This window comes from Gobius niger (assembly GCF_951799975.1).
Source record: "Gobius niger genome assembly, chromosome: 10".
Classification (NCBI taxonomy): domain Eukaryota; kingdom Metazoa; phylum Chordata; class Actinopteri; order Gobiiformes; family Gobiidae; genus Gobius; species Gobius niger.
Genome location: NC_136861.1, coordinates 12,306,897 through 12,378,985, shown reverse-complemented (window position 1 = coordinate 12,378,985; position 72,089 = coordinate 12,306,897). Strand labels below are relative to the sequence as shown.

At 41.7% G+C, this 72,089-nt stretch overlaps 1 protein-coding gene across 1 annotated transcript; it reads left to right on the top strand.

The window, feature by feature from the left end:
• Positions 1–44,233: 44,233 nt before the first annotated feature.
• stk17al (serine/threonine kinase 17a like) lies at positions 44,234–66,069 on the top strand. The gene is given in 9 exon segments (XM_079564539.1): positions 44,234–44,553; positions 49,524–49,736; positions 56,216–56,360; positions 60,383–60,509; positions 60,602–60,650; positions 61,924–62,103; positions 65,603–65,666; positions 65,668–65,700; positions 65,703–66,069. Coding segments are annotated over 9 exon segments (1,128 nt in total). The 5' UTR covers positions 44,234–44,434; the 3' UTR covers positions 65,901–66,069.
• The last annotated feature ends 6,020 nt before the right edge of the window (positions 66,070–72,089 follow it).

Here is a 72,089-nt window from a genome sequence, read left to right as displayed (position 1 = left end):
GAGAGTAAAGCTGTCGTCCGTGGCCTTTTTGTCTCAAAGAGGAGTTATTTTCTAATTGGACTACTCAAAGGCTAATTCTCAGTGGTAAGACAGGAATAGCCGTCAGGAGCAGTTCCCAAACTGTGGGTCAGGCCATTTACCATTTAAAAAGTTGGGAAATAGACTAGAAGTTGTCCAAAATCCCAGTCTGACAGTGGCTTAGTGGTTCTCACACTGAGGTCTGAACTGAGGTCATTATTTTCCCATTCTGACCTGCACTCCTGCACAGTGGAACTGTTTTTGACCGTAAACGGGTTCACTCTTTGTCGAATAACCATGGGATGCTACTGTAGGGCCCCCGTGTGTATTTTTGCTTAGGACTCCAGAAGGGGCAGTACCGGCTCTGTCCTTGGCTTAGATCTGTAACCGGTTTTGTTTGGTCGAGATGTTCAGCTGGGACATCATCATGGCTTCCTAGATAACTCCACATCTGAGAGCATCGCTAGTATCAGCTCATCATTAACATACGACTTTTCTCCCAAAACAAAATGCAGAGAACAGTCTTACCTGCTGCCCTTTATCTGCACGTTGAAAGTCTGCTCGTCCACACAAATATTGCCACCGCTTCTTCTTCTTCTTCTTTCAACTTAATGGCGGGCTGCGAGCCAAACCAAGGCGCATGCTGCCACCTACTGTGCTTAGTTCCTTGGCATTTGCACATGTTTTGTAGCAGAAAACATTTGCAGACTGACAATCGAGGCGACTCAGACCACAGACACCCATGCAAAATGAGCGCTTTGGCTTGCCTTACACGCCATGACGCTTTGCTTAGGTACTGTGATAATGATGCTATTCGTGACAAATTTTACTGCAAAGAAGAGATTTTATGGCTGTCCAAACCCCTTCCTCTCAGGGTTGGGCCAATGTTTATACATTTCCACCTCGTGTGTTTGTCCAGTTTGACTCAGGAGTGGGAGGAAGCCTCTGAAGAAAGAGGTGAAATGTCCTCAATTCATTCTACAAAGTTGGCAATGTTTGAAAATCCATTGATGAGATATTCCTGGATCAGCATCAAAGGAAAGCAAAAATATTCAATATCAAAATGAATGGTTTGCCCAGAAGCAGTGGTTAAAACTGCTTCACCGTGTGGCCCATGTTTCAACTCAGAAAGTATGTGTTTTCAAAGGCACTTCAGAGTGTCTTTCCTGACTGGTTTGTGAACTTCAAGATTCCTGCTTTGTTGACAGCTAATTTCAGTCCGGTGATAGATTTAAAGGCCTTTAAAAAAGTGTGGGCGCGGCGTACGACAACTCTAATAAGTACAAGCTCATCAATCAGTCAGCACTGTGGGAGTTTATACGACACTAACAGAAAGGAAAGGCTTCAAAAACAGCACAATGCGTGATTGTCCTCTTTGTGCAAAACCAGAGCGGATATTCATTGAACAAAGCAAAGTGTGGGATTATAACATGCAATACATTTCACTATTATAAGCTTTTTCAACACATAAAACATATACAATAGTGTAAAACCTCATAGTTAATGTGGACCATGCTCCAAAATCTGGAATCTGGAGATGAAAAATGACCTTTTTTGGACACGGTATAATAAATGCTGTAGGTGCAGAAAGGCTTATGCGACATTTTGGCAACACCATTAGTTTACAGATTTGGATCGTGTGGACAGAACGAAAACTGCAATGAAAATGTAAGCGTATTTTTTTAAGCGTCATTTTAGGCGCTTAAAAAGTCTTCTATAGAAGTCAAAATACTTTCTCAAACTGAATTTTACTTTATTAACCTCTTCACCCCTGCCTGATCTGAACACATTTTCTCCTGTTTGGCTTTACCCAAATGTCAAAGCTACTTGGTAAAAATGGTCAAAATAGCCACAAAAATGAGACGAAAACTAGGATGAAAATGCAACAAAAGAGCGACACAAACGCGATGAAAGAAAGAAAAAGTGACAAAAAAGTGACAAAAAGTGACAAAAAATGACAAAAAATTATGAAAAATGACAAAAAAATGACAAAAAATGATGAAAAAATGATGAAGAAATATTGAAAAAGTGACGAAAAAATAATGAAAAAATAATGAAAAAGGGATGAAAGAGCATCAAAAAAGAGCCAAAAGCGATGAAAATGCGCAACAACAACGCGAGGAAAAAGCTTAATTTAGATCAGTTTTGTAGGACTCAGCTTTCGAATGAGGCGTTACACTGGCCTATAGGCTATAAGCTTTTAGATTTGGGTAAAGCTGAACTGGAGAAAATGCACTTGGTGAAGGCGGGGGTTGACAGTTAAGTATAAAAGTACCCCCAAATACTCAATCCAGTGAAAGTAAAAATAAGTTCTGCTTGAGTGATGAATACGCGTTGTTCTCATGAGAGTGAAAAAACCTAAAATAACTTCAGATATTTCCAATGATTACGCCATAAAAAAAAGTAAATGTCACAAATGTTTTACAGAAGTAGGAAGAAAATAATATTACTCAAGCAAAAAGTACCGTGTGATAAAACTACTGCAATGTGTCTCTCAAAAAGTTATGTATTTAAAAGTAATTTCCCACTTTTGCATAAGAAACGCTCCCCCTTCAGAAAAACAAGTTTATTCAAAATGAAAAGGAAAATGTTTGTGTTTTGAAACCAGAGGAGTTATAAAGGAGATATATTTGAGTGTTGGCAGTGTCCCGTTCATCCCGCTGGTGGATTTCCTGTCTTTTGTTCCTCTTCACACAAACAAAACCTCCTTCAGTCGCACTAAATCCACACTCGAGACCCTGTAAACCCCGACCAAAACCATTATTCAATATTGTAATCCTCGCGCCGGGACCTCCCAGAGAGAAAACGTGCATTGTGTGTATCCCCCCCCCCCCTCGCAGACCCCCCTGCAGCAAGGACTTGTACTTGACACACAGTTAATCTCCCGCCCTCCGCCGCGTATACAGGCCCCGAGTTTAAAAGCGTTTATCGCCTACTTCGTCTTTCAGCGGGGGGCATCGCCACAAATCAGGAGGAGCAACGCCGACGCTGCAGTTTCCACCGTGTTCCTCGGGTTGACCTTTTGACCTGATGTGCAGAAAGTAGGGGGAACAAGCTCAAGTGCACGGCCCGGAGAAAGTCTGAAATAGCATTAGCACATTTTGAAACGCAGCAGCAGAAGTAGGAAAGTGCTGAATGCAAAGATGTGCTTTTGAAATATCTGTAAATAGAGCAAAAAAACTGTCGAATTTCTTTTGCTAAATCAGTAGAGCTCAGGATTGTGCCTCACTGTGGGAAAAGAGGTACATTTCACACAGTCGAAGTGAAAAATAATGTAAGCAAGTTATAGATCAGGGCAGAGCCGTGGGAAGATATTTTAGTTAGGGGGTGCTGAGGGACAAAATGTACCCCCAAAATACTTTTTCTGTGCATAAATCCTATTTATTAACCTCTTAACTCCCGCCTGAACCGAGAGCATTTTCTCCAGTTCAGCTTTACCCAAATCCTGTAGGCCAGTGTAACACCTCATTTGAAAGCTAAGATCTACAAAACTCATCTAAATGGATCTTTTTCCTCACGTCATCAGATTTTTTTCCATCTTTTTTGGGGGGGGTATTCAACTCATTTTTTGTCATTTTTTTGTCATTTTTTTGTCATTTTTGGTCATTTTTGGTCATTTTTTCGTCACTTTTTTGTCAGTGTTTTCTCACTTTTTTGTCACATTTCCGTCATTGTTTTCGTCTCAGTTTTGTTGCTATTTTCACAGCTTTTTTCCAGAAGCTTTTGGACTGGGGTAAAGCCAAACTGGAGAAAATGTGCTTGGTTCAGGTGGGAGTTAAGGGGTTAATATTGCCTGCAGTTCACACACTATCCACCAGGGGGTGCTGCAGCGCCCTCAGCACCCTGGGTTCCCACGGCCTTGGATCAGGGGTAGTGAACGTCAGGCCCGGGTGCCTAAATCCGGCCCTCCAGTTTTAACGTCCGGCCCTCAGGTTAGGCAAAAGTGACTTCATTTTGTTCTGCAGCTCAGGGTGCAAGAACAAGAAGTTCTTGCGTCTTGTGAAGTATGAATGAGCCTTAAAGTAGGTATTATGTACTTTTTCAATTCATAAATAAATTGGCACTGCTTCTAATGTTGCTGTTTTACAAGGCATCTAATATAAAACATAAAACAATGTTGCTCCAAATTAGCTTCATGGAAAGAAAAGTGTTTTATTTCAGTTTCCTGTTATTTTTGGTGCCATTATTTCCCCCTTTACCACGAGGTATTGCTGAACACATCCTGCATTAACATGTAAAGTGGTGTAATATATATGTAATATATGCTTCACTGGCATTGGGCCATGGCAGCTCCTCTAAGTGAGGACATAAACCATCTGGACAGAGGGGACGGTCCGCTCTGAGACGGGACACACCTCTGATTCTCATCCAGGACACTCCAGCACTAATGAATTCAGCTGCAAACCTCGACTGGGGCCATCTGACAAATGAGCACGATTTAGACTCATACGGAGTTGTAAAGGAAAGATTTTGTTTGGCTGTTGGGAACCAACTAACTAGTAAAATCCATACTTCCAAGTGCTTTTAAATGCTATATCAGCGGCACTTTGAGTACTTGTGCATCGTGAATATACTCTAATTGAGTTGAGTTTTAACAACAGTAGTGCAAATATCCACATACGCACTATGGTGGTGGTATGTGTACCTTTTACTTCCAAACAGAGGTGGGAGAAAGTCACTGAATTCAAGTCTCAAGTCAAGTCTAAGTCGTGAAGTCCAAGTCAACTGGTCAAGTCACCTCAAGTCGCACACACTCAAAGCCTAACTTTCACTGTGGGACTGTTAAAACTTCTTTACAAAATCTTCTGGATTTGAATTTTGAGTCTTATCAATACTGAATAATCACAACATTTAAAAAAAATGTAATTTATTTTGCTCCCAGATCCAGCTCTTACTGTGTTCATGTTGAATAGGCTACTTTTGCCTGCGTCACATATGTATATATTTCTATGGTCACACCCCTGCTTCAAACGTTTTCCTGTCATCAATAAAGTTAAACTCGATGAAGTGAATCTTCACCTCTTCTGCTGTGGAACTTTACCTTTATCTATATATACAGAAGGCATCTCTTCAATCTTGTTCACGAGTGGGGGACGGATGGAGCGTGAGATCGATAGACAGATCGGTGCGGCGTCAGCAGTGATGCGGTCGCTGTATCGGTCTGTCGTGGTGAAGAGGGAGCTGAGTCGGGGCAAAGCTCTCGATTTACCGATCGATCTACGTTCCCACCCTCACCTATGGTCATGAGATTTGGGTAATGACCGAAAGGACAAGATTGCGAATACAAGCGGCCGAAATGAGTTTCCTTCGCAGAGTGGCTGGGCGCACCCTCCGAGATCGGGTGAGGAGCTCAGTTACCCCGGGAGGAGCTCGGAGTAGAGTCGCTGCTCCTTCACGTCGAAAGGAGCAGCTGAGGTGGCTCGGGCATCTGTTCCGGATGCCTCCTGGTCGCCTCCCGCGGGAGGTGTTCCAGGCATGTCCTAGTGGGACAAGGCCTCGTGGAAGACCCAGGACACGCTGGAGGGACTATGTCTCCAAGCTGGCCTGGTGTCGCCTCGGGGTCCCCCCAGAACAGCTGGAGGAGGTGGAAGTTTGGGCATCTCTGCTGAGACTGCTGCCCCCGCGACCCGGCCCCGGATAAAGCGGAAGAAAATGGATGGATGGATGGATGGATCTCTTCAATCGCCCATATATTCACACATAAAACTGTATGAATAAACATCCATTTGGACACGATTTAGGCTTGACTTTATTTATGTGTGATAAATAAGTTCTTCCACCAGAAGAAGAGCAGAGAATTGTGTTTCCCAAAAGACTGTCTTTTCAGCGAATGATGAGTTGCCGTCTGTATCTGTGTCTCTTCCTGTCAGCAGCTTAAAAATGCCCAACATTTCTTCATTAAATTACTGCTTCACTGAAATAAAAGTATAGTTATTACTTACAACAGACGTTTTCCATCTAGATAAGCAATATTTTCATATGCACTTTAAGTCTAAGTCGAGGCATGTCTTTACGGTGCATCAGTAAAGCAAAATCGAAAATGACGACTTAAGTCTGACTCGAGTCAAGACATGTGGCTCGAGTCTCCCGCCTCTTCTTCCTAACACTGTAAAATGACTAAAATACTCTTTTGAACCCACAGTTTACGGGCCACATGTCTCCTATCTCAGTATTCTCTGCAGACAGTTGCTTCTTGTGTCAGCAGCTCCTGAATCGCCCCTTTGTTTGGTCACATAGCGCGCACTGTCCGTCGCCTCTTCAGACATAACTTCCACTGTCCCGGGCCGCGTTTTTCTCACACCCCTCACTCAGCCCTGCGGTCGGTATGTGGGGGGACAGGAGGAAATGGCCCGTCTGCAGCCCGTGTCGCGTGAGCCCCGAGACGCGCGGGACATGTGTAGCCTCGCAAAAATGTAAGGCCCAGCTGTGGAACCCTGTGGAATCCCCCTCTGACGCAGGGCCAGACCAGAGGAATCCAGCGCCGCGTCTGTGCGAAATGACTGGAAACTATGGAGCCCTTCATTAAACTCTGGCCCGAAGCCCTCCGTCTGTTTAGCTCATCGGGCCCGTCACATGCTTCATCTCAAAATAAGCCTGAAAAAAAAAAGAGAAAGCGGCACGTGTTGGAAAGTGATAGGGGAATTCACAGCTAATTATTCTGGGGTGTCTATCCATATAAGCCTGAAAACATGGTCAGGAAGTCATTTATTTTGCTTGATTTGGCCAAAAATGAATATAAATTACGACTGACTATGGTTTTGATCATATCTGTCAGATGCAGGGGGTTTCTAACTTGGGTAAAATTTTAACTTTTGTAATAAGTAAATAAATTAACAAAAAAAATTATCATCTTGGGAGCCCCAGGAGCTGGCACATGGCTCCTTATCTAGCTATTAAGTTGTTATACACTGCTCAAAAAAACTTAGGGCACACTCAAAAAACACATCCTAGATGTCAATCAATTTGATTTTTCGGATGAAAATCTTTATTCATAGTGTAGGGCAATGTGTTGAGAACAAAATAACATAAGAATGATAAATGGAAATCAAATTCTCAGCCCCTGGAGGTCTGGATCCAAAATTATAGTCAAAATCAAAGTGACAAATCAGGTCACTGTTTGATCCAAATTCTGTAGAAATTCCTCCAAACGAGTCTGTATCATCCTCAGTAGTGCGTGTGGCCTCCACGTGCCTGAATGCACTCCCTACAACGCCTGGGCATGCTCCTGATGAGACCACGGATGTCCTCCTGAGGGATCTCCTCCCAGACCTGGATTAGAGCATCAGTCAGCTCCTGGACAGTCTGTGGTGCGACGTGGCGTTGATGGATGGACCGAGACATGATGTCCCAGATGTGCTCTATTGGATTTAAGTCTGGGGAACGGGCAGGCCAGTCCAGAACATCAATACCTTCATCATGCAGGACCTGCTGACACACTCTTGCCACATGTGGCCTGGCATTATCAGGCATCAGAAGGAACCCAGGGCCCACAGCACCAGCATATGGTCTTACAATAGGTCTGAGGATCTCATCCCGGTCCCCAATGCCAGTCAGGGAACCTCTGGCTCGCACATGGAGGGCTGTGCGGCCTCCAATGAAATGCCTCCCCAGACCATCACTAACCCACAACCAATCATGCAGATAGCGGTCCTGCTGCTGGGTTGTTGACCTCGGTCGGCCCCCCCAGGTCTCCTGGTGTACTGGCCTGTCTCCTGGTATCTCCTCCATGCTCTGGACACTGCGCTGGGAGACACAGCAAACCTTCTTCTTCTCACAGCATGAATGGACGTGCCATTTTGGATGAGCATCACTCCCTGAGCGACTTCTGTGGGATGTAGATGCTCCTCATGATACCTCTAGTGGTGAGAACACTGGACAAATGCAAAAGTGTTACAAAAATACAGTACAAAGGATGAAGACAGGGAAATGGTCTGTGGTCACCACCTGCAAAACCATTCCTCTTTTGGAGTGATCTTGCTAATTGCCTCTCATTTCCACCTGTTGTCTGTTTAATTTCCACAATACCAAGTGATTATTGATTCACAATAAGCGTGGCTTCCTAACTGGACAGTCTGATATCCCAGAAATTTGACTGACTTGGAGTTACATTGTGTTTTTTGAGTGTGCCCTAAGTTTTTGTGAGCAGTGTATTTCTTTGTCCTACACAAAAAAAACAGCATCGCACACTCAGGTAGCCGATGTCCAATTTTCGGCATAGCCTTCATCAGATCATTCTTTTTTCATCTTAGAACCACAGATGAAAAAAGAATGATCTGATGAAGGCTATGCAGGAGAGAAAGAGAGGGAAGAGAGAGAGAGAGAGAGAGAGAGAGAGAGAGAGAGAGAGAGAGAGAGAGAGAGAGAGAGAGAGAGAGAGAGAGAGAGAAAGAGAGAGAGAGGGAAGAATGGGAGAGAGGGAGAGAGGGAGGGAGAGAAAGAGAAAGAGAAGGGAGATGATAAATAGAATATAAATTACGACTGACTATGGTTTTGATAATTTCTGTCAAATGCAGGGGGGTTTCTAACTCGGGTAACATTTAAACTTTTGTAAAAAAATAAAAAATAAAAAATCATCATCTTGGGAGCTCCAGGAGTTGGCACATGGCTCCAATTTAGCTATTAAGTTGTTATATTTCTTTGTCCTAAAGTAGCCGTTGTCCAATTTTGAATCAAGATGATAACGTTTCGGCATAGCCTTCATCAGATCTTTTTTTTTTCACCTTAGAACCACAGATGAAAAAAGAATGATCTGATGAAGGCTATGCCGAAACGTTATCGTCTAGATTCAAAATTGGATACAGTCCTTGAAACACTGCATTTATAAAGTGCCATGTTAATGACTACAGTAGAATTTAGACAGATCCAGACAAGGACCGAACCTGGCTGACATCAATGGGGTGCCAAGACCTTTACTAGTGCCTAAAACAATGTCTTACTGCAATTGAGATTCAGTTGGCAATTATATCTATAAAAAAATCTTATTCCATTGGCACATATTTTTACTTGACAAGTCAGAACAGACTAATGACTTAATGACTCATAATGTGAAACATCCGCATTGTGCTGATTCATATTTTTTTTCCACTGTAATGAAACAGAAAAGTTAACACGAGAACATTTTTGTATTTCATGCACCATAAAATACATTTTCTGATGGAGGTCAAAGTTTGTGTATGTACATGTATGTCTCTACAGTATGTATACATATGTCAATGTCAACTTTATTTGTATAGCACTTTAACAACAACACTGGGTGCCCAAAGTGCTTCACATACAGGTCACACATGACATAAACGATATAAAAACAGAGTAGAAAAACACAACAAGAGAAACACAACAGAGTCTGTAATGCAGCTCAGCTTGAACTGAACGCCAACGCAAACAGATGTGTTTTAAGGGCAGTTTTAAAAGTTTCTAAGTTTGGAGCAGCTCTGACGTTTAGGGGGAGACTGTTCCAGAGTCTATGTGTATATTTATATTTATTTATATGTGTGTGTGCATAGATGTATGACTCAGGAGCGGTTTGTATATGTGAAGTGTTTTTTCAAGTCAATGGTGTGATGGTCACTCAAGACAAGAATCAAAATCAATTTGAACTTATTTTATCTATTTATTTCACAAAGAATGAGCAAAGAATCGACAATTTATTACAGCATTTCCATTTTTTAGTTACTGCAATTCATTTTTCTGCCTTGAGGATTATTACAATTATCAGTTATATTGTGACATCTCTAATTGCAGGGCGTTGTGGCGATTCTTTGAAGTTTCCTCGTTGTTTTCGTGGGACGGCAGCAGATGTCCAGTGTTATACGGATCCAGCTCACTGATCAAAGCTTCACTGACTCACAATGCAGTCACATGATCCTGTACCCTCAGGTCATGTGATCAGGAGGGGGAGAGAGGGAGAGAAAGAGAAGGGAAGATGATAAGAAGAGAGGGAGAAGGGAGAAAGAGAGAGAGGGGGGAGAATGGGAGAGAGAGAGAGAAAAAGAAGGGGGATAATAAGAAGAGAGGGAGAGGGGAGAAAGAGAGGGAAGAGAGGGAAGAATGGGAGAGAGAGAGAGAGAGAGAGAGAGAGAGAGAGAGGAGGGGGGAATGGGAGAGAGAGAGGGAAAGAGACGGCGGATAATAAGAAGAGAGGGAGAGGGGAGAAAGAGAGGGAAGAGAGGGAAGAATGGGAGAGAGGGAGGGAAAGAGAAGGGGGATAATAAAGAGAGAGAGAGAGTGAGAGAGAGAGGGGGAGAATGGGAGAGAGAGAGAGAGAGAGAGAGAGAGAGAGAGGGATAATAAGAAGAGTGAGAGGGGAGAAAGAGAGGGAAGAGAGGGGAGAATGGGAGAAAGGCAGAGAGAGAGAGAGAGAGAAGGGAGATAATAAGAAGAGAGAGAGGGGAAGAAAGAGAGAGAAGAGAGGGAAGAATGGGGGAGAGGGAGAGATGGAGAGAGAGTGCAGAGGGGAGAGAGAGAAGGGATAGGTAATGCAGATAGAGAGATGAGAGAAAAGACAGGGAGAGAGGGAAAGAGATAGAGGGAGAGATGAGAGAGAGAAAAGAGTGGGAGAAAGAGGAGAGAGAAGAAAGTGAGGGAAGGATGGAGAGAGACAAAAGAAAGGGAGAGGGGGAGAGAGAGGGAGAGAAAAGAAAGGGAGAGAAATAGAAAAGAGAGGGAGAGATGGAGAGAGAAAGAAAAGAGAGGAAGAGAAATAGAAGAGAGAGAGAAGAGGGAGAGAGGAAGTGCAGATAGAGAAGACAGGGAGAGAGGGAAACGAGAGCAGAGGGAGAGAGAAAGGGAGGATGAGAAGGAGAGAGAGAAAGAGAGAGTAGGTCGAGAGAAAACAGGGAGAGAGAGAGGGAGAGAGTGCAGAGAGGGAGGGGAGGGACACTAGATGATAATTAAAACAGACACAAGCCAAAAGTCCCCTGTAATTCCTGGAGCCACAAACCAAACATTGATTTTTATGTAACTACTGCAGTAATGCATTACACTAATTAATATTATATAATCAATTATTCTGTTTTCACATCAAAGCAACTGAGATTGTTTTTGTTCTCACAGTGTTTTACCACCAAAACATGTTTAAATCCACACACCCACACAATGAGTAAAGAAAGTAACGTATTTTGGCAATAACACACACATCTGTTTAGTCCTGATTCACGGGTTTAGAGCTGTTTTAGTGTCAGTTTACTCCTAAATTCTGAGTTAGGCCTGGTTTAGTTCTGGTTGAGTTGATTTGAGTAGGGGTATTTTGCTTTTGTGCTGTTATTGTGTTACCCACTGACTTTAAACAAATGAGAAAAGCTCGGAATCGCCCTCCTCGTGCCAACAGATGGTGGCGTTAATAACAAAAGTGTGTCCTGTGTTCGTCAATGCATCGGCTTGTTGCAGCGTCTCCACGGCAACGCGTCACGAACAATGGCCAGGCCTGCGTGCTCCGGCGGCTAAAGGTTAGCACCTCCGTCACCTTTGACCCCTCAGGCCTCACATATGCTTTACACGGACCTGCTGTCACTGAGCTACAGCTGCAGAGCGTGAGGTGAGCCGAGACACAGGGGTTTCAACTGGCGGACCGCGGACCAAACCAGGAATGAAAACAAAGAATTCCTCCACGACTGAACAAAACGCAACATTGAGTTTTTTTTTCATCATTTCATTTCTTCTGTGAAAAATAGAAAAAACTTTTGAGCACAACTGTACTCAACAATTAGTTTTTACAGTACTTTTTTCTTCTACTTGAATTATAGAATGTTCTCGAGTGAAAAAATAGTAACTCGGGCTTCTGCGAGTAAATTTTTTAGGGAAAAATTTTGACATGTAAAGACCCCAGACATGTTCTGAACCCTGAATATGTGCTGTTACCATCAGGGCGGCGGTAACGTGTGCCACACTTTAATAAGCTCAGATTGAGCAACCATCAGTCCATCCTGAAACTAAATGAGAAGCTTAAGTCAAAAAATCAAAGTTTATTTATAATGTCTTTGTGAATTGTCTTATTTGTATGTCTTGTCTTTATTCTGTCTGTGTTGATACGGAGCTGCTGAACAGCAAAACACATTTCTATTTGGTGTTTTGTTTGATGAGGCGTTCCTCAACTCAAACTAGACGAATTAGGAATCTTTTGCTACAACTTCTTGAAGATTGAGAGCTTGTACGTTTGTTAAAGCAGTACTAAGTAACCCTTGCCCCAAGAGGCCATAAGCGCAATTGCAGGTGTCGTAGCAAGTTGCAATTTTTTAACTTATTAATTGTCTTGGAGAGTAAATTCTACGCTGACAGAAAAGGCGAAGGGAGAGAGGGTTATTGTACATCCGATTATACAATGTTAGCTTCTCCTTCGTGATTCCATTAGTTTGTATTGGTTGCTCCAGTCCGGTGGCAGTCAAGTTGCAACTGTGGTTTTCTGGCCAGAGACACCAGGGGGAGATGAAAGACCCTCCAATCATCCCATAAACACTTGTATTACCCCCACAGGGACTACGAAAAGGATTTATTAATGTAAACACGTCACTTAGTACTGCTTTAAGTGTGAAGTCACGACTTCCGCTTCTGGGTCCTAGCAGACCGGCAAATATGCGAGAAAAAAACATTAAAGATTCTTAAAAACAACAATCAATATTTCTGAAACTCAACAGAGAGTTACTGAATCTACTTATTTCTCAGACTCGTGAGCCAAAAATGCCGCACCTACTGCTAAAAAAGTAATATTTACTAAAGTCACTACTCCCGGGGGTTAGCGTAGCTGCTGCGCCGTTAGCATTTATCTCCACTAACCTGGATGTACCGATATTGGTAAATATTACTTTTATAGCAGTAAGTTCAGCATGTTTGGTTAATGGGCCTGATAAATAAGTATGTTCAGTAACTCTCTGTTGATTTTCAGAAATATTGATTGTGGTATTAATTGAAACGAGCTGAAAACAGTTTGAAGGCAGTGCAGTCAGAACAAAACCATTCATCGATATCACTGTTGGTTCTTTACAGCACAGTACGCCCTAACCAAACTTTCTCTTTTGTACACTTTCGTCTGTCGTTTATGCCGTACATTCTTGTCTAAATCAAGAAAACCTTTTACCTGAACAGAGGTGGATCGGCCTGGAATATCGAAACAGCCTATGAAGGAAGCAGACAGAGTGGAAACATTAGTCCATGAAGGAGAATGGAAAACATGTATTTGAGTTGGCAGCAGAGCTCGATGTGGGGGGCAGACTATACAACAGCATTTACCATGAAGGAGGGAGAGAAGACATGTGGTAAAATAAGCTACAGAACAATTTTCGTGTCCATGCTTTACTCCAGGTTTTGTTAACATATCCTAACCACTGTATTGATCTGTATAGTGCTTTTCAGACTTATACAAATCGTTTCATAAGGGGCCATTATTCATTAACTAGATCCAAACACTCGCCGGTCCTAAGCATCTGTAGCCACAGATTCCCTGGGGTAGAGTGACAGTTTATGTAATATTAGTTATGTTTATTTATTCATCTTTAAATTCGGATTAATTGCATATTCACGGGTCAATGATTCTATGGGAAAAGCCCAACAATTTATAACAAGGATCCATCCAACCCTTTCTCAGTCCCTCACCCAAGACTTTCAACATTTCTACATGCGCTTTAGTCACATTTTCTTTGGTGCTGAAATTTCTTAACATAATCTGCAAACTTTTAGGTTCATAAAGTGGAACATGAGGACAACATTTAAGTCATTTTCATTGAAATAGGTTAATTTGACAAGTCTAGTTGATGTATTAGTACTTACAATGGCTTACAATAAGCAGTAAATACAAGTGCTTTGTCTTTCAGGTCATGTGTGTTCTTAGAAACAGGAGTGTGTTTGGTCAAAACATATTAATTCATGGTTAATGCACTAATCATTTAATAATACAGTATACTGCAACTAAATCAGCTCAAGGTCCACAAAGTTTTCGTTCATAACGCTCGACATATGTCCAAGGTCTGGACATTATACAGTCATTGCTCTTGATATTGTTAAAACACGGGCAAAGGTTATTTACAAAGCAGAGCTGATTAATAAATCCATTTTATTTCAATGTTATTCAAATTGTTTGGATATTTAATTCAGCCATAGAAATTAAGTATATTGAGATAATGAAAAGGCTTTAGGGTCTGGACTAAAACCTTTTGAGGTCCGGATTGGAGATGGTATACTGTATGCACGTATCGTTATTCTTTTCTTTTTCTTTTGTGTCTTTTGATTTGCAGATTTGGAAACAACTTATAGATCCATCCATCCATCCATTTTCTTCCGCTTTATCCGGGGCCGGGTCGCGGGGGCAGCAGTCTCAGCAGAGATGCCCAGACTTCCCGATCCACACACACCTCCTCCAGCTGTTCTGGGGGGACCCCGAGGCGACACCAGGCCAGCTCGGAGACATAGTCCCACCACCGTGTCCTGGGCCTTCCACGAGGCCTTGTCCCACTAGGACATGCCTGGAACACCTCCCGCGGGAGGCGACCAGGAGGCATCCGGAACAGATGCCCGAGCCACCTCAGCTGGCTCCTTTCGACGTGAAGGAGCAGCGACTCTACTCCGAGCTCCTCCCGGGTAACTGAGCTCCTCACCCGATCTCGGAGGGTGCGCCCAGCCACCCTGCAAAGGAAACTCAGTTCGGCCGCTTGTATTCGCGATCTTGTCCTTTCGGTCATTACCCAAATCTCATGACCATAGGTGAGGGTGGGAACGTAGATCGATCGGTAAATCGAGAGCTTTGCCCTCCGACTCAGCTCCCTCTTCACCACGACAGACCGATACAGCGACCGCATCACTGCTGACGCCGCACCGATCCGTCTGTCGATCTCACGCTCTATCCGTCCCTCACTCGTGAACAAGACCCCGAGATACTTGAACTCCTCCACTTGAGGTAAGGACTCCCCACCGACCTGTAGCCACCTTTTTCCGGTGGAGAACCATGGCCTCAGATTTGGAGGTGCTGATCCTCATCCCGGCCGCTACACACTCGGCTGCAAACCGCCCCAGAGCGTGCTGAAGACAACTTATAGAGCACAGAGAAAATAAATGTACTTGTTACTTTCTACCGTGTTCCTAGAGCAATTAATATGAACAAGACACATGTTGTTGAAGTCACACAAGTTCCTAGAAAGGTTAATTCAATTTATATGTTGCATAACAATGCTTTATTTGCCAGCTGCATATTATATAACACATGATGCCAATGTGATACAGGGCGTAAATATTCCAGTTAAGGATTGATAAATGTGACAATGAAGTGACAATGGGAAAGTGAGTTAAATGGTTTATAAACCGCATTTCTGGAATCGCCCATATATGGTCATGTTTGAAATCAGTTAAGGGGGAAAACACTTGGGAGAAAAATCTAAACTTTATTCAAAAACTACTTTAAAGGGACTATACAGAGTTTAAAAATGTTAAAAAATATGTATTTTCTCCCCCTATGTTCAGCCATGTCCTAATGTGTAGAATGAGCCCAGACTTATTCAACTGCCTCTAAAACCCTGCACTGTCACTCAAAAAGGTGCTATTTCGGGTCCGAATTGCCGTCATGCACGAGCTTAATATAGGTGCAGTTACATGTATGACCTGAGGCGGCAATAGTGAGTATAAAATGGCCAACTTGCATCTAGTCCCTTTAACAAATGCTGAATTATGAATATAGTTTTCTACTAAATAAAGATACAAGGACATGTGGGGGAGCAAAGGGTTCAACATAAATACATAAATAGCATTGTGCTAGTGCTAATGCTAGCTAGTACTAGCTACGACTGATGTTTTTTCACTTCTACTGAACAATCTGCTGTGAATAAACATCCATATGGACCCGATTTAGACTTGACTTTATTTGTATGTGAGAAATAAGTTTAGATTTTGCCAGAAAATGGCTAAAAAGAATGAAGTGTTTCCCAAAAGATTCTGTTTTCCTCATAGAAGAGGCCACGCCCCCTTCTATGAAGCGACACCGTCTGTATCTATTATCAGAGGGTCTTGTCTTTATAGTTGAATGGGCGACACACTCCTGTCCCGAGAGCCTTTAGCGACATAAGGGCCAAAGCAAATCATGCACAACCCTAATAAGAATGGGTTACGGCACAAATGAGCCTTTAAAATGTCAGTAAGTGTAGTTTTCTTTCTATGTCAATCTATTTCTGCAAATGACATGACAATAACAATGGTGTAGCCCAAAAAAAAACAGTGTTAAAATTTGCCTCCAGCGGCACTGTCAGGCTGTAATTAGCTTCTCCACCTCTTTATCTCTGGGCTGTCATTAAGTCACTGGAACAACAGCAATTTGTTAAGTGAAGCAACAAAGGACAGACGAGGCTTTTGATGAGCGGCCTCTGCTGCCTCTCACTCTGGACACTGTTTAACCAACGCTCCATTGTGTCAGTGCAGGAAGAGCCTGTGATAAAACGCTCTGTGGTACAGGCAGAGGTTTTTAGATTTTACACACTCTACTCTGGTTCAGGCTTATCTTAACCCAACAAAAACATGCTCCTGATGTCCCTTTGTGAGATTAGTTTCTGAGCTTTTCGTGTTAAAACGTTTTTCCCTCATGGAAGAAACATACAAAGAGTTCTGATGCAGGAAGTGCCATTAAAAAAGTGTTTGACTGTAAGTTTGTCTTCGCATTTCAGCGGTTTTAGCCTCTTAACCCCCGCCTGAAGCGAACACATTATTCTCCAGTTTGGTTTTACCCAAATCTAAAAAAAACATCTTGAAAAAAGTGTCACAATAGCTACAAAAATGAGACGAAAACGAGGATGAAGACGCAACAATCAGCGACAACAACAGGGCAAAAAAAAGCGATGACGTGACGGAAATATGATGAAAAAGCAACAAAAAAAACACAAAAGAACAAAAGAAAAGCGACAAAAACATTCTGGGAAAGCAGAAAAAAAGTGACAAGAAAATTGGCATAATGTGACAAAGATAAGGTGACGAAAAAGCAACAAAAAAACAACAACAAAGTCACAAAAAAAGTCACAAAACAAGCGGATCTGATAAAAAAAGTCATGCCCGCTTTTGTCAGTCTTAGCTTTCAAATCAGGCATTTCACTGTTGTTCTTCTTCCAGTGATGAATGAGATATTAACCAAAAAGTAAGAGAAAAAGGTCTACAATTCGCCAGTTACCACAGTTACCATAGTTACCGCGATGGTATTTTCACTTGCTCCACCTCAATTTGAAACATGCGGATGTGACAAAAAAAGTCATGCCCACTTTTGGCGGTCTTAGCTTTCAAATGAGGCATTTCACTGTTGCTCTCCAGTCGAGAAGGTTTTAGATTTGGGTAAAGCTTAACTGGAGAAAATGCGCTTGGTTTTGGTGCAAAAAAACATGACATTTTTCATTCTATCACTCATAGAGCACAGTAGCAAACACGAAGAATTGGGAGGCTACAAACATGTTAGGAAAAATCAGGTAAATGGCCTTTAAGACAAGTTTATCCACCTTTTGCTGTCAACAAATGTTTTGTGCAGAGTAAAATAATGTTTTTTATTTCACCGTTTCCCTGAAATGTACATTGAAATAAGTAATAATATGACACACATAAGGCCAAAAGCAGTTTAAATGGTTTGAATAATACAATAAACAACAACAGACTAACCTCTTGACCCCCAGCTGAACCTCCAGTTTGGCTCTGCCCAAATCTAAAAGCTTCAATCATCAAAATCGTGACGAAAACGAGGATGAAAAGTGACAAAAATTTGGCGAAAACACGTAAAAAAAAAGATGAAAAAAAGTGATGAAAAAGCAACAAAACAGCCACAAAAACGTGACAAAAAGAGTCAAAAAACGTGCCAGAAAAGCAATAAAAACTAGATAAAAATGCAACAAAAAAGCAATGACCGACAAAACATTTCAAAAAGAGACAAAAAAGAAACAAAAACACAACGACAAAGTTACGATCACTGTTATAGGCCTTATCTTTCACATGAGGCACTACACTGTTGCTCTCCAGTCGAGAAGCTTTTAGATTTGGGTAAAGCCGAGCTGCAGAGAATGCGCTCGGTTCATGCGGGGGGGTAAGAGGAGCTCATGTTTGGGACTGACCCACTGTGCGACGCTCATGGTAAAGCTACATTGGCGCTGGCTCCACAAACAGCTGACTCGGGCCTTTCTAAGCCTCTGTCTGTGGTTTGGCTCAGCCTGACTTCATCTGCCCGGCTCCACACCCAAAATGCCCTCGCCGCAATGTCATCGCCCCGAAGACGACGAAAACACTCGTCCAATCAGGCGCTGGGCACGAGGGGGGACTTCACGGGCTAAAAATCCACCGACATGTCAGTGTGAGATCATACTCAAAACGGGACAGGAAATATCTGAGACAAGTGGGGCGCGCCATCTGTGCACGAGTCATTTATGTATCGCGGCGGCGTGACCTCTGAGTATGAATGCTGACGGCTGTAGTGACAGAAACAAGAGGCTACACTCAGAATCTAAAAGGGGAACAAAGTAGAAAGCAAAGTCTTGCCTCTGTGCAACTTCAGATTGGGAGGAGAAGTTACTGAGGCTGGTTACCTTTCAATTTAATACAAGTATCGAGTAAGTTCAACTTCACCCAAATCTAAAGCTTTTTAACTGGAGCTTAGAGCCTATAGGTCAGAGTAACGCCTCATTTGAGATGAAATGTTTCAAAATTGGTCTAAACCAGGGGTGTCCAAACTTTTTTCACTGAGGGCCACGTACAGAAAAATATACAAACAACTGGGCCGCACTCAGTTGTATTAAAGTTAGTAAATTCAATAAAATGTAATGCTTTTTAACTATGTTTAAAGTGCCCCTCCTGGAAGCGCCACCTTAACGTGGTGGAGGGGTTTGAGCACCTGAATGATCCTGGGGACTCTGTTTTCGGGGGCTTCGTGCCCCTGGTAGGGTTTCCCATGGCAAACAGGTCCTAGGTGACGGGTGAGACAAAGAGAGGTTCAGAAGCCCCTTATGAGAGACCAACAGGCCCGGTTAGAACCATGAGGCTGTCCTTCTGTGGACCCACCACCTGCAGGAGGAGCCATAAAGGGCTGGTGCAATGTGATTTGGGCAGCTCCAACAGCTGCCCCCACGACCTGGCAACGGACAAGTGGAAGAAGATGGATGGATGGATTTAAAGTGGAAAAAAACTGCCTTCATCACAGCTTTCTATAATGGATTTTCATTTATTTTATATATATTCAATTAAAGTAAAAAAAAAAATTAAGCGGGACAATTCAAAATGGGCCGTGGGCCGCTGTTGGCTCGCGGGCCGTAGTTTGGACACCCCTGCACCACACATTTCTGCTTAGGGCACCCAAATGTCTTGCAGCGGCCCTGTAGAGAATGACGTCATCTTTAAATGTCTTCTGTCTCTCGTATTGGCCCTGTACTTCTGAATACTTTCATGTTCCTGGGTGTTATTTTTGTTGCCTCCTGCGTGTGGCAGATCTGCGTGTCGAGCATGTTTTACCGTCTGCAGGGGAAGAACGTTCCTGTTTGGGGCATTCGTGGCTTTACTTATGAGCACACGCTTAAGTCACTCTCTTCACAACTGAGTCACTTCTATAAAGTCAGAAGCTGTTTTTTTTCTTTATTGGTGCCACAATCTTCACAGTAGCAAGGTTTTTTAACCTCTAACCCCCCACCTTAACCAAGTACATTTTCTCCAGTTCAACTTAACCCAAATCTTAACCCAAATAATCCAAAACTTCTTGACTGGAGAGTTTACAGCCTAAATGTTTTATTCATTTGAAAGCTATGAACTGCAAAACTGATCTTTTCGGATCTTTTTCACTGCGTTATTGCTGTGTTGTTGTCACTTTTTTACAGCTTTTTGTCACTTTTTTGTTGCTTTTTGTCACTTTTTTTTATCACTATTTTGCCACTTTCTAGCCATAATTTTACACTTTTTTAATCACTTTTTTAAAAACACTTTTTAAAATCACTTTTTAATCACTTTTTAGTCACATTTTTGGCTTTTTGTCACTTTTTGACACTTTTTTGTTGCTTATTGTCACTTTTTTATCACTCTTTTGCCACTATCTTGCCATTATTTTACACTTTTTAAAATCACTTTTTAGTCACTTTTTTTTGCTTTTTTGTCACTGGTCACTTTTTAATTGCTTTTTTGTCACTGGTCACTTTTTATTTTTATTTTGTCACCTTTTGTTTCTTTTTTACTTTTTTATCGCTTTTTAATGCTTTTCTGTCACTTTTTTGGTCACTTTTTTGACACTTTCTTGCCATTTTTGTCACATTTTTATTGCTTTTTTTGGTCACTATTTATCAGTTTGTTTTTAATCACTTTTTATTGCTTTTTGTCCCTTTTTTGCCACTTTTTTTATTGCTTTTTCATCACTTTGTAGCGTTTTCATCCTCGTTTTCTTCTCGTGTTTGTCCATATTTTGATGCGTTTGAAAAGAAGCTTTTAGATTTGGGTAATGCCGACACTGGGGCAGATGCGCCTGGTTCAGGTGGGGATTAACATCAACAGCTCCATAGTTCCCCTCTACATCCACTTGTATTGATCTACAAACTTCATACAAACTGACGAGCTGCGTTCTGTGTTTTGCATTGGCTCTGACAGGAAATCTGCAGACACCACAGCCTCATCTTCTCATGCAAACACAAACGCTTCGCTCGTGTTCAGTTTTGAAGTCTCTCATGTCAGTGTTTGAGGTCGAGCAGAGAGACGGGATGTGGCGTTTCGTCTGCGTAACGTTCGCCTACCGGGGCTTTGATCGTTTCTGCATAAACACGAAAGCTTTTAACCAAGACAAACCGTTTCACTTTGTGGTCACTGAAGCATCCCGTTAATCATTCCAGTATAATCTGTGCAGTTGATCTGACCTTTGAGTACAATGAGAATTACTCAGGTAGTTAAGGAGAAAATGGCAGATTAGGTGGAAATGCACAGACAAATATAGGCTTGGAGTGTGAAGAATTCTAAACAATGTGATGGGACTGCACCTTATGAGGAAAGATGCAAGATTTGATCACTTTGATGTATTTATTATATATTCAAATTGGTCTTGAATATATTACCGTAACACTAATCTTGAGTTGTTTTACGAAACCATTTCCACACAGTACAGTTGTAGACTAAACAAGGATCATTAGCAACTTGTTTATTCATCAAATTATGACTTAAAGGGATATTTCAGGATTTTTTAAACATTTTTGCTGCATCTGGAGACACAGATAATTCCTCTAGTTTTAAATACTTTCCTCAAGTTTTAGTTAGAATATGAGATTATCTGTAGGCACAGTTTTCGAATTGATATTTTGTGGATAGATACAGACGGCATCTCTGGAATCGCCCATATATGGTCATGTTTGTAAACAGTTAAAGGGGAAAACAATTTGGAGAAAAATCAAAGCTTTCTCTAATTATTCAAAAACTACTTTAAAGGGATATTTCAGGATTTTGACATAGGGCCTCATTTCCCAATTATCCAGAGTGTTGCTGATTTCTGGAGATATATATATAGTTTTTTTGTAATTCATGCAGTTCTTATATATGAAGGGCTATGTGGCGCTAGGCTAGTGCAAGGCTTGCACATTTCTATGGTATCAGCTAGCCTGCATTAAAAATAGTCTGACCCGCTCCACAGAGCACCTGAGGAAAATCACTTATAACGCCAGACTAACCATATAAATGTCTGTGTCGATAGAACATTTTTTGGGATTATAACTGACCTTGCATCACATGAATGATCGCATTTTGAGGGACTATTTTCTTGCAGATCACTCCGCCGCTGTGTAGCTTATACAACCACGAAGCTGATGCTGCTCACATATAAGTTCTTTTAAATGCAAAATGGTTAAAATTATTCTATCAACACCGACATTTATATGGTTAGTCTGGCGTTGACTTGTCTCAGGTGCACTGTGGAGCGGGTCAGACTGTTTTGAATGCAGGCTAGCTGATATCGTAGAAATGCGCTAGCCTTGCATTAGCCTAGCGCTACGTAACTCTTCAAACATAAGAACTGCATGAATTACAAAAAAAAAATACCTCCAGAAATCAGCAACACTCTGGATAACTGGGAAATGAGGCCCTATGTCAAAATCCTGAAATATCCCTTTAAAGTAGTTTTTGAATAATTAGAGAAAGCTTCGATTTTTCTCCAAATTATTTCCCCCCTTAACTGTTAACAAACATGACCATATCAGGGCGATTCCAGAGATGCCGTCTGTATCTATCCACAAAATATTAATTAGAAAACTGTGCCTACAGATAATCCCATATTCCAACTAAAACTTAAGGAAAGTGTTTAAAATTAGGGGAATTATCTGTGTCTCCAGATGCAGCAAAAATGTTAAACTTTCTAAACATTCTTATTTATTCACAATTATAAACTCTTTTTTCGCGACAGAAAAGTTATTTACATTTCTTAAACCAACACTGGCGACTCTCCAATCATCTTTTAGTTGTTTCCATGTTATGGCAGGTCATGGCAACATAGCAAAGCCTTTTACTTTTGTAGTACCATTGTCAAAAGTGCGCAGGCTGCAAAATCTATCCAGGAAGTATAAAGTTCTTCTTCCATAGCAGTGCTACATCTGGCCCATCTCTCCTCACGCTTTGCCATCTGCTGCCCGGGGCGCTCATTCCTTCCTGTAATTTTCTGGCCGGAGTGAGATGAACCCAAACCAGCGCGGTTCAGATGTGATTAACATGCAGCGGTGTCGTCCCCGTGGAAGCGCTCAGACGGGAGACTCATGGGTGAGCGGCTCTGAATGGTGGAAATGGAGATGTGCGGAGGGCAGTAGATCACCCTCATGTACAAATGCTCCAGGAACAATCGGGGGGGAGAAGGTTCTGTCCATTGTGGAAGCCAGAATTAAAGGTCACCGCTAATAAGCCGAGGTTCCTGACTCAAAGCAGACAAGATAGAGCCAGTGTTTAAGGGGGGAATTATGCCAAATCAACTTTTTAGAGCTTTTTTACCATGTTGCAATGATTTTCCCTCATCATAAACATACATGGAGCTGTGTTTTGAGTCACTCGCACAGGTATACAGGTCACAGAGCCACCTTATCCAATGCGCTAGCAGGGGCTGGAGCCCAGGGGCCTACCATAGTCAAGGGCCTATCCGAACTAAGTAAAAAAAAAAAAAAAAAGGTGATTTGTTCATTTTCATGTCAATCACTTGAGTAGGCCCTCCCTACCTGGCCCAGAGGCATACTGGGTTAGGGGTTTTGTGGGTTTTTGTGGGTTTTAGGGTGAGGGTTTGCATTAGGGTTAGGGTTTGCGCTGATGGGGGGGTGGGGTTCTACAATTTTGTTTAAGCCCCGGGGCCTGTGGGTACATTAAGGTGGGCCTGGTCACAGCCTATAGGCCAGTATAGTGCCTCATTTGAAAGCTAAGACTTACAAAACTAATCTTTTTCCTTGTGTTGTTGCTGTTACCTTTTTTGTGTTCTTTTTCATTTCATTTGTGTTCCTTTTTAGTTGAGCTTTTGTCACTTTTTTGTCGCTTTTTCTGTAGCTCTTTTTGGTCACTATTTGATGCTTTTTTGTTGTTTTGTCCTTCACATTTTGGCCACATTTCCCTTGTCACTTTTTGTTGCTCTTTCGTGGCTTTTCTGTTGCATTTTTGCTACTTTTTCATCACTTTTTCAACACTTTCTTGTCACCTTTTTGTAGCTCTTTTGTTGCTACCAAAAAGGTTGTACGTTTCCAAGAAAAGCTTTCCTCGCCTCTCGCTCTGTTGCTAAGCTTAATCTTTTCATTGAGGAGTAAAAACACTCGCCATGGCTTCACAACACCCACACATGCCGTCAATACAAAGAGTAAAGGGGGGCAGGAGGAGGGGGTGGGACAACTGGATATTGTGTTTTTGCTGTTTTAGATCAGTATTGCCTTCCAAAACCAAAATAGTGACAACGATGTGTTTGACATTGTTACCAAATACCTGCACACCCTTTAAAAATGAGTGGATTTTATACTTTACTATACCTCCATATTTTGTCATGTCTGTGTGTTGCAGGTCTGACTCGGCTTGTGCACTTGTTTCCACCTGCCCATAAAGAAATTGAAATGCGCTCCAAGACTCGCTGATTGGAGAGTAGATACAGTAGGTTGGACGATCTGAGAAAGTAACACAGCGAGGCAAAATTGCCACAAACTCCCCAAAGTAATTCACAAATGTGTTGAGTGGAGCGCTTCGTGCACAATGGCAGGCACGAGTCCCAGTTTACACCGTTTCATCCAGTGCCACAGACCTACTACTGTAGTTACACAGTGTCAGACCGTAACCAAAGAACAAACTCGGGTCGTGCCGCTCAGACTGAAAGCATGACGTAACGGCGCTGACGTGGAGCGCTCTATTAAAAGATAAGGGCTAATCCTTCTGGCAACAACAGCAGGCTCCACACTGCAGGAGGCACTGAGGACACTTCAGGGAACATACAGTAAAGACTCTGTTCATCATAAGGACATGTTTGAAAGGGGATGGGAAATTTAGGAACATCTAACTTTGTTGATGAATGGATACGATTATTTATATGTATTGCAAAAAGGCAAGACATTAAAGGAACAGATCACCTGAGCTTAGACGAGTTGATATGTACCTGTCTGGTCTTTGTGCGTGCCCTCAGTCACGTACAAAGACCAAAGATCGATCCATCGATCCATCGATCCATCGATCCATCCATCCATCCATCCATTCATCCATCCATCCATCCATCCATCCATCCATCCATCCATCCATCCACCTGCACCAGCCTCTTATGGCTCCTACTGCAGGTGGTCGGTCCACAGAAGGACGGCCTCACGGTTCTAACCGGGCCTGTTGGTCTCCCATAAGGGGCTTCTGAACCGCTCTTTGTCTGACCCGTCACCTAGGACCTGTTTGCCCTGGGAGACCCTACCAGGGGCACAAAGCTCCCGACAATAGAGCTCCAGGATCATTCGGGCGCTCAAACCCCTCCACCACGTTAAGGTGGCGGTTCCAGGAGGGGACAACTAAAGATGTTGTTAGCATTTGGCCTCTCCCAGTATATTCCTATAGCTCCAAACGGAGTGAAGTTAGAAGCGATCGAGCTCTTCCACAGGCACGCACAAAGACATCCCATAAACTCGTCTAAACTCAGGTAAGAACATATCTCAGTATGGAAAAACGGTGGCCTATTCCTTTAAAGGGGGGGTATTATGCAAAATCGACTTTTTCAAGCTTTACATCATGTTATTAAGTCATTCCCTCATTAAAAACATGCCTGAAGTGTTGCCTTAGCACATTCACGTATTTTCGAGTAATCTGTAAAAACTCCGATGGCAGCCATTTTAGGGATAAAACGCCTGATTCCTTCAGGAAACGCCCTCGACCTCCAGGATACGCCTCCGACCTTTCGTCACCAGCCGAGTAACCAACCACTGCTCCTCAGCAGAACCCCCTCCCCGCAGTGTCTAGCCCTAAGATGTAAACAGAGTCATCATGGAGGATTAGCCTCATGTGTTGTGAACCGGAGCCACCGCAGACTTTTACAAAGACACACATCAGTGTTTCTGTTACCGAAACACCCAGGATTAAAACCCGTGACAAGAACGCTTATTTCAGTGTCTGGTTCTGCGCTGGGCCTTGATGATGCACAGAGCCTCCGGAGAAAGCTAATGCTAAGCTAAACCTCGAGTCATCACGTGAAAACGAGAAATATGCACACATAAAGTCAATAAAACCACCACACACATAAAGAACCGTTTAACAATGATCACACACTGAGCCGGGCTTGTTGATTTCGTAGTTTATTGCTCACATTTCATCTACAATGGGTCATAGCCGAGTGGCTTTCTCCCGGAGCTAACAAGCTAGCCGCGACAAGCTAACGGGAAAATTCACTGAATACAAGCAGCATATTATGCATTGAAAACGTCACTAAAACAGGCAACTGCTTGAAGCAGCCTTTATGATGATCACACACGGAGCCTGGCTTGTTGATTTCGTTGTTTATTGCTCACATTTCATCTACAGTGAGTCGTAGCCGAGTGGTTTTCTCCCGGAGCTAAGGAACTATTAGCCACGACAAGCTAACAACCTTCACCTTCACAACATTCATTGAAAACAGGCAGCATATTATGCACAAATAACGTCAATAAAGCAGGCAACTACTTGAAGCAGCCTTTACGATGATCACACAATGAGCCTGGCTTTACACATTTGTGGTTTATTGCAGACTTTTCATCAACAATGAGCTGTAGTCGATTATAACAAGCTAACGGGGTAACCTCGAAAAACCACTGTCCACCTGCACAGATAATGTCCGTCTTTTGAATCGTATGGGCTCCTGCAGATCCTGGTGTCGTCCATGGGGGTATAGTTAGAGATCCATAGGGCATGGATGCAAAGAGATAACCTCCAAACAGCAGTTATTTTTCAGGCAAGAGCCCCTTCCAAGCGTCCGGTGTGGAAGGTTTGTCTCCAAATAATATCCTGTGTGGCCATTGTTCACAAAGTGATAAACAGTAGCTCCTTTCCAACAATAAAAATTAAAATGCACCGATCGTAGTTTCAATACAGTTGAGACAACGAGCGCAGTGTTGTGATGCCACAGACAGCGTGTGGAGGGGGCGTGTCGGAAAGGGTCAGAGGTTCTTAAAGAGACAGAGGCCTATTTCAAGTCTTTCGCTACCGCCATTTTGAAAGAGCAATTTTATACAAGGCAGTTCTTCTAATTTACTGCATTTACAGACCAACAGAAGGTTTCGTCATCATTGTAGTGTGCCATAGACTGGTGCTATGTGGCTGAAAAAAGCATAATACCCCCTCTTTAAGGGGATCATTTATAAAGCATTGGCTCATGGGAAAAACAAGTAGCATGTCAATCTCAATCGCAACTTCCTCTCCTTTAATTGGAGTATGTAATACAGGCAATTTCTGCTCACAAATAGCTTTTTTCCAGCTTGCTCTCGCTATTTAGTACCTGTCTTGATAAATGATGCCTATAGTATGGGTGCAGTATGGGTGTTTGTGTTTACTTTTTATCACACATTAGAGCTTTTCTATATGTTAGCGGACAATATTGTTAATGCTTCATGGTTCCTTAATCGATCTCTGGTCGGACGGGGCCTTTCGGTGTGGAGTTTACATGTTCTCCCCGTGTCTTGCTTAGGTTTCCCATACCACTGAAAACATGCACAATAGGCCAGGATGAGTGAGAGTGTGTTTGCGAGAGCGAGTGGGGGACAATAGATGGAAATGAGCCCATGGCCACAATCTTTTGTCTTTACATGAATCCCATGTGTGTTCATTTTTTCAAGTTCAGTTTTACTCAAATCTAAAAGCTTAACGACTGGAGAGTTAAGGCCAGTGTAATACAAAGCTGTTATAAACCGATCTTTTTCCTCACGTTCCTCGCGCATTTTTGCCACTTTTTCCATCGCTTTTTTGTAATGTTTTTGTTTTTGTTGCTTTTAATCACGTTTTTGTCTCTTTTTTTTTACTGTAATTTCATCACATTTATGCCACTTCTCCCATGGCTTTCTTTGTCACTTTTATGTCACCTTTTTGTTGTACTTTTGTGGCTTTTTTAATTGCATTTTGTTATATTTTGCCACTTTTCCCATCGCTTTTTTGTCATTTTTCCGTCAGTTTTTTTTATCAGATTCTTTATGTTGCATTTTCATCTTCGTTATTGTCGCATTTTGGTGCTTTTTCCAGAAGCTTTTGGATTAATAACAAACAGGAAAAGACAAAAAATGTGCTTGGTTCAGGTGAGGGTTAACATACACTTGCTACTCTTGACAAGTTAAAGGGATAAAATAATCCTACAAATCCATGCCTCAAATGAAGGGCACACACTGTACTTATTTCAACAAAATGCTACTTATTTCCTGGTTCCTTTGTGCAGTGCATTGTGACATCTACACTGTATAAAAACAACAATTGCACAAACAATTACACCCCATCCTGTCTCCAGCCACAGTAGCAGACACGTTTATTTGCCCTGTTGTTGCCCGCTGCAGTGACCGTAACGGATGGGGTCAAGCTTTGAGTTGTGTGTTATGTTAAACATTTGAAGCCGCGGGTGGTTTAGTTTTACGATGTGTCCCGGGACCTTTGCTACCCGGGTCGTTTTAGTGTGACCCGCTCTCACCGCGATTTATGGACCCTGTGATGGAGTGACACCGCCGCTCAAAATGCCTGCCTTCTGATGTCAAGGAAAAACTCGAAAACAGGGAGGAAATCTGTCATGTCAAAGGAATCTCACAATAAATACGATATGCAAATGTACAACAAATATTAATAGATACAAGTTGACAGTTTCACATAATGCCTTCTGTAGTTTATACATTTATTTGCAATTTGACAATGACATTTACACAGAAATAACCCAAATGTCCAGAAAGTTACTGGTTAATGAGAAAATTGAGTGGGTGAATATCGTAGTTGTTTCCATGGGCAATACACCTCACCCATTCCCTAAGAAGTCAAGGAGTCACAAACTTTTCAGGCTGTGAACCCCAGACTTTCCATGTAAGCGGAACAGAACCTCCACTTTAAAAAGGAATCGGTGCTTATAACTGTATCAAGGAGCAAAAGCTTTTCAAACTGGATGAATATTATGTATTTATAAAGCGTGCTTTGCAGTTTGACCTTGATATATTATAATCTGATTTTAATTATTCTTGCGATCAACTCATTGTATCCTGACCCCCACTTTTGGAACCACTGGTAACCAAGAAATGATGTAGTCAGTGTTGGGGAGAATACTTAAAGGTACAGGCCACCGTTTTTCCATACTGTGATATGTTCTTACCTGAGCTTAGACGAGTTGATACGTATCTGTCTGGTCTTGAGTGCCTGTGGAAGAGCGTGGTAGCTTCCAACTTCACCCCTGTTTGGAGCTATAGGAATACATTGGGAGAGGCCAAATGCTAACAACATCTTAGACCTTTTTACATGACTGAGGGCACGCACAAAGACCAGACAGTTACGCAGCAACTCGTCTAAGCTCAGGCAAGAACATATCTCAGTATGAAAAACGGTGGCCTGTTCCTTTAAAATGTGTATTTATTTACAGAATACTGAATGTGTGCCTAAAAATGTATTGAATAACGTATTCTATTATTTTGTCAAATCAAAGTACTGCATTCAGAATACTTAGATGTTCAATGTTTTATATTCTATATACAAATGTGGCATATACTGTATATGATGAAAAACATGTAATGAGGTGTAAATTCAACCTGGAAGACTAAGTTCAGCGTCATCTACCTCCAGCCAAGGATTGAATCTGTGATGGTCACACCTCCACCTCAGCCCATCAGCGCAGAGCCTCACCTTCGTCGCAGCCAATCAGCACCCTCGGTCCTGCATTTAAGCCCCCATGGCTCATCCGCTTCCCAGCTGTGCTGCGACCCACCTCGACCCCATCACCACCACGGCTTCTCCCTGTTACATCCTTCACCGGCCACCCATACCACCACCAGTGTCCAGGCTCCGGGAGAAGATCCCTAATGCTAAGCTATAATCCATACATCGATGTCTATACTGTTGGGGTTTGATTGCCAAAAATGTAAATGTCAGTAAATCTTTCTAATCGCTGCTCTTTTTTTTTATCGGTTTGAGTTTATCCAGGTTGAATTCATGTATAAATACACTAGTTATGCCGCTAGTTATGAACAAATGCGCAATGACAACGCAGCAGAGATTACAAAAGTTTCCCCTGGTCATTTTGATGTTTTTTCTCATTCCTTTTGTGCAATTTGAAACTAAAATCTAAATACATTCCTTCGATTTTATGAAAAAGTGACTGTACCTGATTTACATATATTCTGTTAGTATCCAACACTGAATGTAGTATGTGAATTATTAGCAACATGGTGGCGGACTGATAAGCAAGAAAGTCCCTGGTTTGATTGGGTGGGGTTTCTTCTTTAGCCCCGGTTTCTCTTATAAATCCAACACATGTACAATAGGCTAAATCCTCCAGCTATGTAGTCTTGACCAGGTTATCGCAACAGCAGAAGCTTCCCATTGTGAAAAAAAATAGTGCAATGTGAGGCAGCAAGAACACATGGTTTCAAAGTGTCATCACATCAAAGATGATTTAAGGCATTTCGTTATATTCCTGCGCCCACAATAACAAACTGTGGGAGCATCCCGCCTCTTGTGCCACAACATCAGCTACTTGATAATTACAAATTGCATCAACACACGGCAGATTCAGTAAGGTATATTTTGACGAAGCTAAAACCGGGAGGCGACACTTACGGACTGAGATGGGATTATCCGCCAGCACCGCGCGGCCTCAACCCGGTCATTATCTCCGATCCCTCGGCTGCGTAAACAATAGTTAATATGAAGAACTGTCAACACGGACTTATAATGGCGACTATTAGCTTCTGTAAGGGTTTAGGCTTTTGCAATCGCGCAGAGCTGGCCGTGTTTAACATGTTTCCTAAGAAAGGTGGAGGGATCTTATTTTGACACGGGATGCTGTTGGTGTTCAGAGGACAATTATAAAACAGGGGAAAGTACAAAGTGGAGAGGGAACAAGGAAGACTGGAAAGTTTGAGATGGTGTCTGAAATGACTTTAACAGCGACAATAACGCTCAAAATCTGTCTGTAAATTTACAATTACCCCAAATAATATGCATGAAGCAGAATGTGTATTAGATAAACTATTAAAGGAACAGGCCTCACGATTATAACCGGGCCTGTTGGTCTCTCATAAGGGGCTTCTTATGAGGTGGTGGTTACAGGTGGGGTATTCAAGATGGTTTTAGGCCAAAACCTTTACCGAAAACTACACAGATATATTTAAAGATGCAGTATGGAACATTCTGTGGAAAGTGACCCAGCGGCTGTATGAGTGGTTAGCATGACACCCTACTCTCCATCACAGAGGCCTCTAGGACACACCGGGATCAATGTTTTTCAGAGGTTGTGGTGGGTTCTCACTGCTGACGGACCCTCTCACCAGAAAAACTACAAAACAATGGATCCTGGAGCGTCATAGAGGCTCAGTGATGGAAAGCAAAGGCGCTATGCTAACCACTCATACAGTCATAGTGTCGCAAAAAGGTCAATTACGCACAAATATCTTTTTTTCCCACAGCATAAAATGTTCCATAATGCTCCTTTAAAGGGGCTAGATGCAAGTTGGCCATTATATACTCACTGCGGTCACCTCAGGTCATACGTCTGCACCTTGGTCGAGAGCTTGGTCGCTTCTAACTTCACCCACATCTTTTTGCGTGACTGAGGGTCCAGAGGGTACGTATCAACTCGTCCAAGCTCAGGTAAGTGTATCTCAGTACGGAAAAAAAAAACGTCTGAACCAAGGACATTTTCTCCAGTTGGGCTTTAAAAGTGTGTGGAAAAACGCGCCAAAATAACAATGATGGAAACGAAACGAAAACGCGATGAAAGAGTGACAAAAACACGACAGAAAAGCAACGAAAAAAGTGATGGAAAAAGCCACAAAAGAGCGACAAACATGTGATAAAATAAGCAACAAAAGAGTGACAAAAACACAACAAAATGGTGAGTAAAGAGTGACAAGACCAACAAAAACATGATGAAAACACGAAAAAAAAAACAAAAAAACAGGCAAAAACGCTTCAAACATGTGACAAAAACCCGAAGACAACACAACAAAAATGAGACATCACACTGTTGCTCTCCTTACGAAGAGCTTTTAGATAAGGCCGAACTGGAGAAAATGCACTTGGTTATGGCAGGGGGTAAGAGGTTGAAGTAAATGTACAAGGGTGAACATCAAAAGTGAACTTCATATTGGTGTGTTATGCACTTAAAGTAGTACTCTCAGTAACTCATGCCCCTAGAGGCCATAAGCGCCACTGCAGGTGTCGTAGCTTATTACGTTTTTTACTCATTAATGAGTAAAGAGTAAATACTACGTGAGAGTAAATACTACGCTGACAGAAAAGACAAAGGGTGAGAGGGATATTCTACATCCAATTACACAATAGAGATATTTTTTTTCACTCAAACTTGGCTGTAAATACTGTTTAAGTGGCGCTAGCCCGCAGTTAGCTTTGCCCGTTAGCATGTTAGTTTCTCCTTATGATTCTTTTAGTGAGACACCAGGGGGAGATGAAAGACCCTCCAATCATCCCATCAACACTTGTTTTACCCCCAGAGGTACTAAGGAAAGCATTTATTAAGGTAAACAAGTTACGTAGTACTGCTTTAATTTCCCTTATTTTATGATCCAAAACTTGACAGGTATAATTATATTTCTCTTTTGCACTTACATACACTCGTGCACACAGATTCTGGCGGCTGTTCAGGTTAAGCGTCTTCTTGCCCAAAGACACAACGGCTGCTTGTTTGCACTGGCGAGAATTCAATCAATCAATGAATCAAACTTTATTTATATAAACATAGTAAATGCTGGGAATGTGGGCGAGCACTCCACAAAAGGAGCCTGTACTCAGCAAGTCTAATCATAAACCATTTTCAAATTGCAAACAACTGCAGCGTTTGTCTGTGAATGGATCGCCTGTATGGTATGCCTTTAAACTATACACTTTCCCTCAGATCACGATGTAAACAGTTCAGTAGCTAGACGTCACTGAGTACACTCTGTAACGACAGTATGTTCAGCACTTACCTATTTCAACACGTGTCATAAAACTATGCGTATTGTAGGTGCTATGGAACACTCGGACTCTTTGCACTTCACAGAAAATAGTAATTTATCACTTTCACATGCGAACTCTCTGTCAAACCTGTTCCAGTACATCAGCCAAGGACACGCGCAGAACCTCTGTGTTTTTACATGTCAAAAGAAACATGAGAAATATGGCAAGAAGCTCAAGGTGGATATTCAGTATTTGTATTGAAGAATATCAATATTGCACGAATAAAAAGCAATGGCGAACAATACTGAAACACTATAGTTTACAGCAGAGTTTTTCATTTGATGAACAATCATACAAATTGTAAATGTGGTGGTTATAGCAACATGTCTAGTTTTCTTTTTTCCTGCAAATATAAATATTCTACAGTTACAGCCTCAATAACATAATTTTAGTGAGAGGCAGAGCTGGCACTCAATAAAGGAGCGCATTTTCTCCAGTTCGGCTTTACCCAAATCTAAAAGCTTCTTGACTGGAGAGCAACAGTGTAACGCCTCATTTGAAAGCTAAGGCCTACAAAACTCATCCTAGCTGTTTTGTTGCATTGTAGCAGCGTTTTTGTCACATTTTGGAAGCGTGTTTTCATAGTTTTTCTTTGTTGTGTTTTTATTGCTTTTTCATGTAGCTTTTTTGTCATGGTCCTGCCACATTTTTGTCACTATTTTATCACTATTTTGTTGTGTTTTTGTCACTTTTTTAATCTTTTATCTGTTTTCGCGACATTTTTGTCACTATTTCGTTGTGTTTTGTTTTGCTGTTTTAATGGGGTTTTTTTGTTGCTTTTTTGTCACTAATTAATTACATTTTTGTTGTTTTTATGCTTTTTTAATCTTTTGTTTGTTTGGTTTTTTGTCATGTTTCGCCACATTTTTGTTACTATTTGTTTGTGTTTTTGTCACTTTTTATTGCTTCTTTTTTGCGTTTTTGTCACTTATTTGCTACATATTTGTTGTTTTTTGTTGCTTTATAAGAGGGAGGGAGGGAGTGGGTGGGGGTGGGGTGAGGGATAGAGGGGGGGGGGGGGGGCATCGTGGTTAAAACGTTCTCCATTTACTCGGCTCTTTCACACCTCTGACCTCTCAGACCGTAGCTTTCAAGTGTCAATCCTTTTAAACCAGGGGCCCCTAAAGAGAGCACCTTAAAAGGGTAGATCTGGATTATGTAAGTACATTTGCCACATTCCTAAAAGAGGGTTAATAGAGCGCACTTCCCTATGACGCATCAAGTGCATTCATGAAATAAAAGTTATGTTTCAAATACATGAACATAATGAACAGCCACACACAGCTGCAGCTCACAAAGACCTCTCGTGGTAAAACTATAGAAAACAATAACAAAGGCATCCGACTGTTAATTGATGAAACTGTAGTATGAAGCTGGCATTTGGTTTGTTCAATGAAGGATTGTTCTCGACTGGTATGGCTTTGTGATGTGACAAGCCACACCCTGAATAAGAGCATTTATTCCAACCAATTTAACACTTTGCACCTGAATGAATCTGTTAAAGATTTGCTTTGTGACGCGCCAATTTTCTGACTCATCAAAAGTCCAGGGACTGAATCTCCCAGTCGTGGTAAGTAAAGCTCCACATTCTCCAAATCCCTGTGTTGTTCATCATGTCTGTCCTATAGGAGATTTTGAGTTTATTTCAGTATTTTTAGGGTATTTGATCCCTGATTTGTGTAATAATATTTCTCAAAATCATCTTTGGGACCATAGATTGTGTGCTGGAGGGCCAGATCTTCTCCCTGACAGTATTTTACCATCTCTCCACACAACATTGCAAAATTAAGTATAAGGCCGTGCTTTATTTGTCACCGTACACCCGCACAACGAAATTGTGTTCAGGTGTTAGTCCTGAGCCGCTGCGACTGAGCTGCGCCACTGTGGGCCAACCAGACCAGCATGTTTTTGGAGGTTGGGGAAACGATAGTACCTGGAGGAAACCTGGCTGGTTCTTTCAATCTCCTCTGAAACGGTGCAGCGCCTCCTAGGTTTGTCCCTGTTTCAGAGCGTGGTGTCCTGCACTGATCAGCTCTACCTCCTTCTTCCTCCTGCAGCGCCACAACAGTCTTTCTGAGTAGAGGTTAATCTGTTTTATTCTCCAGTGAACGTACATTAGTCAGAACACTAGTAAAGGGACAGAGGTATGTGTGGCTTAGAGTGAAAGGAAGGAAGATCTTTATTTATATAGCGCCTTTCACAGACATATTTACAAAGCGCTTTACATGAGAGAAGTGTACATTCACTCCACACTCGGTGGTGGTAAGCTACGTTTGTAGCTTCAGTTTCCCCTGGGGGAGACTGACAGAAGCGCTGTCATGTCTTAGCTGTGAGTCTTGCCCAGATACCTCCTCGTTTGTCCCTTTTTGTTTCCTGTAGCACCTCTTGTGACGCCTTCACTGTGCTGCCGGTGTGGAGGCTCTTGGTACACAAGGCGCATACAAGGGGCACACAAGGCGCATTGAGTTGCCTTGTGTACGAAATGCGCGGTATAAATAAAGTTGCCTTGCCTTGCCTTGGTGCCTCTTCAGTGTTTCAGAAGAATTGTACTACCAGTACCAGTAATTTTAACATTTTTTGAGTAGATTAATATTCCATCCATCCATCCATTTTCAGACTCTACTCCGAGCTCCTCCTGAGTAACTGAGCTCCTCACCCGATCTCGAACGGTGCGCCCAGCCACCCTGCGAAGGAAACTCATTTCGGCCGCTTGTATCCGCGATCTTGTCCTTTCGGTCTTTACCCAAATCTCATGATCAAGATTAATATTAAAATAAAAAATCACTGGGAAGAAAAAAGTGCCACTGTCCTAGAAACTATAACCGTGGCAAGTAAATTAATCAGACTTAAATACTAATAGAGCATATTTAATTCTTAAAATTATCTGATTCTTTAACCCTACATTTCCAAACCATATTCCCAATCCCAAAGTTGTAATGGCCAAAAAAGAAAAAAAAAAGAGAATGCCACTTGGTCTAAACAAGTGCTGGCTTTACTCTAGCTATTCATGTAGCTTATTTTCACACAAACCTTCTAAAATAACTTCAGGGTAAATTTAGCCAGCATTTTATCTTGTATCTATCAAAAGTATTACAATCAGTGATCATTTCTATGTACTTTCTCAAGACAGTTTAAGTCCACTAGCCTACTTTTATATAGAGCTGATTCACATCTGCCTGCACTTGTTTTCTCCTAAACCCAGACGTCTTGTGATTTCCTTCCAGATCGAAGTGTCTCCTCGGGTCACGGCTGAACTTCTCATATTGTCGTTAGCCAACCCTGCCACGTAAAATAGGCTAGTTCTCTTCTATGTGTTTCTGTAAGGGCTAACCGCTAACAGCTAGCAACTCAACTCTGACCTTTCTGCTAATGGCAATCCTGGCAGTATTGCAGTGGTCAAATAGCTCGCTGCTTTGAAACTTAAAGGTAACAATTTGGTTATGTAACTTGTAGGAGAGGCTCAGGGGAATGTCCAGGCGCTATCAGAGGGCCTCCTTTTACGTTCGCCTCTGTTTTTATGGAAACAAAATTAGCAGCGGTATGCTAGGATTAGACAATTCCTGTACTGTGTGAAAGCTCGCAGCTATGTAGGGCATGTGATCACAGGGACGCGAGGAGCTCGGGGCCAAAACAAAGGCGAAACAGGGACAGTGTCTTCTTGAAGTTTCACTGGACCCAATCATCATTATTTACAAGGGCATAACCATCTGCTTTAGCAACGTTATGTTTTCTGTTTGTCTTTAAGTGCAGTCAGGGCTGTGTTTCATGATGATTCTGAGACGAGTGGGTTCTTTACCCTTTAACCCCACATGAGGCAAGTTTTTTTGTCCAGTTTGGCTTTACCCAAATCTACAAGCTTCTTGAAATTTTTTTTTTGACAAAAACGAGGATGAAAACACAACAAAAAAAAGACAACAAAATGACAAAAACATGGCGGAAAAGCAATAATAAAACAAAAAATTAGAGACAAAAACACGACTAAAACGGTAAAAAAAGAACAACAAAAAGAGACGAAAACATGACAACAATGCTTCAAAATGTGGCAACAATGCAACATAAAAGTTACCATAAATTTTGTAGGTCTCAGCTTTCAAATGAGGCATGACCCTGTTGACAAGAACATTTTTAGATTTGGGTAAAGCCGAACTGAAGGTTAAAGGAACAGGCTACCGTTTTGTCCATACTGAGATATGTTCTTACCTGAGCTTAGACGAGTTGATATGTACCTGTCTGGTCTTTGTGCCCGTGGAAGAGCGTGGTAGCTTCCAACTTCACCCCATTTGGAGCCATAGGAATACATTGGGAGAGGCCAAATGCTAACAAAATCTTTGGTCGTTTTGCATGACTGAGCACACACACAAAGACCAGCCAGGTACGCATCAACTCGTCTAAGCTCAGGTAAGAACATATCTCAGTATGGAAAAACGGTGGCCTGCTCCTTTAAAGCGGAGGTTAAGAGAGTTTCCAAAACCTTTACTCGGGCAACAGTAAGGCTACTTCAAAATATTCTTTCTCAACCGGCAAATAATTATAGGATAATGTGAATGCTAACTTACTTCATTGTTGACCTCGTTTACAGGTCAGGTTTTTATGTGATGTTGGATTCATCTCGTCCAACTATGGTGAGCTGGATGTAAACAAACTGAACTATTGTGAACAAGCTCAAAAAGGGCTTAACCTTTTAACCCCCCTTAACCTAGTGCGTTTTCTCCAGTGTAGCTTTACTCAAATCTGAAAAGGTCACAGCTTAGCTATAGGCCAGTGTAGTGCCTCATTTGAAAGCTAAGATCTACAAAACTGATCGAAAAGGATCTTTTTCCTCATTGTTTTGACACTTTTTGTCATTTTTTCCATTGCTTTTATATTGCATTTTCATCAAATGTTTTCCACATTTCCATCACCTTTTCTGTTTCTGATTTTCTGTTGCTGTTTTATGGCTGTTTTGTGGCGATTTGTCCCCTTTTTAAAAAAAACTCTGTCCCTTTTCTATTGCTTGTTTGATGCTTTTTGTTGAATTTTTGCCGCTCTTTTGTTGTGTTTTCATCCTCATTTTCGTCTAATTTTCGTGGCTATTTTGACCCTTTTTTCGAGAAGATTTGGGTTTTGCCAAACTGAAGAAAATGTGCTCAGTTCAGGTGAGGGTAAAGAGGTTCATATGTGAAATAGAGGATGTTGGCTTTAACTGGTTATTTAACAATATCAATGTTAAATTAAAGTTGCTCACAAAAACTTAGGGCACACTCAAAAAACACAATGTAACTCCAAGTCAGTCAAATTTCCGGGATATCAGACTGTCCAGTTAGGAAGCCACCTAACTGTGAATTGTGAATCAGTTTCACTTGGTGTTGTGGAAATTAAACAGACAACAGGTGGAAATGAGAGGCAATTAGCAAGATCACTCCAAAAGAGGAATGGTTTTGCAGGTGGTGACCACAGATCATTTCCCTGTCTTTATCCTTTGTACCGTATTTTTGGAACACTTTTGCATTTGTCCAGTGTTCTCACCACTAGAGGGATCATGAGGAGCATCTACAACCCACAGAAGTCGCTCAGGGAGTGATGCTCATCCAAAATGGCACGTCCATTCATGCTGTGAGAAGAAGAAGGTTTGCTGTGTCTCCCAGCGCAGTGTCCAGAGCATGGAGGAGATACCAGGAGACAGGCCAGTACACCAGGAGACCTGGGGGGGGCGACCGAGGTCAACAACCCAGCAGCAGGACCGCTATCTGCTCATTTGTGCACGGAGAAACAGGAGAAGCACTGCCCGAGCCCTACAAAATGACCTCCAGAGGGCCACAAATGTGCATGTTGGTCCTCAAACGGTCAGAAACCGACTCCATGAGGGGGGTATGAGGGCCCGACGTCCACAAGTTGGGCCGGTGCTTACTGCCCAACACCGTGCAGCCTGATTGGCATTTGCCCGAGAACACAGCGATTGGCCGATTGGCCAATGGTGCCCTGTGCTCTTCACGGATGAGAGCAGGTTCACCCTGAGCACATGTGACAGACGTGACAGAGTCTGGAGACGCCCTGGAGAACGTTCTGCTGCTGCAACATCATCCAGCATGACCGGTTTGGTGGTGGGTCAGTGATGGTCTGGGGAGGCATTTCATTGGAGGGCCGCACAGCCCTCCATGTGCGAGCCAGAGGTTCCCTGACTGACATTGGGGACCGGGATGAGATCCTCAGACCTATTGTAAGACCATATGCTGGTGCTGTGGGCCCTGGGTTCCTTCTGATGCCTGATAATGCCAGGCCACATGTGGCAAGAGTGTGTCAGCAGTTCCTGCATGATGAAGGTATTGATGTTATGGACTGGCCTGCCCGTTCCCCAGACTTAAATCCAATAGAGCACATGTGGGACATCATGTCTCGGTCCATCCATCAACACCACGTCGCACCACAGACTGTCCAGGAGCTGACTGATGCTCTAATCCAGGTCTGGGAGGAGATCCCTCAGGAGGACATCCGTGGTCTCATCAGGAGCATGCCCAGGCGTTGTAGGGAGTGCATTCAGGCACGTGGAGGCCACACGCACTACTGAGGATGATACAGACTCGTTTGGAGGAATTTCTACAGAATTTGGATCAACCAGTGACCTGATTTGTCACTTTGATTTTGACTATAATTTTGGATCCAGACCTCCAGGGGCTGAGAATTTGATTTCCATTCATCATTCTTATGTTATTTTGTTCTCAACACATTGCCCTACACTATGAATAAAGATTTTCATCCGAAAAATCAAATTGATTGACATCTAAGATGTGTTTTTTGAGTGTGCCCTAAGTTTTTGTGAGCAGTGTATAAACAAAGTATAAAATGTAACTGTCACCTGATATGTTTGGTTCAGTTCAATACTGTTCTTCTGTGGGGTGTTTAGACTCAGAAAAATAAAGTTAATCGTCCTTTTATTTTACATATATGCTAATTAGTGTCTATACTTTTCACCCAACAAGTAGCCGTATTGGTAGTAGTGGTATCGATATGGTATCCGCTCTCATTCCTATATAATATTATTCAAGTACAAGTAGTGGTAGACGGAAATCCTCCCCACAGTCTCAACCTAAATTGTGTATGAAAGACTACAGGTTTGGGTGGTGTGGACTTGCAATGGGCTGGGTCTATTGGCTCAGACAGCGTTTTAAGAAGGCAAATAGTGAAAAAGCTTTTACATTTGTAATTCGTATGCCTACTTACATGGTTTGTGGTAAAAAACAATGTCTAGATTTCCCAATACCAATAGTCTAGAGTCTAGACTATAGGTATTGGGAAATTTAAAAAGAAATTTGCATTCACTGTTGACGAATTTAGTAAGTAGAGCCTTTTTTCCAGCTTAAAATGACCTTATAACATTGTTTTATTGGTGCTATCTTTCAATGTATAGATAAAGAACTGCCTCCTCTATCTCCGTACACAATAACTTCAACATTATGTCCCCGTGCTATCAGTTGCTGAGTATATGTTGCTGTGACTAACCCTTGGACTCCGGTGACATCATGTCCCAGCCTGGTCTTGTGGTGCGGTTATAGTCCCAGTCTGGAGTCCTGACATACCACTCCTTTCACTCATTTCCTTCTGTTTATAATGACTGACCACTGGGGAAACCTGCATCAGCCTATATCCAGTATTTAGCGTCTTTAAGGGTCCGGTGGCATGCTCTGAATTCCCGCTAGACCAAACAAACAGCTTTCTCACAGACACAGTAGAGAGACTTTGTTTTGCGCAATCAAGCATTTAACAAAAAAGTGCTTTAGAAGTTCCATAAGTAATAAAAGTGGTTGCCTATATAATGAAAATGAAAGACAACTGATTGACACTGGCATTTTTATGTACTCATAATCATTGCTCAAGAAGAAAACAGTTAAAACAGCCCCAGAGACGCACGTTTTTGTGATTATAACCAGCAAATGTGGCACAGAAGTAGCAGCTCTGTCGAGCTACAGCAGGATTTAAAGATCTGCTTCACTCCTCAGACCAAACTAACATATCAAAGAGGAAACAGAAAACCTTTCTCTGTGATTTTTACAGTTTGTCATCTCAACAGTCTTAGTCTGAGTCATTGTTTAAGTTGCCCAAGACGTTAGCATGCTACAGGTTAGCATTTATTTTCAACCATTGACAGTTGATTCAATCAACTGTCAGTGGCTTCAACATGATAAACACATGTGTGTCTCACATCTATGAACACTGAGGAAATACTATAGTAACAGCTCAGCTCTGACCTCTGTCACATGTTGTATGAGGCTAGATGTCTGGAGTGTGGTTCAGGGCTTTCTCTTGGAGAGGTCAGAGCTGAGCTGTTGAAGCTAAAAACTAAAAAAAACGTTAGCATGCTAACATCTTGAGCAGCTTAAAGGAACAGGACAGCGTTTTTCTATCCTGAGATATGTTCTTACCTGAGCTTAGACGAGTTGATGTGTTCCTGTCTGGTCTTTGTCCGTGCCCTCAGTCACACAAAACAATCAAAGATGTTGTTAGCATTTGGCCTCTCCCAGTATATTCCTATGGCTCCAAATGGGGTGAAGTTAGAAGCGACCACGCTCTTCCACGGGCACACACAAGGACCAGACAGGTACGTATCAACTTGTCTAAGCTCAGGTAAGAACATATCTCAGGATAGAAAACCGTGGCCTGTTCCTTTGAACACTGACTCACTGGTTTTTTCACATAAACGTGTGTCTCTGGGGCCGTGTTTTAACTGTTATCTTCGTTTCTTGAGCAATGATTACGAGTACAGACAAACGCCACTGTCAATCAGTTGTCTTTCATTTATATCCTGAGTAGAGATATTGTTACATGTTGTACTACAGCATAATTCTACTTCGGTATTCAAAATGGCCGCCATAACAACAAAAGTCACTGAAAAGCATGTATAAGGATGGTGATAGTTGCCTACACTGTCTCCAGGACGTTATGCAGCGTTACCTCTTCTACCCTGAACAGGACAGTTTCTTCAGGCCCCTGTCACTGTGGTGTTTTCATCCATTGAAGACTGTAAATAGATTGGGCCTATATATTATTTGTTTCTTGTTCTTATTGTGTATTATATATGTTGTGGACTGCTGCATTCCCTTCTGCAAACAAATTTACCTGAGGGTACAAAAAAAGAAACCACAAAAAAATATCACATGCTCTACTTCTTTGGAGCGCCTTTAGCATTATTTCAAAAAAGTTTCTGCAAAGTCAAAAGAGCCAGTATTGAGTTCTTTTTTGTTTTTGCCAAGATCTCATATTGATGATGGGAGAGAGTGACCACAACGCAAAGCCTTCTCCAGCGCATCACAAAGATTCTCAATGGGGTAAAGATCTGGAAGTCCATTGTTGGAATAATTTGATAATTCAGGATGTTCAGGTCGTCTCACTCTTTGGGCGTGTAGTGTTGCTGAACCAAGACCTGACCAACTGCAGCAGATCAGAACAGTTAATCCAAGTGGTGACTTCTTTTATGGTCAGGCAGCTTGGTGAAGTCGGTATCACTGCATAGCATTTGTGTCACCATTAGGCAAGGCAAGTTTATTTGTAGAGCCCAATTCATTCACAAGGCGATTCATAGTGCTATTAGTAGATCTTTATGTAACCCGGAAAGTCCCCTTGGCCCTGCTGATCCTGTTGTACATGTTTTTGATTGGTGAAGACACGGGGAGAACATTCAGGAGGGTCCCATGAGTCAGATATGAATAGATAATCTAAATTCTGAAGGACAAGATTGAGATACACTGGGCTAGGAGAAAAATGTAGTGGTAGTAGTGAATATTGATTTAAATACAGTAGATACATTGCCTACAATACTATATTCATACATAAATAAATGAATGAACAAATAAACAAACAAACACATAGATCAGTAATATGAAAACAAACCAACAAACAAAAAGACTGCAAGACATTATTTTTGTACTTCCTGTTCCTGCTGGTTTGCTCTGAGGCAGTTTCGTGTTTTGGATGGGACGGGGAAATGTGTGGGAAAAATGTTCTGACTTTACCTGCTGCACAAGCCAAGCCCAGGGCAATCCCCGGAGAGCCGCATACCGAGCTGCAGCGTCAGCAGTGCCATAGATCTGCCAGAGTTTGTCTGCGGACATTTTTAATAAAGTTATGAAAGAGAAATGCCGAATGATGAATGTTACGGCAGGGCCTTTATGGATGTCTGGAGAAAGACTAGTATTACACTATTAGTAATGGATAATAGTTGTAATAGCAGCTTTGAATGAGTTTATTTAGAACAGTTGCAGGAATTAGGATGAAGTAGAACAGTGGTATAGGAAATCCCCCATGTTATCTAATATTAAGGTTTCCCAAACTTTTCAGAAAGCAAGCCTCAAAATATCATTGCAACAAACCAGAGATGCCACAACAATTTGCTTGTTGAAATATACAACAAGCATTTGAGTGGTTAAAAATACAGATTTGCAACTGATTATTCTTTCTTTCTTTTTCTTTCTTTCTTTCTTTCTTTCTTTCTTTCTTTCTTTCTTTCTTTCTTTCTTTCTTTCTTTCTTTCTTTCTTTCTTTCTTTCTTTGGTCAAAATAATGGTTATTTTTGTTGACATTGTTATTTGATATCACTTATCGACATATAGATTACGGTTTTAATTTATGAAATACATCAAATGTAATTGTTTTTAAAAATTCTATCTTGAAATAAACTTAAATAAACACCAAGCACAGTGCCTCGCAGCCCCTCTGGTGGCCATCTGACCCCCACTTTGGGTACCCCTGCTCTAAATGTAGTAGTAGTAGTAGTAGTAGTAGTAGTAGTAGTAGTAGTAGTAGTAGTAGTAGGAATTTAGTTTTTAGTTTGGTCAAAAGTATGCACAAATTATTAACATTTTATTCATTATACTTCTTCAACATAACTTATACTACTTATACAAACTGAAGCTAGCAGTAGTTATAGTAAAACAAATTATGCTACTATTAAAAAGCAAACCAAAAAGTGACAAAAAAGCGACAAAAACATGGCTAAAAAGTAATACAAAACAACAACACAAAAAACCCAACAAAAGAGTGACAATAAAACGGAAAAGAAGCAAAAAGTGCAGGAAAAGCAACAATAACACAATAAAAAAAAGCGAAAGGTGATGAAAATGCAACAAAGAAGTGACAAAAACATGACATAACAGTTACCATCAGTTTCGTAGGCCTTAGCTTTCAAATGTGGCGTCACACTGGCCTAGAGGCTGTAAGTTCTCCGGTCATTAACCTTTTAATCATACATGTTGTCAATAAAACCATATATGGCAATAAAATATTTAGGCTACATTATGCAACAGTAGGCTAGCAGCAATCCTAGCACTAATCCTAGCACTTATGATGACAGAAACTACCTTGTTTCCTTGTTGCTAATTGTCCCTTTTGAAACACAATAAACCTACTTCCCGTAATGCATTATTCATTTTCAATTCCCCAAACAGTGACGCCAATAATATGCAAGTATATTCTTTACCTGTCTAATTCCTAGCATCTCACACAGCGCAGCACACCTTTCCCCCCAGGCCCCGCCTCCCCGCTGTGATCGGATTGGCTCTGGCCATCTCCATGACAACACTGTGGGCGTGTTTTCGGCTCGAGTCGACTGTGGCCAACGTGCACCGTCTGCAGCAGCGTTCAGACCGCTCCGACTGCAGCAGCAGCAGCGCTATCGTGCCAAACCTCTCTCCTCCATCCTCCTCTTCATCTGTGGGGACGTACAGCGCTCATGACAGCTCGTTTACACGCTACTATGCGCGTTTCGACTTGACAGGAGCAGCGTTTTTTTAATCACTTTCCTCGTAAACAAGGACTTTCATGTGTATTTTTTCATTGAGAGACATCTGCAGCGGCAACTTCTTCCATGCTTGACTTCGCAAACATGAACAGCAAAAACAGCGGGATGTTAACCAAAATCCACACGCGGATAAGGACCGATCCGTTCACGGCGAACTACGAGCTCGTTGGCAAAGAACTGGGAAGGTAAGAAGAAGAAGAAATAGCATGTTGACAAACGAAATCCCCCCTCTCTCTCTCCTCCTCCTCCTCTGCGCTTTTGACATTTCACTCAATGGTTACAGCTCGATAAATCCATAATCCCGATAATTTGCCTTGTTGTGCACGTGTTGCCAGAAAGCGTGCCCAATCAGTAGCAAAAAGCCTGCATACTTTGGAGACTTTGTGGATTTTGCGAGGGTTGGGGGAAATGTGGGGGAAATAACAAACAGCAGCAGAGTGGCAGCCAGGCACGGATTGTTTAGTTAATGCCCAATAGTCACGTCTGTGTGGATGGATCCCAGCCAGTCACGTTTGTGTGAAAGGGTATTAGCCCAATATGAATGCTGTTAATCTTGTTGTGTACCAGTGGTGCTCAAGATGTGGCTGTTTGCATGGTAATAATGCGTAATCTTACTTAATCCTGCCATGTTTTGCTTGATTTAGTCCGTGTTTCATCTCTATTTCAATCTGTTCCTCACTTAAACTTCACAGCAACATCCATCCCCTATTTGTTCACTACCCTATGTTTAGCTGCCATCCTCAAACGGGGCATCCCAGCCTGGACAGCAGCCAAACACCCTATGGGAGCATGTGTCCCATCCCTCACAGCTGCATGCCATCACTGTCTGGGCATCTGTTTGGTCTCGGTCTTCCCATGAGTCCCCCCCCCTTCAACGCCGTCCCGAGATCAGGGCTCACTTACTGTAATCGTATTAGGTGCAAGAATGTACATCGATGCTGCATACCAGGAGGTCAGCCGCTTACATGTCCGGCGAATTGGGAGGGAGGGTGACCATATTAAGGCATTCCTACTGTGGAATATAGGGCATTGTTTTACGAGCATCCCATACTGTACATCTGCCTAGAGATACTTCCATGCATGTATCTATTTTTGTCCCTTTTTAGAGGCAGTTTAGTTCTGATCTACTTCTTGGGGAAAGTTCGAGATCCACCGGTGAATGTTTCGGCTTTGAATTCAGTTGCATTTTATATTAATTCTGCATTAATGGTGTGTCGTAGACCTGTTTATCTCTGGTTATGTCCTCAATTACCTGGATCCGTCCGGTTTCAGTGTCCGTTTGTGGGTTTCATTCACTTTCATTCACTTCTCCATGTGAACCGATGGCATTTGCGGGACTTTTGACCGTACCAAAGATCGAATACTTTGTTTTGAATTGTTAAATGCTATGGCAGAAGTCCTAATTTCTCATCACTGGAGGCTCCTGTATGTCCTGAGTTTGTTATTGTTTGAGGTCCGACCCCACTACTAGAGTAATGTTTTAAACGCCATTGGAAATGTTACGCCAATGTCCTTTTTTTTTCATTTATTTTTTCAGTTATTTACCCATGTATGAGCTGTTGTCTTATGGGCTGTCTGACACTGTTCATTCTTCAAAAGGGATTCCCTGTATTTCACGCTGTGTGCATTACGTAACAGTACCGACAGGTCAGTACGTCTCCTGTTTAGCAGATAAAGTCCTGTTGTCATAGCACTTCACTCGTCATGCCTTCTTGCAGTTGCTGGTCAACATATTGCTGAAAGGGGAAGTCAGTCTGTGATTCTTGTGTGAAACAAAAGGGTTCATGCCTGGATGAACTTGAGACTTGAGCAGGGCGCTGTCCTGTGGAGGGAGACAAAACACAGACTGCAAGACAGACAAGAGATGCTCGAATATCGATGAAATGATCACGGAAGACAATATTTTGACAGGTTTTTGAATAACAGAAATGGTCAGGAAGTGTCTTTTTCACTCTGAGCTGAAGTGAGCTCAGTGTATTGCCTTTGTGTTCTTGAGTAAGACACTTCAATCACCTTTAGAGCCACTTTCATGCAGCCTACACATAATTGTCAAGTGTTGAAAAGGAATGTTGATCTAATAAAATGACTTGCAAATCGACTGCAATAAAGTTGTCAGAGAAATTTGTTTTCGGCTCAGTGATTGGCAAGAGTCATACTGTCAAACCTGAAATGTTTTCATCGAGCTCTGCATATTGAAGCATAGACGGACACAAATCGGTGGTCAATGCTGTGAAACATTTGCAACTTTGCATTTAAGAGAAGTTCAAACCTTGTCCCACACCTTTTAGCCTTGGAACCTGAATGCCAGCTCTGTCTTACATTGAATTGTTGGCTTCTGAGGTCATAATTGTATAGGATTATTGAATTTGCAATAAAAAGTACCATCTCTGTGTGCCAATTCAACAAACTTGGGCAGCACTTTGGGCATAACTGATCGATACTCTCATCGAATGCAATTTCTCCATCTGTGAGATCAATAAAGTATCATCTTATCTTATCATCTTGAGAAATTCTAGTGCTACTGAGCATCCATACTGATGTAAATTAGTATTGATTCTTTTTCCATGTTTTCATACCCAAATGAGTCCTGAGTGCATGGATCAATATGTCAGCATTGTATTGATCTGCCCATCGCTAATCCCCATTGACAAATTGAGCATCTATTTTATCAGATCCTTTGAACACACCATGAACAGATGACTTCTCTGTGACAAAGCTCCCCATTGACACTCGCCCTCGCACTCACTCAGCTGACGCCATGGCTTCAACCGGGAGGCAGGGGAGCATCTGCCTTCTCCTACGTAACCTGTCAAAGTGTGAAGCGGCAGCAAGATGGCTGCGTTTACTGACCTTTACCCCCCTGTCATTTGTTAAAAAGAGACCTCCTGTTGCTCCTTCCCCCGGCCAGTCCTCTGCTACATTCAGCTCTTGTGTAGTTCCCAGCCCACTGCAGAAACTGCCCTGAACTTGGCTAATTAAACAAGAAAGGACCCCTGATGGCGTCTTTGCCTTTTCATTTTGGGACAAAGGCGCAGCCATCGGAGCCGTCCCGCTGCCAAAATGGGGTAGAGGAGAGGAGTCCGATTAAAATGAAGAAAGTCCGGGCTTCATTGACTGCTAGGGGTACTGGACCGAACAGAACCGGATTCGGGCCAGAGGAGCCGCTGCTTTTTGGGCACATCGTTTGTCAGACGAAAGCAGTGTGGGAAAAATGCAGGCGCCACGCTGAGGGTATGGGACCTCGCTGACGTGTACGGGCTCATTCAGATTCTGGTCACGTAAATGTCATCTTTTCGCTTTGTCTCAGACCAATTCCTATTAACAGTCGGGTCCAAGTTCTGCAGGAATTTGAGTTGACGTCAGAGCGGCGCAAAGTTTGGAGATGGGGCATGACTACGCACAATAGGGCTGCAAGCTTTGACTGAGACAAAATTCCTTCATCCGATTGCATACCGATGGATACTGCGATCGTAAGCCTTTTGTATTCTCATCAAATTGTGTCAACCAAGGCAAAAGAACAACAACTTTAGAACCGAAACGAGGCTTAAATCAATCTAAAAAGGGGGAAATCATGTCTGTAGGGAGACATTTTTGAGTGATCTTTGCAAGAAAATGGGAAAATTTCAGTCAGATAAAAGACCTCAATGATGTTGCGATATATTGTGGCTTCCTGCACACAATGATAAGTTATTTCCATTCATATTCTGATTAATATCTACAGCAGAATGGCTAGCAACGTGGGGGTTTAAAGGGGAGGCAGTGGTCAGTTTTACACGCCAATCCAAAGGTCAGCAGTGCGATCCAGCCATGTTGTTTTTGTAAATTGAAGAGAACCTGTTTCTTGACAGCAAATGTCAATGTTACGAGTTGCTCTTTCTTTCTTTCTTTTTTTTGCTGGTGCCATTGAACAGACTGTCGTGGCACCGCCGCTGACCCCCTGCCTGTGTGATGATGTGGGTGGTCCCTTTAACAACACACAGGGGCTTGACGTGTTGGGCCACTGGTCACCTTTTGTACCGCCGTGTCATTTAAAGGTCCCCGGGTCTGGGAGTTGGAGTAGTGGCTGTCAGCTGTGAAGAAAAGGGGAAGTGGCACGGCCTTTTTTTATCAGCCTGACAGCGGGACATTTGGGTGTAATTCCAGCAAAAGCAGCCGACATCCCGGAGAAACGCCCAACGCTGACCCCAACGCCTTTATGTCGATCCGTCAGAGGAGCATAATGTGCTCGTAAAAATGTCCGCCTTTCATATTAGGCTTTGTAAACATCTGCATGCACCGCTTGGGTTGTACCTTAATTTAATGACCTTCCTTTTCCAACAAGCTTTAGCACTGAACCTATTGAGCAGTGACTGAGCAATATTGACCTCTTTTCTAAAAACTGTGCAACATCATCCCGGTTTTATCAACTCCAAGCTCTGTCCAACTTCCTCAAAGATATCAGTGCAAACCAATTGAACTTTGCGGCCGACATAACACTCTGTTCATTGTTATGGAGGTGAGAGGTCACATAGATTTACCCACAGAACGACTTAAAGCTTATCTCGCCCCTGCTCGTCCAAACTGTCACCCTTATCTGCCGACTGTCATACGCCTCTAGTGCTGAGGAAATCTCCACCAAAGTCAATAGAGCTTCTTCAGCACCTCGTATCAGTAACACTGTTCTTCATTGTATTGCTTTATCTCCAAGTAGTACTTCAACGGTCATGCTTTTCACAATGACTTCAGCAGTTACTTCAGATCACTGACCTCAAGAGCCTCCCAAGCACCTGAACCCACAAAATGAATATAAAATACGGAAAGGCCACAATTTTGCAAGCACATAGTAGGTTAAATTATGCACAAGTTCAGTTTTAGTCAGTCCTGAGCTTCCAAGACTACTGATTTTCAGATTTGCTGATAAATTGTTGGTTAAATTGCACTCATAGACGCTGCTTACTCAGTTCCCTTCAAATATGTTATTGAGTTGCAACCTTTTCCAAAAAATCCTGCATTCGAAATCCACATAATGCCCCATTTGCAGCCCGTAATTTTTTCCGTTTGGTCGACCCATTTTTGCCTGGACTTGGCCGCTGTTCAGAATCCGACCAACGGCTCTCGATAATGTGGTCATCATTATCTTGTCTCATCGCTTGCCCTACTTTCTTTGTCTTTTTAGGGGAAAGTTCGCAGTGGTGAAAAAGTGCGTCGAGAAGTCGACGGGGAAGCAATACGCCGCCAAGTTCCTGCGGCTCAGGCGAAAGGGCGAGGACTGCCGGAAAGACGTCCTGAATGAAATCGCTGTGCTCGAATCGGCGAAATCGAATCCCTACGTGGTGGCCCTGCACGAAGTCTACGAGACGAGCCATGATATCATCCTCGTTCTGGAGTGGTAAGTCGAAACTTTAAACACAATTTGACAGAGTTTAAGAGCCAAGGTTATTTCTATATGTTTCAATTGAATAGGCAAACGAGACAGCGTTTTGCTATGTCTTCTTGCATAGTCACATGTGGAAAATAATGATCAGTTACGGAGTGGTAAGTCAGCTGAAATTGCTGCCTCAAACCAAACTTCTAAATCAAATCTTCTGCTATCCTTTCATGCGAACAAATCTGATCGCCAACAAAAAACTATCCCAAATTGTGTGTGTAATATGATCGTGCCAAAATGTAAATTTGAACAATTTGCATGACCATAAAGTTGTCTTTTATCTTTTTTCTCCCATATCTCAAAGTAAACAGACATCAAGAAGTGCAAAGAGGTTTAATTCACATATAGACACATTATCAGTTCACATGGTGCTATTTTTGCAAACTCGGACAAACGTTATTGTTCTAGACTCACTCTGCTACCTTCCCTGCTGTTTAAAATAAAGCCACAGATGCGTATTTTTTTCACAGCAACCTTGTGAGAAACGCATAGCTCTGCACTGCTGCTGCAGGGGGAAACTTGTGTGTGGTTTTCTGGCTGCCACGTTTCTTGTTATGCTAAGGCCTTTGCTGTAACCGTCCCTTTAAATACCAACAATGTGAACCGCACCGCGCTCGATGTGTGAAGGCTTTGGGCTTAACAGCTCACAGCAATGTAGAAGCAGAATTCGTTTGCATCAACATTTGTTTTGGATCAGAAAGCTCAAAAAGCTCACCTCTGATGCTTGATATCACCAGGTGGCAATCCCCTCTTTTTACCGTGCAGCCTCAACAGAGCAATTTTGCACAAAATTCAGAAAGTTAATTCAGAACTTGCTCATGTGTCGGTGAGGGTGGCTCAGAGGGTTAAGCAGGTCATCTTATAATGGGAAAGTTGGTGGTTTTATCTATATTCTTAATAATTTAGGTAAATAGTCTTTGATTTTCCATTGTAAACGAGCTTCTTCTTCTTGTAGATCCCTAGTTTGGGTATCATTCATCTCCCGTTGCTGTTCAATGACCCAACGGTGTTATCCCATCCGTCTGGCTCGGCTCTGGCGTTGTCGGTGTCCAGTGTCTAAAGTGGATATCCATTTAGCACCCAGACGTCTCTAATGACAGCCTCTAATTAGCAAAGGGAGGACAGGAGCTTGTATGCTAACTGCCCCCTTCACCTCATTACAGGGATGGACAACGCCGGGCCAATTTATAGCCACCAGTCCGCATTTTTCTGACCCTAGCTCACTATCCGAGCAGGAAGCCGCTGTCCTGGGCTGACTTTTTACTGCTCGCCCCATGCCAGACGAGGAATGCTTTGTTAGGACAATGGCCCTTAGTGCAGAGGGGGTCGGTTCGACCTCTAGCTAAAGTGTGAAAAGGGAAATGGCACCGCTGCTCACCTCCGCAGAATTGTTGAGAAAACATTGCTGGTGGTCATAATCAGCCCCTGGGCGAGCAACTTCTACAAACAACCAAAGGAGTCATGTATCCAGTGCATGCACAGCCATAGTTTTACACGTCAGACTTGCACAATATATTGATTTATCGTTACTGCAATGCTCAAGCCGTATCGCAAGAAGAAATGACTACGGTCGTGTTAAAAAAAAGTTCAGTTTTTGTCATAATTTGACTCATTTTGTTCCATTCTGGCTTTTTTTTAATCTGATTCAGCATTTTTAAAGTCGTGTTTTGACTCCGTTAGATTACAAAACAAACAACCAATTGCTTCAGTTGTTTTGTTTAAACTGAATGTGTTGAAATGTGCTTTAAAGGCAAGTACTTTTGCAAGTTTCTGCTAAATTCGTCCTGAATTCACACACAGCTCTTAACCTGCCAAAGCGTCTGACCTCAGCGCAGAGACGAGCTATTTTCCATTTCCTGTGGGTTTAAAAAAAAAAAGTCTCCCGAAAGTAGCACACGTACCGTCACACGAACCACTTCCTTGATAGTGTCAGAGAGTGAGATGTTTTCGAATCACCTGTAGTGTTGACTTCTTGAGAAAATGCACATAAAGCCACACGCAACCACATTCTCATTCTATGTAACAGGCAGAGGTTTACTGTAAAGATGATGCCAAATAGGTCATAGACAAACCAGATTAGGCCCATCAATGACGCATATCCTGGATGAGCCCCTTTTATCATAATCTTAATTTACAAGTAATACTTCCTTGCCACCAACTATGTTGAAGTAGAAATCTTCACACATCAAGGAAATTACTGAACATACACTGCCTGACCCCCCCAAAAATCACTATTTTAACTGACTGTTATGATCCGGGGTTGTTTCTCAGGTCTTGGTTCAGCAACACTATGAGCCCAAAGAATGAGATCATCTGAACATCCTGAATGACCAGGTTGTTCCATCATGGATTTCCTATTCCCTGATGGCAGGATTCATCAGGCTCACTTTGTGGTTCAGGGAGCATGAGACATAATTTTCACACATGGATTGGCCACTGCAGAGTCCAGATCTTAACCCCGTTGAGAATCTTTGGGAAGTGCTGGAGAACCCTTTGTAAAGTGGTCACACTCTCCCATCATTAGTACAAGATCTTGGTGGGAAATTAATTTAACCCAGAACATCCAAATATCAGAGCGTGTGACCTTTTTTGTGGCAACTTTTTTTTGGGTCAGGCAGTGTAATTATCACTTCATGTACAATTGGCTAATCCTATAGCAAAGTACTAATCCTTGAATGTATTGCTCAAGATTTGGAAATAGGTCATCCACTGACAGTTTGCCCCATTGGCTTTGAAGGATGGATCAAATGCAGAAGACAGAATTTAAGGCTTAAGTCCACTTAAGCCTTAAAGGGACTTTACAGACTTTAAAAAATGTTCAAATGATGTATTTTCCTCCCCCTACATGTTCCAGCCATGTCCTAATGTGTAGAATGAGCCCAGACCTGTTCACCACTGTCACTTAAAAAGTTGTTACTTCGGGTCCGAACTGCCGTCATGCAGGAGCTTAATATAGAAGCTGCAGTTACACGCACGACCTGAGGTGGCAGTAGTGAGCATAAAATGGCCAACTTGCATCTAGCCCCTTTAATGCTGCTTTAAGGACTGTTTAAAGTGGCACACGGGTATTCCACCACATCGTCTTTAAGCTTTGTAAAATAAGAGTTGATTTCAATCATCTTCTCTTGTGCCCCACATAAGTCGATTCACTTTTTGGATCAGTCCATGTGAACTTCAGGGAGGGCATCTGGTGAGACAGAAAGCGCAGAGAATCACCGGACACTTATGATTTGACTGAAGGAAAAATCCTGCAGATTTGCAATATATCAAGTCGTGTCTTAGCAGTAATCGTAACAGACGTTGTTTAGATTGGGGGAAAAGTATCAGATAAATCTCAGAGTGCCGGTCCGTAATTGCATCCAAGTTTTAAATCCAAACAATATGTCCTTTTTATCAAGACGGCCCTTTCCAGTCGCGCTTAAGGGAAACCCGAAGCATTTTTCACATATCTCGCCTTACGTATGAGATCTTAGGGGAACATTACACGCTTATGGTGACAGTTTGACAGGCCCTGTAGGTCTGACTCCCTTATGCCGGTGTTAAAATGAAAAGTGCCCGTCAAAAGCTTTTCCATATGTCTTCCATTTCGAGGAGGATAAAATGTTTTGCGAGGACTTGCGAGGTGGGAGGCAGGTCAAGTATTCGGCGCCGAGAGCGAACGGATCATGTCTGCTTTGAGAGGAGAACATTTCTACATAAATTACCGCGGCTACTGTATATATTTGATGGTAGAAATTTGAGTATTAGTGATATTTTGCTGTAAACTGTGTCACGATATCTAAGGCTGCTCGAAATGAGAAGAAACCAGGGCTAATCCACTACATTGTTTTAACTTTCCAAGGTTTTCAAGATGGGAGGCAGGTCAGGCTTTAGGCTTTAGGCGAGAGTACACAAACAGGGATTACAAAGACAACTGGCCGGATATCCTCCCAGAAAAACAGCAATATTTTAACAGATGAAGATGAGCATGAGTACTTTTTTTTTTTACTGGGGACGGTTATGTAACTGAAGCGCCTATGGCCAGGTCAAAAAGTTTCCTCTGCTCAAAAACATGTCCTATCTAAATCCCCAGCACATGGTTCTAGTTCTTTTCGGGGGGTGGGCGCTGTCAGCTTCAGGCATTGATCTCGGAGATGGGAGAAATACAGCGCGTCTCCTACTTTCTCCTGTTACACAAGAGCAGGTTCATTATAAGGCTCCAGGTCAAATGCAAGAATGCGATCTGTAAGAGCGGGACCGAAGCTAAGGCGAGCAAATTGGATACAGGGCAGTGTTAGTAACAAATATATAACCAGTCAAGATGATCATCATGCGAAACCAGGTAAAGTGTTTGATGACAGGGAAAATATCACAATGGCTTTAAGAGAAGAGAACATTTTCTACATAGATTACTGTTGTACTGTACTGTTCTAAGCTAAGTCAAGCCAGGTCAGGGGGAGAACATTATTGGATTATTACTAGTCTTTAATGGTTCCTTAGATCTTAGATTAAACATTTTTTAGATTAGATTGTGTCCACGTGTCCTGCTTTAGTTGGCTTACAGTGCATATGACAGGTTTTAATGCTTTTGAAAATATAACTTATTTAGAAGGATAACATCACTTTATTTCAGCAAAGAAATGTTGGGAAGAAAAGTAATTTGAATTTTTACACTGCTGACAGGAAGTGACATAGATAGCACGGCAACAGTTTAAGTTGTTTACCTTCTTCTATGTCACTTCCTGTCAGTGGCCAGGAAGTGAAACTATAAACATCACAAAGATGGCAAAATTTAAAAAAGCTGGGTACAATCTTTTGCAAAATCTAAAATATAATTGTTAAAGCAGTACTAAGTAACTTGTTTACTTGTTAATGGGATGATTGGGGGTTCATCTCCCCCTGGTGTCTCTTGCCAGAAAACCACAGTTTCTTCACTGCCACTGGGTCGGAGTCACCAATAGACACTAATGGAATCACGAAGCAGAAGCTAACAGGCTAACGGGTAACGCTAACTGTGGGCTAGCGCCACTTAAACAGTATTTACAGACAAGTTTGAGTGAAAAAAATATCCCCATTGTGTAATTGGATGTACAATATCCCTCTCTCCCTTTGTCTTTTCTGTCAGCGTAGTATTTACTCTGACAGACAATTAATGAGTATAAAACCGTAACATGCTACGACACCTGCAATAGCGCTTATGGCCTCTAGGGGCGCAAGTTACTGAGTACTGCTTTAACTATGTCTAATGTGTCATATGCACTTTAAGGTTTCTTCATGTGACCATAGAGTAGTAATATATTGTAGTAATATATTGTAAGCACTGCAAATTGAAAGTAAGTAAATTATATATATTTATGTGAACACTCAAAGCCGTGGTGGTTGCAGATGTTTCACTTAAGATGTATTTTGTTTGATAATGTGACCTGTTTTATGCTTCTGCCTCTTGGCCAGGTCACTCTTTTTAAAGTTTTTACCCGGTTAAATAAAGGTCAAATGACATAAAAGAAAAAACATAGCAACTGAAAAGCGTTTAATTAATGGTTATGTATTTAGCTTAAAAAAGGATGTAATGCAAAACAATAAAAATGCATTTAAACCTTTCCACCCACCAGCAAAAGAAAGCATCAGCTTGTCTATTGCTGCACCACACGCAGCACATCTAAACTTGCTTGTCACTTGCTATACTAGCTTCCCTTTCTTGTCAGAGGAAGTGCACAGACAGAGATTGATGGTGGGAAAAGGTTAAGTAGGTTAACTTGCCGTAAATGAGAGCAGGACCTTTTTTTTTATCTGCCCTAATAAACTCTTACGTGAATCGTGGATACCAGTGTGGACAGACTTTGCCCTTCTTTCAAAGGCGGCGAGACGTTGCATAATTTGAAAAATGCAGGAATACTTTGATGGTAATAAATTGTGCTTGTGCATGAAGTGGAATGTGGGACTCAGAGGTGGAAAAGTTTAGCCAAAAAAGGTATCCTTTTTCGCGTCAAGATAGTATTACTCTAGTCTGGTAGACGTATGAAATGGCCATAATTATATACACGGACTTGCCAAAAAAAGTACCAGCAATTTGCCAGGTCTAGGTTCAGCATTTGAAAGCTGCTTCAAATGTGTAAAAAGTCACAACATTAGATCCATTATGCCATAAATTTATCAACATAATAGAAATGTGTGTATTCAAAAGGTTATGTCACGCTTTCCTTCATCTCAGGAAGTGACAAGTTGCATAATGATAAAGCAGTAGCCTAATGCTTTTATTCAAATGTGTTGCTTAAAAGATCGGAATGTGCTACACGAGAGGAAGGGCGTATTTGTGCATTCAGTGACTTGTTTTATTATGGTTTGTTTCATAGGATAATCAAATACGGGCCAAGCCAAACTGTCTGCGGCGGCTTTCCCATGTCTTTCTGCCACCCTGGCCCTATGTCCTAAATGTGCCTTTCTTTTGTCTTTGTGTGCAGCGCCGCCGGTGGGGAAATCTTCAATCAGTGCGTTGGCGATAGCGACGAGGCGTTCACAGAGGAAGACGTGATTCGGCTCGTGAAGCAGATCCTGAACGGCGTGGCTTTCCTTCACAGAAACAACGTTGTGCATCTCGATCTGAAGGTGAGTCGGTAAACAGACATGAGATATATTCTAAAAAAATCCAACAAAGGTAAAGCAGAACTAAGTAGCTCATGCCCCTAGAGGCCATAAACGCAACTGCAGGTGTCGTAGTATGTTGCGTTTTTTTTACTTATCAATTGTCTGTGAGAGTAAATACTACACTGACAGAAAAGACAAAGGGAGAGAGGGGTATTGTACATCCAATTACACAATGGAGATCATTTTTTTCACTCAAACTTGGTTGTAAATACTGTTTAAGTGATGCTAGCAGTTAGCTTTGCCCGTTAGCCTGTTAGCTTCTTCTTTTTGATTCCATTAGTGTGTATTGTAGTGTGTATATACCAGTGCTAACATTTATTATTGTACTGTATTTATTTAACTATGGGGTATTAGACATTTACCATCTACTTGTCGTGCTTATGACAACGTGTGGTATAAAAAGGAAAGGTAAGTTTTTTTGTATTGCGCATTTCACTTGACCAAAGTCACCCACATTACTTGTCAAAGGGGTAGAGCAAATGCGACCCTCAGGCTTCTTTCCCAGTTGTCACACATCGTTAGAAATCATACTTTTTACTGCACGTTTAACTATTTCATTTCCATTGAAAGACGGAGCTACATTAATGTTCCCACCGTAAATAAAGCTGTAGTTACACAGTTAAAACCTCAGCTGAACCCAGCTGAACGTTTGACAGTATTGACCGCTGTCTGTGGCCCTCCCGGCTGTGCAGCTGCACACATCTACATTCGATGCACCACCAACCGCTCACTCACACACCACTCACCCGAGCGAACAGTCTCCCACAGAGTCTCCCATCCAAGTATTAACCAGGCCCAATCCTGCACAGCTTCCGAACTCTGACAAGATCACACATTCACGAGGCGGTATGGCCACAAGAAAGAAAAGCTACACCTCCTACAGTTTGCCCCGAGGCAGCTGTGTTTTACTATAGTTTAAACTCCGATGTTTCCGCACGATATCCTGTATTCAGATTTCAGACATTAACCTACTTCTCTAAAAAGAACTATGTCTTACTAAAAGCCAAAAGCCACAGGCGTAAGCTCTCCTGTGTAGGTGTCTTCCCTCTTGGCACTCTGGTTTCCCCTATCAAACCCAAAACATGTCATTTAATGCTCCGGCTCGGCTAATGCTGACTAAGATCCTGGCTCAAGACCAATACATGGGTCCTCAGGCGATGCTCCTGACCACTACCTTGGCCTCTGAATTGGTCAAATGCAGTGGACAAACTTCCTCATGGGTAAAATAAAAGAGTACATTCAGAAACAAGACCGTATTCTAACTATTTATTACCTATTGTTCAAATCATTTTTACATAACTCCCATTGGCCACATGGTTATTATTAGCCCAGGATCTCCACCTTTCAGAGTAAGTGCTCTCAATTACAATCCAGCACAATAGGTCTGCTCTCTGGAGACTCTGACCGGGGAACGCTATTTTCACAGTTATGCAACCACTACATCGAACCATGTCATGGCTTCACTCCCAGCGGAGACTTGTCGACATAAAGAAAAGCAGTAGACTATTATGCTGTCTTTAATAGGCCATGAGCTAATGGGGGATTTTTCCACTTAATCATCTTAATTATGAAGTGTCTGGTTTCTCCTTGCACTGGTAATACGATTGAACAAGTAACAAGTGCTCTGCAATACATTCAGCTATATATGGCCTGGTAACCCCCTCTTAAGAAAAGGACGCATTATGCACAAGTCATAAGAGGCTCTGTTGTGCATGCAATACAAACCTATCAAACAACATCTTCGCTGGTTTATGTCGAGTCAAACACCTGTGGCTTTAGTTTGAGTCATTGCGGTAAGCGGTTGCAACGTCAAACTTATTAAGACGCCTATAAACGGACTTGATGACGAACAAATAAAGGGAAAATACGTTTTATCAGGTGTGTGCGTAGCCAAATTCAACTTTCCTGAAATGCATCAAAGGGTTTCCTGTCCCCTAATAGTTTTCATTGATAAACACAAGTAAAAGCTATGTTTACTATGTTTAGATTTCCACTGTAATTCGTGAAGAGTATGAAAACTATATATCTTTGGAAACATTATGGTACAAGTAATGAGAAAAACAATTTCCATGTGCCTTTGTCATTTGGTAAAATTGTGGGGAGCTTTGGTCATCGCTACGGTAACACCATGAAACATATGGCAAGGGTTTCATTGACTTTTTTGATTGGAACGACCAAAGGGAATTTTCTGCCAAATTTCGTAAATTTACGACAAACTATGTTTTTTACTCCATTATTATCACTTTACTGGCAAATAACCTCTCATACATATAGTTCAGACACTTAAAGAAATAGTTTTAACGTCTCTCTCGTGTGTATCTTTTACTCCGACATAACACTCAGGAAATCTGGTCACGCACATTTGTACTTTCTCACATTGATATCCATCAGGTCATGAGGTTCCAAGTCACAGATTTTGAATCACTTCTCACATGGGTAATAAAAGCCTATTAGCATGTGTAAATTACGAAGAATCCCCCCCCTCCCTCTCAGACCTCGTACTCGTGTTTTCATTCAGTAAATTATATGCGTCTCTCGTGGTCAGAAAGAGCGTAGTGACCCAGGGCTCCGAACCGTTAGACTTGTCTTGTTTATCTTTCCTCATGGATTTGGCTCTGCTCCTCGAAAACCAGAATTAAACACAGTCTTACGCACTTGCGCTAACCATGAGCCACTTAGGCAGCTGGCAGTGGGTACGGGAGCCTACGTTTCTTGGCCACTTATCTGATCAGGCTTTGTGGGTGATCCAGGCTCACGCTGCTGGCATAAGGCAGCCTGTTAAATGCAACACTTCATTCATGCGGACTTGAGAGAAGTCAAGGTCACATGGTCAAAGCACTTGTATGTACTTCATTCTTTCACTTCTGCAACAATAAGAAGTAAAGCTAAACTAATAGTGGTCATTGTGCAAGACTTAGAAATTATGCGACTTAAATGTTTGGGGTTAGCAACTTCATTTGGACTTTTTACTATTTTCTTTTGTTTGTCTAAGATAAACTATTTCAGTGGTAGATTTCTACAGGTTAAGAGCTTTCAAGTGAGGTATGACATGCCCAGTTTTACTGGTATTTAACCTGTTAACACCTGGTTTACCCAAATCTAAAAGCTTCTTGAAAGAAAGCATCAAAATAGTAACAAAAATCAAGGATGAAAATGCAACAAGAGTGACAAAAACTTGACCAAAAAGTAACAAAAAAGATCAATACAAAAGGGACAAAAATGCAACAAAAATGCCACCAAAGAGTGACAGAAAAGTGATGGAAAAAGTGACAATAATGTGTGTTGACAACGCCATAAAAAGCTATAAAAGAGCAAGAAGAAAAAGGATAAAAAAAACGTGACAGAAAAGTGATGAAACAGCAACAAAAAGCACTTGAAAGAAACAACACAGGAAAACAGATGAGTTTTGTAGGTCTTAGCTTTCAAATGAGGCATTACACTGGCCTATAGGCTGTAAACCTTTAGATTGTTGTAATGCTGAACTGGAGAAAACACGCTTGGTTAAGGCGGGGGTTAACAGGTTAAGTTGAAAGTAATGCTTTTTAGTCACAACTGGTGCCCAATCCAGTATTTTGTTCTGTGTTATCTGACACAGTATTGATATTGATGCATCCTTAAAGACACTATACAGAGTTTAAAACTGTTAAAATTAAGTATTTTCATCCCCCTACATGTTCCAGCAATTCCTATTCATCAAAAATGCCTCTAAAATCCTGCAATGTTACTCAAAAAGGTGTTCATTCGGGTCCGAATTGCCATCATGCACGAGCTCAATATAGAAGGTGCACTTACACGTATGACCTGAGGTGGCAGTAGTGAGTATAAAATGGCCAACTTGCATCGAATTGTTCTTGATTGATTTAGGACCCTTGTTTTAATACTATTTGATAATTCCCTGAAAATGCAAGAAAAGGCTACTGCCCCTTTTAATTCCCATTACCTCTTATTCAACTCACCTTTTTTCCTCTGTGCTTCCTCGACAGCCTCAAAACATCTTACTGACGAGCGCCAGGCCTTTGGGAGACATCCGAATCGTGGACTTCGGCCTGTCGAGGCGCATGGACAGCATCACAGAAGTCAGAGAAATCCTGGGTACCCCCGAGTATGTAGGTGAGTGCCAAAACCCACACCTGCATCTTTTCAAAATAAGGTAAATGTTTTGAATTTCAACGTCTGATTGGGGCCATGTGTTTGCGTTGCAGCGCCAGAGATCCTCAACTATGAGCCGATCAGCACGGCGACAGACATGTGGTAAGTGGATGCCACGCAGCGCTCATTTAGTGCGAGCTTCTCTTCTGGGAATGACGTTACGTGGGCAATGATGTGATAGTTGGACTGACGAATACCAGGACCAAAGCAGGATTGTGCCAGGATGAAACCAGGTCTAGACCAATGGCCGCTGGTTGCACTGCTTTAGGACCGCGACGCTCGGGGCTGACATTGCTGCACCTCCATATGTGGGCGGCAAAACAAGCTAAAAACAAAACCTGAACTAAGGCATGACTAACGTTTGGTCAAACTAGTTCTAATTAATTTGGACTTATTTTCTTATTTTCTATTACTTTCTTTAGTTTCAGTCTTGCTCTGGACACAAATGTGATTTAGGATCTAAAATTGTGTTAACTTTACATTTCTTCCTTACATTAGTTCATTCAGACACATTAAATCAATTTACTCCTGACTTTCTCACATGGTTGGACAAAACACTTGTACTTTTGGCCTTTATTGTAACTGTTGTCAGGCAGTGCTAAATCAGGACTAAACAAAGTCCAAACTGGATCCAAACCTGATCTATATTAGGTCTAGCCCAGCGCTGCAACATGACTAAACAAGGACTAAACCAAGGGTAAATACAGAACGCCCACAAATGCCCACAGAACAACTATTTCATGTAAAACTCCTCCACTACTTTAAGAAATGTTGAATTATGGAGGCAATTTCTACCACATAAAGACACAGACAAGGAGAGGAGCAAAGTGGCTCATAAATACATAAATAACTTGAGAATGCTAACCATAATCCTAACGTTAGCTTCATGCTACAGCTATCATCAAGTGGTTATGTTTTGTTTATTACTTCTAGTGGACAATCCCCCCTAATAACATTCATAATGATCCTTTTTTATCTTGACTTTATTTGTGCGCCCATAGTCCACCAGAAAACATCTAAAAGAGTGAAAAAATAATCACAACAGACTTCCCTCCCGAATTGCAAGGCGCTAGCATGATTCGTTGCCATCTGTATCTAATGGGTCTGGACTGGGAATTTTTATAACTTTATAAATTGACAGTTTATCTATAGTCAAAGTTGCATATTCTTGTGATGACAGGAAGCCTTGGTATGCGAAAAGTTTATTTTAATGGGTATTGTGCAACCAATTTTATTCACTGCTTGCTGTAACCAGTAGAATGATGACTAAGGCAACGATATGTACAGAGGAAGATGTGATTCACAGTTCTTTGTAAAATTGTTAGCATGGAAACACAAAGAAATTGACACCACTAAATGGTTATTCTTGCCACAGGAGCATTGGGGTGCTCATCTACTTCATGCTGACGGGCGACTCTCCCTTCCTGGGCGACAACAAGCAGGAAACCTTCCTCAACATCTCTCAAATCAGCGTGGACTACTCAGAAGAGACGTTCGAGGGCATCTCGCCGCTGGCCGTGGACTTCATCAAAACGTTACTGGTCAAAAACCCCAGGTGAGCTCACGCCACACGTCAACAGCACTGAGGTTTCATGATATGGCTGAATGAGAAGATGAGTAAGAGGCAGGAAGGACGTCCTCTGAGTAGTTTGTGTGCTAACAGGATGTGCGTAAAATGAGTAAACACCAACTTCCCTTTTACACAAATGCGGACTTGTAAAGGAGTTAGTCACGCATGATACACGTACATTTTACCCCAAACTGTGAGCTCCTTATTACACAGATGCAGAAAAATAAGCCACTACCAAAAAAGGTTGCACGCTCTAATCCTCTGCCCTCATTGGCTGTGGCATTGTTTCAATAAGATTCTGCAAAGTCAAAAGATCCAGTGTTGCATTAATGTTTCACCAAGATCCTGAGAGTGTGACCAGTGTTCAAAGCCTTCTCCAGCATATCCCAAAGACTCTCAAAGGGGTTAAGTGTGGTCTCTGTGGCGGCCAAGCCATGTGAGAAAATGGTGTCTCGTGCTCCCTGAACCACTCTTTCACAATGTGAGCTCGATAAATCATTTTGTCATTTTGGAATATGCCCGTGCCATCAGGGAAGAAGAAATCCACTGATGGAATAACCTGGTCCAGCTGATCCCATTCTTTGGGCTCATAGTGTTGCTGAACCCAGACCAGACCAACATCCAGGTGGCCACTTTTCTTTTTGGTCAGCCAGTGTAGGACAATAGAGCCAATGTATCGCGCTGATTTTTGCCTTTTTAAGACTCTTGACTTGAAGCTACTCGACTGGAGCTCACAGCCTGATCTGAACTTTTTTGTAACTTTTTGTCATTTTTTTGGGTGTTTTTTTTCGTCTTGTTCATTGTTGCTGTAACATTACTCTTTTTCGTTTCTGGCCCGATGCTTTTTTTTCACTTTTCATCGCATTTTTGTCACTTTTTGTTGAGTTTTTATTGCCGTTTTTTGCACATTATTGTCACTTCTTTTGATGCTCTTATGTGGCATTTTTGTCGCTTTTCCATTGTGTTATTGTTGCTTTTCTGGCCCGTTCGAAGCTTTTACATTTGGGTAAAGCCAAAGTGGAGAAAATGTGCCCGGTTCAGGAGGAGGTTAAGAGGTTCAATGAGGCCCACAAAGTCGTGTTTGAATGCTGTGTCTACATAATAGAAGCTTAAAGGGACTGTACGGAGTTTAAAAATGTTATAATTAAGTATTTATACCAACTATGTCCTAATGTGTAGAATGAGCCCAGACATATTCACCACAACTGCCTCTAAAATCCTGCACTGTCACTCAAAAAGGTGTTACTTCGGGTCAGAATTGCCGTCATGCATGAGCTTAATATAGAAGCTGCAGTTACGCGTTTGACCTGAGGTGGCAGTAGTGAGCATAAAATGGCTAACTTGCGTCTAGCCCCTTTAAAAAGACTAATTTGCTTATTATGCTGCTGCACTGCACTGTACTTACATTCATTACCTGTTATATTTGGCTTGAGAATATTCTAATCATCCCCCCAAAAAATCTGGAAACCTATGCAGGGATTTTAGATTTAGGCGCTTCAATTTGTAGCCACAATTTGTCGATTAAGAAGAAGAAAAAAAAGCTCTGGCAGCAGCTCTTTAAAGTCCGTTCCAGCCCGTAATCTGCAGTCAGCATTGTTTAATTGCTGGAGATTAGTGGTCTGGAAAAGCGCGAGATTCCTGAGCGTTTTAGTAACCATCGTGAGACCGAGAAAGAGTGTGGAAAGAGCTCTTTTTATTTGTGGCTTTCCCAACCCCAATGTGAATAGAAAACGGCGAAGGGAAATGTGTTTGCGAGGAGCTTCAGTAAACTCTATGGGAATTTCCCTCCTTGTTTTGTTTGGTCGCAAATAGACGGAGACCAGAATATAGGTGGTCAGTGGTTGAGCGCTCTCGGCCAATGGGAGAAGGGCTAGGGCGGGACCAGGGCCAAAGATGCACAACAATAGCTACGGGACATAAGTGAAGCCTAAAAAACAAGGATCTACCACAGGCACTGGCGCTCATTTCAAAACCAAACACGGCTGTCAAAATAAAAGAACGAAACAGGAAAAAGGATTGAATGTACTGAATCATTCTTAAATACAACATTTATTTTAGAGGGAAAGGCCATTTGTCTGTGTCTGATTGAATGGATAAACATTGGCGCTTGGAAGATCAAGCCGCAAAGAAGCCAGAGTGTTCATTGTTGACTAAAATCAGATGAAAACTACATTAAAAGTAGTTCATGAGATTTTAATTATGACTGAAAGAAAAAATAAAAAGAAAGGACATCTGGACTTCACTTTTTGAAAAGAGCCTCATATTATTCCAATTCACTGCCAAACGAACGGGTCTGAAACTAGTTTAAAACTAAAAAGAATTGTTTGATTGAATTAGGGCTGAAACAACTTATCGATTAATCAACAACTATTGGATATTGAAATTTTAGTAATCATCGTCTTTTATGGTTTACACAGATATGAAAAGGACTTGAAAATGTGTCTTTGATGAAAAAACACTTTAAAGGGAGTGTATGTGGAGTGTTTGTACATTGTAAATTTCCTTAATCTGTCTATGGACAATTATCCAATCAGAAAGGGGAATTTGCTCCACTCTCAATGTTGCCACCTCTAATAGTTTAAACCAGTTTGAAAATAAACATAAAAGGACTCTCTCTCATTTCCTCAGTCCCAGGTTCTGTCCCTGATAAAGTCCCAACAGTGCCAGTGCAGCCAGTACTGAAAGCTGAGTAGCTGAACTCTGGAGGTTCTTAGCTTTCAACAGAGGAATGGCCTGTTTGGAGTAAACCGAGTTTAGCTGTTGTGACTTTTTCAAAGCACCAAGAGCCTCCTACATGCAATTAAAGTGTCCTCAAGTGGCGCCAGCTTTATGATGTAAAAAGTTTGGAAAAAATGCACATTTTCATGCACCTTTCACAGCCAAGAGATTAATTAATTAACCTCTTTACCCACATCTTAACAGAGAGAGTTCGGCTTTACCCATATCTAAAAGCTTCTTGACTGGAGCGTACAGCCTATAGGCCCGGGTAACTCCTGATTTGGAAGCTAAGACCTACAAACCTGATCTAAGATTTCTCCTCGTGTCATTTTTTCATTGTATTTTGAAACTTTTTTTGTTGCTTTTTTGTTGTCACTTTTTTATTGATTTTTTGTTGCTTTTTTGTCCCGGTTTTGTTAAATTTTTTGTGCTTTTTTTTTGCTTTTTTGTGTGTGTTTTCGTTTCATTTTTGTTGCTGTTTACGTCTCATCAAGAAGTTTTTAGATTTGGATAATGCCGAACGGGAGAAAATGTGCTTGGTTCAAGTGGGGGTTAAGAGGTTAATCTGGACTAAAACTTGATGGAAATGCTGAGAGGGCTGAAGGATCTGCTGCCGCGGTGGAGTTGGAAACTGTCGATCCACAGGGGAATTTTCTTGGTCAAAGCTCAATTATTCAATAACAGGCGCCTAAGAACCTACGCATCAAATTGCAAAGTCCTTAATCAGCGTAAATCTAACCGAACTTTCCTGTCTCTTCCCATCCAGGGTGCGTGCCACTGCTGAGGAGTGCCTATCCCACCCCTGGCTCTGCCCCCTGACCCGCCCGCACCTCCACTCCGCCCCCTCCTCCTCCTCCCATCGCGACTCTCTGGACGAGCCCGAGACCAGCCAGTCCGAGTCCGAACCCGAGAGCCCGGAGCCGTCCCCGGAACTCGACGTCATCGGAACCTTCGCCTTGCTCTGCCCGGCGAAAGGCGAGCTCAAAACGGGACGGGACGCTTTCTCTTTCGGCGAGTCCCCCTTTCCGACCAGACCGGAGATCACGCAAGAACTCATCTGCTAAATGTGACTATGGACCTTTTTTTGAGGCTGGAAACGCACGGATTTCCCGACAGAAAAGACAGCACTCGAACGCAGCACAGCCTTACGGATTGGAGAATTCTTTGGTTACTTTGCTCGGTTCGCCTTATGGGGTTTGAGAGAACTTCGATCAATGGGGGACTATGCAACACTGGGGGCGACATGAATGAAGCCTTGTAGTGTCTCTTGGTAAAGTCGTAAAATCTTGGGTGATGCAAGGAACGCATTAGCCAGAGCAATAGAAATACCAAGAAGGACAATAGTTAATAACTCTGAACGAGGGCAAAGTAAAAAAGTTGCATCGTTCCCTTTTAAGACGAGACACGGCAGGTGAAAACATCGATTTTTCACGCTTCTTAGTTTAAAAGACAAAACTCACCCTTTGTGACCTTTTGTTCGCTAGTGAGACAGAGATTTCCAGGAAGTAACGTGAACATCGATTTCCCACACTTCTTTATTCAGAAATACTGACAACTTTGGGCCCGCAACATCTCCAAACTTCCCAGTCTTGACAATATTTTAAAGGTTTGTTTAGAGGGATTTTGAAATATCTCATTCCCGGCCTGATTTACTAGGGGTACTATACCGGCAAATATGCGAGAAAAAAACATTAAAAACTCTTAAAAACAACCATCAATATTTCTGAAACTCGACAGAGAGTTACTGAACCTACTTATTTGTCAGACTCATTAGCCAAAAATGCCGCATCTACTGCTAAAAAGTTATATTTACTAAGGTCAGTACTTCCGGGGTTAGCGTAGCTGCTGCACCGTTAGCATTTTTCTCCGCTAACCCGAATGTACCGATTTTGGTAAATATTACTTTTATAGCAGTAGGTGCAGCATTTTTGGCTAATGGGCCTGATGAATAAGTATATTCAGTAACTCTCCGTTAAGTTTCTGAAATATTTATTGTGGTATTAAAGAGTTTTTTGTTGTTTCTCGCACGTCTGTGGACCCGGAAGTAGCGCTGTGACGTCACAACTCAAACTCACAACAAAAAAGTATAATTACTCCAAAACTACTTTAACATATGCTGAATTATGAATGCAGTTTTCTACCTAATAAAGACACAAAGACATGGAGAGGAGCAAAGTAGTTCAACAGCCCATAAATACATAAATAACGGAGAATGCTAACATGATGCTACATGCTAACGCTAGCTACATCTGCCGTTTTTTCGCTTCTACTGAACAATCTGCTGTGAAAAAACATCCATATGAACCTGATTTAGACTTGACTTTATTTGTAAGTGATAAGTTTATATTCCAACAGAAAATGGCTAAAAAGAGTGAACAATTGTGTTTCCCAAAAGATACTTCCTGCCCCCTCAGTGAGGCCACGCCCCCTTCTATGATGCAAAATCAAAAATCCCAAATCCCTCTGACTAAATCTTTGTAACTAATATAAGAACAAGAGAAGTTACATTTAAACCTGGGTCTATCCATTATGTAGATTTCGTCACTGACAATATAGGTTAAAGTTGATATTGAAGTTAAATTTTAATATTTCCCCTGTTCACCTGCAGAGTCTCGCCTTAAATGACCAGGGAGAGTTTGAACGGACGATTGTTTTATATATAATTTATGCTTCTATGTTCTCCCTTTACATCCCGTCTATGGACAAAGAACCAACTCACTTTTCTGTCGTAGCATTTTTAACTGCGTATTCTGGAAGTATTCCTGTATGTGGTATTTGTATGAAAGGAAAAGAAAGTACATAAATGTGTCTATTTTATTTATTTAGTTGGACAAATCCTGCTAGCATACCGTTCAACGACACCATTCTGTAGCTAATACGTTCACTTAAGCCTATACTGAAATACGCATTTGCCAAAATTCACAATGCATTTTTTTTTTCCTGACTTTGTGATATTGTTACCATGGCGATTTCCAAATGAAGCACAAAATAAAGTTTATTTATTGTTTATTAGTTTTCTCTACTCTTTTGTATCATTCAGTAGAAAGAACATGCGCACAATATGGATAGTTCTAGAGATACCACATACAAGGAAATTTATCATCGACAATCGCAAGCACTTTTCATATTAATAAATATAGAGAGATTCAATATTTAACGCCCTTTTTGTTCCGTTCAAGTGCCACATAAGGAAAGTCTCCCGGTCTCTTCTCATTTTTGGTTCTTTTGCGTATTTTTTGCACATTTTATTTTGTATTTTTGCCACAAAGTTTCATCTTTTCCTTTCTATAATGGCTAGAACTCGAGATGAGAGGTAGAAGGAAAGGGTTTCATGAAATACTGTAAGATAATAACATAAATTAATGCCTTGATGATTTGAGAAATTAGGAAGTATTTCTCTCGATGTAGTGAATATTGTATATACGTGGTAGTAATAAAGTCTGTTAATATTTGAAGTTTACTTTTCCATTTTTACCACTGTATAAACATGATTTTTGTGTTGTTTTTTTTGTAACTTTTGTGTCTTGATCATGAATTTCAGACTGGTTTGCACTTGTGGTCCTTGTAGACGCCATGTTGATTAAAATGTTGAACTGTATGTATGACGCGTTGCAAAGTTTTGAATTATATAATATACATTTTTAAGAAGAGCTCTGGCTTTGTGTCTTTTATTATTATTAGAAATGTACGACTTTCTTAGAAGGGGGGGCGGCAGTGGAGCAACGGTGTAAGCCAGTGTTTCTAAACTGGATTTTATTCTCATTATTATTATTTATTTAATATGGACTTAACAGCATTGGACAAACCAGAAACATTGTTTTTTGTGTTATAGAAAAACTTCTAATTTGCAACACTTGTCTAAAGGAGGCTACACATTTCATAAAACACAACACAATATACAGTGCAATGTTTGTATCACAACAAGCTGAAGCCTGAACTGCTTGAACCTGCAGATCCTTTCATCATCAAAGTAATATTGATGCTGACTAAAATGTGAATCACACTAACAAAAACGTAGCTAATGACACAAAGGCTATGACTAAAAGGTCCACATTCTTTGGTCGAGTCATAAAAATGAAAGAAAAAGAAGGGATAAAAAACATGAAAGCTCCCAATGACAGTCTGGAAAAGCCTCATAATTTAAACCACAGCACAGAACATTTCATTCATTGATTGCTTTTTCTGTCAAATATTAAACTGTGTATTTAAGAGAGGTTTAAACCATTCCCCACACTTGTATTTAGGCTTGGAACCATAATGCTAGCTCACTCTCAGAACAAGTGTTAATTTTTTAGGTTTAATTGTGTGGAATTATTAAAACGACCATCTCTGGCGATGTGTGGCAATAAAACAAGAAGCCGGAGGGCCCTCAAAAATTGCACTTTGGACACTCCTAGTCTGATCAGTGTTTCCCAACCAGGGGTACTTGAGGACCTGGCAGGGGGTACTTGGAACTATTTCAGATTGAAAAAAGGGGAAAATGTAACATAATTTTTTATAGGAAAAGCTATATTTTTCAGCAAAATGTGTTGCTTTGGGATAATTTTAGGTTTATTTTGACTGCAACATTGTCCTTTTTCTTACAAATACCATTTTTAAGTAATTACTTTCTAAATAAACGGTGACACCCTTGAGGTAGGGGGTACACGGTACGGGTACGAAAGACAAAAACGTTGGGAACCACTGGTCTAGATGGTCAATAGGAGAAAGTCTTGTTTTACTGACAACAAAGTCCAAAATCTTACATATTATGCCTTTAAAAATGCCATATGCAACTTTTTATGAGTTGATATTTAAAAAAGTTGATATTTATGAGTATTTGTGAAGAGTAAACAGCGGAGATAAAAGCCAGACCAGTGGCTAATCCACACAAGCCGCCTGTTCCTACTTATAGAAGCCATTGTACACTCTTTGGACGTCAATCTGGACTATATGTAAGGCTGTTTTAGCTCAACAGCAATGACATGGACAGGGCCCCATTTCCTGTGTCAGAGGAAAGCCCCAGGAAGCCCATCACAGGCTCTTCAGTCCTGCCACAAAGGAGGAGGGTGCAGAGTCTCGATCCGATTTACTGTTTTATCTAATATTGCAATACCGGATTTTCGATATACCCCCAACACTGGTGTCGGTGATGATAAAAATGTCCTTACTTTTGCCTCTTTCAGCTATTTGAGGATAGAAAAGCAACACCTATTGATTTTATGTTGGAATCACAAAAATCTTCAGGTGAGAATGCCGCCATTTTTAACCTGCAGTATAACGTGGGCCAGCTGAGCAGAATTCAGGAAGGGCTGAACACCGAGGGCCCCGACCTTGGCAGGCGGGATCAGTCCAACATGTGTGAATGAAGCCGGGCATGTTTTTGATGATACAGTCAGAAACTCAAAAGGCTGATGTCGCAAAAAGGACCCTTGAAGCTGTGTACCACATCTGGCCTCGTCCCAAAGCATCTGTTTTCCCTCTCTGCCCTCGCTCACAAACACAGCATCACAGGAGTCCATAAACGCGCCTCTCTCTCTGGGGTCACTTTTCCTTAAATAACGCCCGGAAATGCCTCAGACCAGAGGAACACTTCCCGGTACAAATTCCTACTCATTCTTTGGCCTTGTTGACTCTTTACTTTGAACAATATCCTTAAAAATCCCGCCTCTAATGGCCTTTTCCTCCTTGTGGCCCGGAGAAGGTCTCGCTCCGGCGGATTTTTGGCATCGGGTCGACTTTTCTTTAGCTCCGAGAGTTTGCACAGGAATGTCAGAAATGTGCATAACTTTGCCCCTTATCCTCAGCATGGGGTCCGCATTACAACATCCATTTAGGCTTTACAGGCACACAAACCGGCGATATAGAGGACGTTTGGAACAAGAGCTTTTGAGACGTTACTTCAAGAATGATGTGGGACGGCTGTGGAGATGCTTTGTAGTGGAACAGGTCCTAAATAAATATGTAGTTAAGCAGATAAGCCATTAGCGATAGCAATATGTCTCGAGAATGGGATTTGAGAGGCAGCATTTTTGCTTTGAAGTCTAGGGGGGGGGAAATGCATTTGTACGAAGCCCATTAGTCTTATCTGTGAAATGTGGTCAAAACATTTTCCTTCAGAGGGAGAAAAAGAGCAGAAGTAAAACATAACAAGTTTAGAGAGGACTTTTGTGCGGTTTAGAGCATTCGGGTTTCTGTGTTATTATGAAGAAACCTGATTCAGTTCAAAAGAAGTTCAAAACATTTATCTCTTTATTGAATTCAGGGTTTATACAGGCAGAAGAGAGTATAATGTAATGCTTTTAATGTCAGAAATGCAGAATAAAACACTATATATGTCATTTCTTAGGATTTGCAAACATCTCATCAAACAGAGGAAAGAGAATTGGGCAAAATGTGTGGTTTTTTTTAGCCTTCTCAACGCTTTTGGTCATTTTTAGCTGCTTTTTTATAGCGATAATGTTGCTTTGTCCAGCACGTTTTTGTCGCTCTTTTGTGGCTTCTTTGTCACTTTTTGGCTGTGTTTTCATCCTCGTATTTTTCAAGAAGCTTTTAGATTTGGGTAAAGGCAAACTGGAGAACATGTGCTCGGTTCAGGCGGGGGTTAAGAGGTGAAGTGATCCCTTTCAAAACAACCTGCAGGACCCTTGAGGTACGGTTCAGGGGGTCCCCAAGACTGAAAGGTTATTTTCAACCTACAGTTAGAATGGTTGAGCGATGTCATAATTTTCCAATAAATGTAAAGTAAGTGCCAGTGTGAATTCATTTTAATGCTTTTACAGAATTCTAATATCTGGCAGTTGTTTCCATAGTAACGACAAACAATCGAGCTGGAACTAGCTTCAGGTAAAACAGCTTAAAAAGTTAAATAAGTGAAAAAAGCAAACAGGCCCAAATGACCTGTTTCAGTTTGTGGGACCACGATATAAGTGGAATAATCAACTCGGAGCCGTTAACCCCATCCTTAAAGGAATAGGCCACCGTTTGTACATACTGAGATATGTTCTTACCTTAGCTTTGACGAGTTCATTTGTACCTGTCTGGTCTTCACGTGTGCCCTCAGTCACGTAAACACAGCACAGACGGCGCTAGCATTTAGCCTCTCCCCCTCTCCTCTATAGCTCCAAATGAGGTGAAGATAAAAGCTACCAAGCTCTTCCATCTTTTCCCTACTTAAAAATGGTTACGTGAAGTGTTCCACTACAAAAGTATAATTACACCAAATTTTAACAATGTGGATTTTCTAAGTGGATAAAAGGGGGAACTATGTTGTA